General features: G+C 36.4%; 3 protein-coding genes and 1 pseudogene across 15 annotated transcripts; 2 read left to right on the top strand and 2 right to left on the bottom strand.

Annotated features, from left to right (window-relative positions):
* The first annotated feature begins 5,868 nt into the window (after positions 1–5,868).
* LOC109006883 (notchless protein homolog) lies at positions 5,869–16,341 on the top strand. Of its 2 annotated transcripts, XM_018986303.2 has the most exons (16): positions 5,869–6,225; positions 7,602–7,678; positions 8,856–8,936; positions 9,821–10,029; positions 10,797–10,878; positions 11,038–11,127; positions 11,289–11,414; positions 11,841–11,968; positions 12,254–12,453; positions 13,261–13,324; positions 14,062–14,172; positions 14,746–14,883; positions 15,185–15,327; positions 15,407–15,461; positions 15,931–15,987; positions 16,071–16,341. In XM_018986303.2, exons 4-16 carry the CDS (start codon positions 9,874–9,876, stop codon positions 16,152–16,154), a joined length of 1,434 nt encoding a protein of 477 aa, XP_018841848.1. In that variant the 5' UTR covers positions 5,869–6,225; positions 7,602–7,678; positions 8,856–8,936; positions 9,821–9,873; the 3' UTR covers positions 16,155–16,341. The 2 variants fall into 2 exon arrangements, with proteins under 2 accessions (XP_018841848.1, XP_018841857.1); XM_018986312.2 differs by lacking the exon at positions 7,602–7,678.
* A 7,401-nt stretch (positions 16,342–23,742) lies between these two features.
* On the bottom strand, positions 23,743–27,664 carry LOC109006918 (annotated as a pseudogene).
* A 6,236-nt stretch (positions 27,665–33,900) lies between these two features.
* Positions 33,901–46,738, top strand: LOC109006927 (notchless protein homolog). Of its 9 annotated transcripts, none has more exons than XR_001998712.2 (6): positions 33,916–34,211; positions 34,685–34,795; positions 35,369–35,506; positions 35,800–35,921; positions 37,112–37,333; positions 46,522–46,738. XR_001998712.2 is itself a non-coding variant. In XM_035684651.1 (5 exons), exons 1-4 carry the CDS (start codon positions 34,104–34,106, stop codon positions 35,893–35,895), a joined length of 453 nt encoding a protein of 150 aa, XP_035540544.1. In that variant the 5' UTR covers positions 33,916–34,103; the 3' UTR covers positions 35,896–35,921; positions 46,522–46,738. The 9 variants fall into 9 exon arrangements, 6 of the variants coding, with proteins under 6 accessions (XP_035540544.1, XP_018841921.1, XP_018841930.1 ...); XR_001998716.2 differs by lacking the exon at positions 46,522–46,738 and adding an exon at positions 34,296–34,473 and having other exon boundaries at positions 33,926–34,211; positions 35,867–35,921; positions 37,112–37,480; XR_001998715.2 differs by lacking the exon at positions 46,522–46,738 and having other exon boundaries at positions 33,901–34,473; positions 35,867–35,921; positions 37,112–37,480.
* LOC109006893 (uncharacterized protein At2g02148) lies at positions 40,604–63,639 on the bottom strand. 4 transcript variants are annotated; one of them, XM_018986323.2, is made up of 8 exons: positions 63,156–63,636; positions 62,049–62,172; positions 61,598–61,939; positions 61,216–61,378; positions 60,992–61,115; positions 47,982–48,038; positions 41,878–42,132; positions 40,604–40,976 (listed from the first exon to the last, which is right to left on the bottom strand). In XM_018986323.2, the coding sequence occupies exons 1-8, from the start codon at positions 63,336–63,338 to the stop codon at positions 40,875–40,877; spliced, it is 1,350 nt and encodes a 449-aa protein (XP_018841868.1). In that variant the 5' UTR covers positions 63,339–63,636; the 3' UTR covers positions 40,604–40,874. The 4 variants fall into 4 exon arrangements, with proteins under 4 accessions (XP_018841868.1, XP_035540541.1, XP_035540543.1 ...); XM_035684648.1 differs by having other exon boundaries at positions 40,646–40,976; positions 61,207–61,378; positions 63,156–63,638; XM_035684650.1 differs by having other exon boundaries at positions 40,657–40,976; positions 61,207–61,378; positions 61,598–61,852; positions 63,156–63,638.
* Between the last annotated feature and the right edge of the window lie 1,573 nt (positions 63,640–65,212).

The raw sequence follows: 65,212 nt of genomic DNA, 5'->3' as shown, positions 1-65,212 counted from the left end.
ATGATCCCAATATTTATTTGGCGATATTTTTGGAGATTTGTGACACTGTAAAGACTAATGGTGTTACTGAAGACACCAATAGATTGAGATTATTTCCCTTTTCTTTGAGGGACAAGGCAAGAGGTTGGTTACAATCTCTACAACCGGGAAGTATCACTAGTTGGCAAGACATGGCTGAAAAGTTTCTTACTAAATTATTTCCACCTACAAAAACAGCCCAACTCAGGAGTGAGATTGGCAAAAGAAATGCTGAGTTTTCTTAATATTTTATGGGACATAATGTCAGTCTGGCAAAAGAAAAGTATCAAGTAATTTTTGGGAATTAGACATGTGCTGGATTTCAGACTCAATGGGAAAGATTGGATGTCAGTGAGTTTTAATGATAATACGAGATGTAGAAGGCTGAGATAATAGCGGATGATTAATAATTTGGGAAATAGTAGAGGAAGAAGGAGAAACAATTTTGGAGTATGTTAATAGTTTTGGAGAAGTTAATGGTGAGAATTGATTGTAAGATAGCCTAATATTTTGTGATAATGTTTCCAATATCGTGTATGGTTTTGGAGTTGTAGAAGGATAAGGTGATGTATAAGGAGGAGATGGTGGCTGAGCATAAGAAGATTTGGACTTTATTCTTGATCTTTAATCAAAATTCCTTGGCTGATTTACAATCTATTCTAAGTAAAAAAAATTGATCAATAAATCATCTTGAAATTTAGAAATACATAATACAATAGCTAAAATTTCTTTTTAAATAGTATTATAATTCTTTTGGCCAGGATTCCAATATCCTAAATAGAATCTAATAATCTGTTCCAAATCAGTTGATAATTTTTGTTTTATAATTCTTCTATAATCAAGATCAGAGTCATCTGTTTCAACAATTTTAAAAGTATGAGGTGATGAGAGTCCTAAATATGGTAATTTCTTAACTTGAGACTTAATTTGTTTTATAATATTTGTATGTGTTTCTATCCATGGGGTGGATTCTTTTTTAATCTTTTGAATAATAGTTTACATAATCGCCTGAGAGATTGATAAAAATCTACAACATAATTAAGATTTCTCAAAATTTTTTGTAATTATTGCTTAACTTTTATTTCATCAGGAAAATTATTAGCAAATTATATTGCTCTACTAATTAGTGTAATAGTTCCTTGATAGATATCATATCCAAGGAACCTAATTTTATTTTTGGTGATGAAACAACTAATTTATTTTTTTAATAACTTGAATAAAAGTATTTAAATGTTTCCAGTGTTGTTCAATAAATGAATAAAATATTAATACATTATCTATATAAATTATTGAAAAGTGTGTAAAATGAGTAAATATTTCATTCATAATATTTTGGAATTCATTAGGAGTATTTTTTAATCCGAATGGCATTACATTTCATTCATAATGTCCAAATGGAAATGTTAATACTATTTTATACCGGTCTTTTTCAGTAACTTGGATTTACCAAAATCCACTCTTCATATCAAATTTTAAAAATACTGTAACATTATAAAGACGAGATAATAAATCTTTTATAATGAGAATTGGATATCTAATCCATTGTAATATTTTATTTAATAGTTTATAGTTGATAACTAACTAAGGAACTTCTCTTTCTAATTCTGCCTATTTTTTAACTTAAAAGGCAACATAACTCAATGGTTACTTGCTTTTGCTAATTAATTATTTTGTTAATAAATTATTAATTTCTTTTTTACATAATTCTAATAATTCATTGTTCATTTGTATTGGTCTAGTTTTAATAGGAATATTCTTATTAGAAAATTATTTTTCATAAAGTAATTCAAATATATATTGTTTTCTATTCCAAAAAGTATTAGGCAAGTTAGAGCATACTTCTTTTTCAATTATAATTTTAAAATTATTGATTTTTCGTATTAATAATGAATCTTTTAATTGTTCTTCAATTCTTTTAATTTTAATTTTTTTTAAGAAATTAATCTATTTTTATTTTCTTTTAATCTTATGTTTAGCTAAAAAAATAATTTATTTGGTTAATGAAAGTTCTTTTAGAGAGTTAATTTCTTTTGATACAGGAGGAAATAAAAATTTAAATTGAATTTCTTATCTAAGTATTTTAGTAGAAATTTCTTCTTTTATTACAGAGAAATGGTAAAGTAAGGTAAGAAATGGATTTTCCAATATTACTTTAGTGTTAATATTTTTTACTAAACTAATGTTATTTTAAAGCAAATTCAATTATTATAAATATGTGCATTAGATAATTTATAATTTATATTTAGTTTTGTTCCATTAGTTTGTGATAATGTCTCTTTTATTTTTTCAAAATATTTGGAATGTACTAATTCCTCTTGTATATAATTTAAATCTGTTATTGTGTCTAAGACAATTGTAGTAAAAAGAAAATTCTTAGTTAATAGAGATTGTTACTTCAGTATACTATTTTTAAAAATTTATCCTATCAAGAATATTAATAAAATTATTTGTTTCGTTTGTAATAACTATTGTTGGACATTCTTCTTGTTTTTTTTTTTATCATGAGGAGTATTTATGTTTTTATTTATTCTTAATAATATAATCTTTTGTAGTAATTGTTCATTTGAAGCCTCTAATCTAACATTAGATGCTTTCAAATTTCTAACCTCTTATTTTATTTTATTAATTTCTTGTTGTAAATCTTGTAATGTAATTTTTTATTTTAAATCTGCTTACTATTTCTAAAAAATGATAAGAGTGTTAAAGTGGTGATTGAAGTGGTTTGAAACTTTGATCAGTAAAAGTATCTTTTAGTTTTACCAAATAATACTTTCATTTTTGTGGATCATTAATTTTAATATAATATCTTCATATTTTGAGAGTACATTAATAGTTTTATTACAAATACAATTATTCTTGTCTAAGCAATTACAAACATGTATCTCATATTCTTCTAATTTACTATCAGAAGATTGCTATGAAAAGCTTGATTATTTTAATTGATAGATTTCTTCTTCTTCTGAAGAGCTTTCTTCTTCTTCACTTGAATGTATTATAAAAATATTTAATAATTTTTCTTTTAATGTTTAAGGTATATCAAATTCATTCATCTGTTACTATTTATTTTTATAATAATGGACCACCTTCCATTCATAATAAAGGACATACAAATTTGACTTAAAAACAAGTCAATGACAAACGTTAATAGCTTCCCAGCATACTTACAAACAAGTCAGTTACAAACGTTATTAGCTTCCCAGCATGCTAATTCATTCATCTGTTGTTTGAACTTACAATTTGACTTGTAATGTTCAATTTTTTCACATTTATAACAAACAATCTATTTTTTCTTTTTAGTATTTTTTATTGGTTCATTATATATTTGTTTATCTTTTGTCTTGTTATAAGGTCTTTTATATTTTCATTTTTGTTAGAATAATTCTTATAAATTCATTTTCCCTTTTTGTGTCTTCTTGAAGGAGTCAATAATAGAGTATAATCAAATTGTTCACAAAATGTACCTAATTCTTTCTTAGCAAATTTATTTTCTTTATCCATTTGCTTTTTTAATCTTAGATCATTGCACATAACTAAACCAGTACTATTAATAGTAATTAGTATATCACCATATGTGAGATTAAGAAAATCAATAGTACCATCTGATTTTACTAATGATTCTCGTACCTTTTGAACAAAATAATATAAAAGTCCGGCTATGAACTTTTTCCAGTATGGTTGTTGACAATCATTTCTGATTATAACTATAATGAGAAATACATCTTTATACCAGCAAAAATTATATAATTGAGGAGGACATCTTAAATTAATTGATAAATTACTAGTTCTTTCTTTAAACTGAATAGGATCACCAACAAAATGCTTAGTTAATACAAATATTAAAGTATTAACAACATCTTCTAATGGTTGACCATTTTCTGTTTTAATGATTTGTATATTTTTATCATGTTTATATTGGGTTAATATTTTTATTCTTTATTCATGTGAAAGATAATAATCCCCCAGTCTTTTAATTTGCCAGTAAAACCTGTAACAATAATATGAGCTACTTGATGATCAATTTTCCTATTACTTTTATAAACATTAGCAAAACCATATAACCATAATCATACTTAGATAATCTATCTATATTTCATTTATATCATACATCTAGTGCAAAAGTAGATCTTACTATATATTTTATTTCTTCGAATTGCATATGCGGTGGAATAGGCCTCGAATACCAATTACGTGTAATAGAAACATAATGTTTAGAATCTCTAACCAAAAAACTATTAACATGATTTCTTCTAATCTTATTTATTTGTAAATCTAAATTTTTAAATTGTTTTTCAATATTACTAATTTTATAATTGGATAAGGCAGACTCGTTTGTCTTACTTAATACATTAATATGAGATTATTTTGAAGTAGATGCGATATTAGTAATGTTTAATTTTTCTAATCTATTATAGATTTATTCTAATAAATCATTTTTGTTTTTAGAAAAAATAGTTTTTAGATGAGATGAGATTTCATAGGAAAAAATAAAGGGGTTTCTTTTACTTTTTTAATAGTATGATTAATAGGAGATAGTTGGGTTTCAATTATTTCTAATTGTTTACTGATAGTTTTTAGATATAAATTTGTATAATTGTTTTGTTGGATTATATTATCAGTATTTTTACTTTTCGTTGTAGTATTATATATTTTTATTGGTGAATCTAATATTTGAGTACTTCTTTGGTTGTACTTAATGGCTTCAAAAGGAAGATATTCTTCATAAACGATTTGATTATTATCTTCCTTAATCCATTGATTCGTAGTTCTATGTATGGTTGATAATTGGTTTGAGTTATAGATTTCAAGTCATGTAAAAAAATGTATATTAACTTGTATTCCTTCTAAGTACTCATAATATTTTTCTAGAATATAATCTCTCTCTATTTTTGTAAAAGTTGAGAAAAATACTAATATTTTCTGATTATTTTTTTCTTTCACATAATTTTGTTTGAGATATTTCTTATTAATTTTAAATTCTTCTTTACTCAGAGTATATATTTGGGTATCATTTTCAACTACTTGTAAATATGTTAGAGAAGAAGATTCTTTTACTTGTTCTGGATTATGAAAGGTGGATGATATACCGGGATGATTAATAGTGTATATTGTGGTTTATCAATAATATTTTCAGGAATAACTCTAATTTACATTTTATGGCCTAATACTAATAGTCTAATACTATATTATTCTTAGTAATATACTTTAAGTTTATATATAAATTAGTATATAAATCACTATACTAAATAATTACATATGAAATAATGAAATACTAATATTAATACTATCACTATAGTCTATCAATAATATAGTTATAATAAATTAAAATTACTATAACAAATATTAATATATAGTTATTCTAATCACTATAACTAATACTAATATATATATTAATACTAATAGTCTAATATAAACTATAGTTAAACTTATACGAATATAGTTATTCTAAATCACTATAACTAATACTAATATATAGCTATATTAATAGCTTAATATTAATACTATTATATAGTCTAATATATTATATGACTATAACTAATACTAATATATAACTATACTAATAGTCTAATATTTTTTTTGATACATGGAAGGAGGAATTCGATCTTTAATTCTCTTAGTGAGAAATCAAAGATAGTCTAATATTAATATTATTATATAGTCTAATATATTATATAGCTATAACTAATACTAATATTTATTTTAATACTAATAGTCTAATATAGACTATACTTATATTAAATTACTAATATAGATATAGAAGTATAAGAGTTCAGTCTAATTAGACTATTAGTAATAATTTTGATATTATTACTAAACGGCGCCGTTGCATCTCCCATCTGCAAAACCCTGAGCAAAGATGGTAGAGCCGCCCCTCTCTTCGTCACTCTCTCACTCTGCCTCGCAGCCTCTCTGCATCTCTGCCCTCTCACGCGGCCACGGCCCACGCCGTTGCACTGTGCACATATCGCCGTCGTCCCCTCAGCCTGAGTCCCCTTCCTCTTGCCGTTCCCCCTCAGAAACACAGACCCACTCTCTCGCCGTTGCACCTCCCCTCACGGCCTCACCTCTCTCGCTGTTCCCGTCGCACACACAGCCCCTCGGCCCCTCTCTCAACGCTGCACTGCGCTCTCTGTCTCTCACCGTCTCACGCAGCCCTTCCATCTCTCACGCAGCCGGCAGCCCCTCTCTCACGTCTCTCTGTCTTCGACGGTAATTTTTCTTGGAACAATCTCGGATGTGTATATCATTTTTAATCTCCGTTGGTTTAATTGTTATGGGAACTTTTTTGTTTCAAAGGTTTATTGGTTAAATGGGAACTTTAGACATCTTTGAGAATTTCGTCTAGGTGTTGCTCGTTGGACTTAATTCCTATACAATTTTGTGCATCTTTCTTTGAGGTCAGGATTGTTTAGACATATGCTCCCAGTTGTTAAAAAAAAAGCAGAACAGAGAAACTATTTTACTTTGGGTTGTCGATTTCAAACACAACAAAGAAAGTCTAATACTTCCAACTTGAGTGAGACTCTTACGTCTGCAATGATATGGTTGGGTTGCGGACTTCCTAGGTTTTTTTTTCTAAGGACAACGTTAGCCTAAAGCTCTGTTTATTTTGTTTGATTAAGCATTTGAGTTGAATGAAAGCTTTCAAGTGTGGCTTTGCTCAATTGCCTTCAGTGCCATAAGATGAAATCTCCCATTTCTACCAAGTCAAAAATGAAAAATAAAACATCTACTGAATTGTAAAAAAAACCAACCTACCAGTTGGATGCCCGTTAGAAAGATTTATTTGCTCTCATACATAGATGGATTCAAGATATTAAAAGTAAAAAAAAAAAAAAACCAGTTAAAATCATCTTCTTGAGGATCTTTATTTGTCTAACGTCAATAGTGAAGATCATTATTTTTTATAAATTTACTAAATATTTTTCTTTGATAAGTTTATAAACTTACTAAACATATTATATTCTTTTCTAGGAATTTGTATTATAAATTTTTGTAAATTTTTGTGTTTCTTAAATTTACTATTATTATTCATTTCTTAAATCATTTTTTATAAATTTACTAAACATATAACTTTTTCAAAAGGTTTATGCAAATGTGAGGGCAAAGAGCAGCCTTTTACCTCTTTAGATAGGATACATTCCCAAGCATTGTATTGGGCTCTCATCCATAAACAGTACTGTTCCCTAAGAGCACCTGCTTTCATATATAGTGATGAATCTTATCTGTAATAATATTCTAGCTAGGTATCCTTTTGATGCAGTTTCAGATTCCATGCATTTGTCTTCAGCTATTGGCCTCTCTCTCACACATATATTTGTTCCAAGTTCTAGATTGCTAGCTGCTTTCAATGCTTCTCACAAATCTCATGCATTCACTAAATTAAAACCGGAAAACGGGACCGAACCGGACCGGAACTGGTAAAACCGGATGTACCGGTTTGGAGGGGGTAATCGGTGCATAATCGGTTTTTGGAAATGCAAAACCGGTACATATTGGTTCAGTCTTAAATTTTGTCCAAAACGGGACCGGGCCGGTTACACCCCTAGTAGCAACTAAAAAAAAAAAAAACTTTCTAATGCTAGGTAAGCTGTGCGGCTTCCCCTCCCCCCACACGGCTGCTCTCTCAGAGTCTCACTGCACGGCCTCTCTCTCTCTTTTGGTAAGCCCTATCTCTCTCTTCTCCCTTTGTTGTATTTGCCTCTCTTATTTCTTTCCACCAGAGATAAATAAGATGTGTGCTTCCGTTCTTTCTCTACAGCTGATTGAAATGTAAGGTTTAGGTTTTCTGATGGGGTTTAGGGATCTCTCAACCTTGTCTGATAATCGCTCATATTTGGATTTTCTTTCGTTTTTCTTTTCAAATCAAAGCCTCTGTTCGGTGTAACAGAAAAGGGGAGATGGCTCTATGTCTCCTGCGGCCTCCTTTTATTTGAAACATGACCAAAAATATAATTTCTATTTGCTTTTGGCCATAAAAGTGATCAGCTAAGAATTATTTCAACTGCTCAAACATCTCTCATGTAAATGATATCTCGGTGTGGTATCAGTGCATGTTTGCGAGGCTGACTTTCTGGTTTTTTGCGTCAACTAATAAGCCTAAAAATGGAACAGAACGTTAATTGAAGAAAGAGACTTTTCTGGATTCATGTCGGTTGCTTCCATGCCACTAACTGCTGCTTGATTGAAGATTATATTTTCTTTCTTTCTTTTATTTATTTATTTTTGACTTTTCACAGTGTAAAGAATCCATGGAATTCAAAACCTTTTTGAGTTTGATATTGATCTTACCTGACCACTTTTATTGTGCCTGCTGCCTGTATATCTATGTTGAGTTTGACATAGTCTGCCTGTATATCTACCGATTTCTTTTTCATTTTCCAGCAAATATATTTTGAGTTATAAAGTCTATGATAAATGGGATAACGAAATAGCTTGTCTATGAAACATCTGTTTTGAGTCCTAGGAAACTTGTTTGCTTTTGTTTCTGTTTCTGGGCTCCATGGGCAGATTCTGGCTGCACATATAAAGGCAAGGTGGTGCCAATTTGTGTCAGCTTGATATGTATTGTTGGAGTTGTGCTTTTAAGTTTAAGTTTTTAGAATAATTGATCCTTCAACACTTGTCTGATTCTATTTTAAGTAGTTCCAGTCACTTGTCGGCTTTTATATATCCAGAGGTCAGTCAGACTAGTATATCTTGAGTTATAAAGTCTATGATAAATGGGATAATGAAATAGCTTGTCATTTTATATACTGTCCAAGTCATGCATGTATCCTTTTATGTTTCAGACTTGCAGTGATATGATCCATTAACTTCTTTATGCAAAATGTGCACAGGATACTGATCATGGTGTTGACACATACTTTGGACTATGCACATATCCTGGATGTGGGCTACGCCACCAAATAGATTTTAAGGTACTTGATGGTATTCTGTAAAAAACTATTAGGACAGACATCAACACTTGTATTTGTACTGGTGATTTACTTATATGTTTACCCCCATATCCCAATGCACCGTTGGCTATTTCTGTTATATGTTATATGTTACTTGTTTTTAGTTAGTTGTATTTTTTGTTATAATCAAAAGTGAATTATTTAGTTTAGATTGTAATTTTTGAAAAAATTGAAATTTGAAAGCCCGCACATTTTTTTTTTTAAAAGTGGGCCAAATATGAAGTTAAAAAAGAAAAAAAAAAGCCCAAAATCCGACTCCGTTCCGACAAGTCCAAGTCAGAGTCGGAGGTTGGGCCCTCCGACTCTGACTTGGAGGTTGAGCCCTATCCACAATTAGTTGTCAGGTCTTGGTCTTCTACACTACCAAAAAATGCCAATGTATGAAGATATAGATTGAAGCTTTTTTCTTTGTTTTTCTTTATCATTTTCTGAATTTTCTCTGAATCACTCGGGAAAACTTTAAAAACATTATGGTGGCAATAGGCGTTCCGTCGTCATGTCAGGGACTCATGCGTTTTTCATTATTTTTGTCAACCATTGAAAACAAGTTGAAGGTTTGCATGGAGATCTTTACAGGGTAGATCAAAATTCACTATTAGACATATGAGAATTCCATGCGCAAGGGCTCTTGAAACCCTAGGAATATGAGAGATTAGCCATTCCTTTTGAGGGTTTCAAAGTCCTTACAAAAGTCCCAAAACAGTCTGCCTTCGAGTTCTTCCAAAAACTTTTCTGTTTTACAGTTTTCTAAGAATCTTCCAATGTCAGTTTCTTGAACTTACTTAGCTTAGAGAATCTGTAATGCTCACCACCAACCTGTTCTGCATGCATTAAATTCCTTGTAGCACGGCTCAACTCCAAACCATCAATTCCGCATACATTGGATTGAGGCGCAGCGATGGAGGTGGAAGAAGAACAGAGAGAAACGACTACCAACAAAGTGATGTGCCTTTTGACAGATCCAGATGGAACGCCTCTGGGAGCTGCCATGTACCTTCCCCAAAATGCTGGGCACCAACAGCTCCAGCAAATGGTCAACAAGCTTCTCAGCAATGTAAGCTTTTGGATTTTGGCTTTTTTCTTCTGAAGTTGATCCTAGTGTTTTTTTTTTTTGGCTGTGGAGAAAGTGCTGGGAAATAAATCAGTACATTGGACGAGCTCAAACTTTTTCTATCAAATTATCAAGCTCATGGTCTCTTCGGGTGCTTCCCTCAGTTGTTGAGAGATTGTAGAGAGAAAAAATAACATATCTGAAGTTCACTTGCTTTTGAAATTTATTTGTGAAGAGTTTTGTGCTGAATTAGTTAAACTTCAAGGGGAGAATCACAGAGAAAAAAAATCCTGCTACATGCCTTTCTTTGAATATTTTCTCAGTTTGTTCATTTCTATTTATTCTTATCTCGAAACTTCAAGCTGATTAGAAAATGTTGTGCTTGTTGAATTATATGGCACATATTTGTTACAAGAATGAATTCCGAGTTTCATTCTTGTTCCAAATTTTTGCCAACCAACCAAATCTCTTAGTGTCTAGTAGCAGACGAGCAGTTTACCATTCTTGCACTATGGGCCCAGATTGGACTCCTATGTAACCAATGCGGGCTTGTGCAAAATGGAAGCTCTGGTTATTTGCATTTTAGGAAGTACTGGGTTCAGGGACTTGCACTGCAGGGGATACTGTCCTGGACTTCTATTATAAAGTGGCAAGACATTTTATAATTGTGTCAGGAATAATTGCCTGAGTCTGTATATGATATCTGACATGGTTGTGTTTCTGCTTCTATGAATATAACAGCCATGAAAGTCTATATTTTTTTTCCTCAGGAGGAGAAGTTGCCTTATGCTTTCTATATATCAAATCAGGAGCTTCTTGTGCCGCTTGGCACTTATTTGGAGAAGAATAAAGGTTAGTCAGATGAAACATATAGTTGAAGTTTACATTTTAGAGTTTTTAATTGGATTTTTATTTTTATATTTTACATTCCATTGTACTAGGCAGTTATGGGCTTTTGGGGGATTTACTAGGTTTTTTTATTTGAGAATACTTTTGGGTGGCAATTTGCAGTTTCTGTGGAGAAGGTGCTCTCAATAGTTTATCAACCACAAGCTATATTCAGAATTCGCCCAGTTAATCGTTGCTCGTCCACAATTTCTGGTATGAGCTACTAATGATGTTTCTTTATTATATTGGTTGCTTTTAGATGTTATATTGTATGATTGGAATGCAGATGGATTTCAACGGTCTTGAGACTCGTTGTGGTCATTATGCTAAATTAGTTTAACATGTCTGGGGGTTCTGTAATATTGCTGGTGCAGGTCACACAGAAGCCGTACTTTCAGTTGCCTTTAGTCCTGATGGGAAACATTTGGCAAGTGGTTCAGGCGATACCACTGTCAGACTTTGGGACCTCAACACCCAGACACCGCTGTTTACATGTACAGGTTTGAAGTCAAGGCTCTAATCAGACTCTGGGACTGTTAAACATAAAACCGATGTCCAAACACCTGAACGGAAAATAATTGGAAAATGAAAAGGGAATATGGATAACTTAACCTATATGACTTGCATAAGCTTTAAATGTGATTGTTTAATTTATAGTGAGAGTATTTTGAAGGGATTAATGTACTGTCTGGAAGTGTATACAATTGATATTTTAAAGGTATCACTGTATATCTCCAAACTAAAACATTTTTTTTTTATCAGATTTTTGTTCTCACTGTTGAATGCTGCCTATTATTTAAGAATAAGACTTCTCTTAGCTCTCTTTATTGTCCATATATCATAGAGTTGGGATATCAGTTTATGCATAATGGATGGCCAATCATCCTTTTTATTGTGTTAATAGTAAGCCTTCCTCTCATATCCAGGGCACAAGAATTGGGTTCTTTGTATTGCATGGTCACCAGACGGCAAGCATCTTGTGAGTGGGAGCAAAGCCGGAGAACTTCAATGCTGGGACCCTAAAACTGGGAAGCCATCTGGCAATCCACTTACTGTTAAGTCTTTCACTTGATCTATTGATCGTTGGATGTATTTGCTTCATTGTTTAACAAATTTTCTTTGACTCATGTTGGTTCACTATTTAAATTTTTGTTTGTATCTTTAGACACTCATGCATAGGTGTTACTCTTGTATATGTCCCTTGTACTTGACTTCACCTATTTTAATAAAATTCTTATTTACTGATAATTTTTTTTTTCTTTTGCTTGGTTTGGTAAATAAGTGGACTTACCAATACGTTCTCTATTGACTCTAATGTTTGGAATCTGCAATGCCACAGGGCCATAAAAAATGGATTACTGGTATCTCTTGGGAACCGGCCCATCTGAATGCTCCATGTCGACGGTTTGTAAGCGCCAGTAAAGATGGTGATGCACGCATTTGGGACGTTTCATTAAGGAAATGCATTATTTGTCTTAGTGGTCACACACTAGCAGTAACTTGTGTGAAATGGGGTGGAGATGGAGTAATTTATACAGGGTATACTTTTTTTATAAGTTACAACTTTTCTTAAGTTCCTACAGTTTGATGCAATGCTTATTAGTGTAGCTCTCTATCTTAAGAATTGCAATAATTGAAGACATCCTTTTTGGATGACCCTTAAGGACAAGAAAACCATAATTTATTTTAAAATATAGCTAGACAACTTATTTTCCCTCTTTTGACAGGCCCACTCGGTTGATCATTGACCTTAGTCTTACAAGGACACATAAGTGCTTAATTGACTTTTCAATGTTGATCATTCCCCTTTTGTTTTTTGGTTGCTGGGGAATGACTCTGCTTTGAATGTTGAGTGAGCAAATAAATATTTACTTTGGTTGGCCTCTTGTCATTTCTTTATTTGTTTTGTTAATCCTTAGTTGGTTTGTCAGTACATGATCAAGATTATAATATATATGAACAGCTATATGATGGTTCTTATTGGTTTTTCTTTCCTTCTTTCTTTCTTCTTCTTCTTCTTTTTTTCTTTTATTTATTTTTTATTTTTTTCATGGTAAGGAAACTTACAACTGTGGCCTTCCATGTTGAAGCAAGTGTTATTTGCTGAATTGTGAATCACCAATCTGATAGTAATGCGATCTCCATGTTTACCTTTTTTTGGAAATATACATTCTGAATAAATGCTTAAATATGTGAATGTATACACATGCATTTGTTTGTGTGCTTATATGTTTTGCTTTTCTTCTTATGAAAGAAGAATTAAGTCAAAGAGATTAGATTTCTCAGGATAGCCCTTATTTGTTCTACCTACAAATTGCAATAATACCTTCATCTCAACCATTGCAGCTCCCAGGATTGTACTATCAAAGTTTGGGAAACTACCCAAGGGAAGCTAATTAAAGAATTGAAGGTAACTAGATAAATCTTTGCTTGGCTATATAGGATTTGTAATTGCTTATGTGTATGCTTATTATTATATCATTGAGCACCTTCCAATCCTCTATAGGCCAGTTTACTGTGTTGTAAACTTATCAATTTTTTATTATCATCTTGTATTGACCATAGTTTAACTTATCAAAAAGTTTTACCATAGTTAATGAAAGATTTCTACTTATAAAAAAAAAAGTTAATGAAAGATTTCTGTTACTCTCTCTAGATCCTTTTCAAATTTTTTTGTTTTTTGGGGTGATTTGAATAGGCATGATCTAAAACCTTTGTTCGTTTATGATTTTATTAATCTCCTCAATCTGAGATTGTAATACTTGGAAACACCTATTTGTTTTTTGTTTCTTAATACTGCTACTCAAGAACATGCACTTCTTGTTTTAGTATGTGTTATAGTTGTTTATCTTATACATGAGAAATAACATGGTTCAAGGATGTTCACCCTTTTGGCTGAGTCAAACGATGTACTCATTCTTCTATCGGAAGAAGGGAGAAATAAATTGGTGAAATTTGACCAAATGCATGATGTTGGCTTTTTGGGTTTCTGAACGTAAATAGGCCACTGCAATGTCACCTTATATCTTTAGTTATTGTCCCCCACTGTTATGGTTTCTCATCTACTGTTGTCGTCCTTTGTGTTGCTAATAATTCTTTCCCTTTTATTTTTTATTTTTACCAACTTCCTCTTTATATTTGTTTTAGGGTCATGGGCATTGGGTCAACTCTCTTGCATTGAGCACTGAATATGTTCTTCGCACTGGGGCTTTTGATCATACAGGCAAGCACTATTCATCACCAGAGGAAATGAAAAAGGTACCTGTCATTGAGTAGTATATATGATAGATTTTTGCTTCTTTTTCTTTGAGTTAGAGGTGGAGTTCGGTTGCTGGATGTATCAAATGAGATAATGGTTATGGAGCCAAATTTTAAACAGTTATAGGGTCTTTTTGTTCCATTGGTAGAGAGAATAGTAAAGCCGAAAAAAGAAATTTTGTTTGTTTTGAAGTAATTTACTGGATTGGGGTCATCACAAGCACCTCTTACCCTTAATAATTTGTGACGTAGCTTTTCTTTTTAATCATTTTTTCATTATTTATATAAATGAATTTGGGGAGGTCTAGACGCTAAAGTTTAAGGCTTCAGTTTTAGCTCATTTTAATGGGAAGACACTTAGTTTTTCGGCCTTTCAGTATTCAAATCGTTAGGTGAAAACTTTTACCCACTATTCTTCTCCTGTCCTCACTGCCTCAATTATTGCCATGTGCTGTTGCAGCCGTAATGATTTTGTCATGTTAGACTTCCGCTTCATGCATGAATGTTTTTCTACTTTTCTCCATCTTTCCTTCAGGTGGAACGAATTATTTCCCATTGTGCTACTAATTACAGGTTGCTTTGGAAAGGTATAACAAAATGAAAGGCAATGGCCCTGAAAGATTGGTTTCTGGATCGGATGATTTTACCATGTTTCTTTGGGAACCTTCTGTCAGCAAGCACCCCAAAACTCGCATGACAGGTCATCAACAGGTACAATATTTTGTAATTTGATTATCTGTCCTCAGTTGCAATCCCAAATTATTCACATTTTGTGTTTCCCCTTCTGCCTCCAGATTGTTTCAATTTATTTTGATATCCACGACTATCCCCCCCCCCACCTTTTTTGCATAGGGCAAATGATATATGCTACCCTAGTTGTTGCTGGAATTGCTAATACAGATACCTTTGTATTTAAATGTTCTGATGTATATATATTTTAACATATAAATTGCATGAATCTCGTCCTACTTTTAGTGAAAAACTAAAGTTTGTTCTTGTTGCTTTCAAACAGCTTGTCAATCATGTATATTTTTCACCTGATGGACAATGGGTTGCAAGTGCCTCATTTGACAAGTCTGTCAAGTTATGGAATGGTACTACAGGGAAATTCGTCGCTGCTTTTCGAGGCCATGTTGGGCCTGTTTATCAGATCAGGTTTGAATGACTTCCATCATTTATGCATCTACATTCACTGACCTCGCATCTAATCTCGATGTTGCATTTTGTCCTACAGCTGGTCTGCAGACAGTAGGCTTCTTTTGAGTGGCAGCAAGGATTCCACACTCAAGGTAACTTCTAAAACTATTACTCTTTCTTCTGGTTGTTGCAAGTCCCGAGTTGACTAAGAGCCTTTGGCTCCACAAGGTGTTGGAAAAACAGTTCTAATGTTGGGCAAAAATGGTGTCATATGAATGTATATAATGTCATTCCTTTAAAATTTGAAGATATCGCAGAATACTATGCACTGCTATAAGGTTCGTTTTATAGCCTCTGACTGAGTTTGTACTCAGAGATTGTGATTGAGTTTGTAATCACGAATAACTTCTTCTATACAAATAAATGAAGTACCCCAGCACCCACGACTTAAACAATGAACAAATTGTAGTCGATTATGTATGAATAAATTTTCGAATTTGACTAGGTTTGGATTTGTGTAAACACTACTAAAAAGCATGTATATGTAGATGTGGTGCTAATTTTTTTGCCAAGGATGAGCATATTCATGACCTTTGATTGAAATTTATTAAAATTGTCTAGGTTTGGGATATCCGGACACACAAGTTGAAACAAGACCTTCCAGGTCATGCGGATGAGGTATGTTTTATGTCCAAAAACAAGAGTCTTTCATATCTTATTTTGAATTTTAAATTGACATGTTGGTAACTGCTTTTGGAAAGGTTTATGCTGTTGATTGGAGTCCAGATGGTGAAAAGGTAGCTTCAGGTGGTAAAGATAGAGTATTGAAGTTATGGATGGGTTAAGTTGACCGAGCCCCAATACACGATTGAAATTTTGTACATTGAAATTTTGATCGGTGTGTAACTATTGCGTTAACTATCAGATACCATATATTGTGTGTTCTGCACTACTTGAAGTGATGTTGAGTAAGATAAGATTTTATTAATAACTTGGGAGGGTAATGGTATAACCTCTCTCTCTCTCTCTCTCTCTCCCTAAATGCACGATAAACAAGTCGATGTGATCTTCCGCAATGATGCACATTAATCATGGCTCTTAAAACTATGTTTTTCCAACATGCTAAGAGATGCACTACCATTCTGGAAGACATCACTCACTCTAATCCCACATAGGCCAAAAATGGTGTTTCATGCACTAACCATCTCGCAAGGAAAGAGAAGTGAACGATTAAAAGCTTTATGATTGGTCATCTATTCGAAAACGACACATTTAGACCCAAGTTTTAACATGGTTAGATAATCCTAAAATAAATTGTGAATTTAAAGCCTAAACTTTCTGCTGGATAAGAAATGATAGTTGCAATTGAGAGTGCGCAAACGTCGTGGAATCATTTTGAAAAAAGTGAATAAATATAAAATTTATATAAATATATATATTTTTTAATAGTGGATTCTACTATTTTTCAAAGTGACTGTACGACGTTTGCACATTTTATGACTGTATATAACATTACTCTTTCTTGAAAACCATGGATGATGCAAAAGGATGGTCATCTCCGCATCCTCAACATAAAAAGTGTAGGTCAATTTGTATCTGAACTTTATTACAGTGGTAGCTTTTATATGTTACAGAACACACTATCTAATTAACAGGTTGCATAAACCAAGTACAAAAACTTCAAAACGGTCGGTATGAGGTAAACGACAGTTCGGAAAAGATTTATCTTTTTGTACTGTAAGCATGTATGACACAGTAAATCTTCAATGTGTAACCAGTGTGAATCGAAAATTGACAAGTTGATGCTAGTATTGGGTATATGGATACGTCGTTTACTTTTCAGGAAGGTTTATATCAGGGAAGAGTTCACGCATAAGTTTCACAAATTCAGAAAATTGGAAAACTCTTCCAACTAAACAATATCTTCCACTGGCTGATGGATTCTCGAAGGCTTAGTATATTTGCATCTGCAACATCTCTAACATCAACCCATCTGGGAGACATAAATGGAATACTTTCATCCCTTGCATAAGAGAATGTCAACTGCTTGCACCACAAAAGATTACGTCTTTTAGAAGAGGGAATTAGGCAGAAACCACTTTCTGGGAGAAACTAAGCCGTTTTTAAAGATTATGAGCCATATAGTTTCCAAAATTACCTTCAAAGGAAATGCATTTAGATCTTGAAAACTTTAATTTTTTGAAACATCCCTAAACAATGAAATTACCATTGAATTATGACAAGTAATTCCAAGTAATGAAGATGACAAGTAATTCCAATAGATGTGTATAAGTACTAAAAATCGTTCAACATGAAATATGAAAGATTTATTTAACCCCTACGTATTGGCTCAAGTGGTAAAGGCCTTGGGCTTGGGGATATGCTCCCCCTAGGTCTAAGGTTCAAATCCCCTTGGTCTAAACTGATTTCCTTGTAACGGTTTCTAGTTCTTAATCAGGTGTTTTTCATGTATACTTCTAGTGTCCCTGGCTTATGCCTATCTTTACATCAATAAAATTTCTTATTACTTATAAAAGAAAAAAAATGTTAAATGCATGCTTACTTCTCTTTTTTTCCCCATGCAATGACTTGGAAAAATACAATCACTCACCTTGAGTGAGAATTTAACGTAATTGAACTAGAATAACATCAACAGATTTCTCTGCTGAAGATCGCTTGAGAAATTTAAACTAAAACCCATCTGGTGCAAAATTTGCATGATGAGGCAACAAAGGACTTTGAAAAGAATACCAATAAGTTCTTAAAAAAAAAAAAAAAACAGAATACCAATAAGTATCAGCACCAGCCTCTTTCTCTAATCACGAACCATCAAATATCACTTCGCAACATCATTCCATCCAGTAAGAAACAAGTGAGGAATTATGTATACCTTGGGCTCTCATACTCTGTTATGGACGGAGGACGTGCTGGAGTGGAAGAATGATAGTTTGGTTATGGGCATTGTGGCAAGGTGCAGACGAAGGAAGGCTGACCTGAGCTGCATAAGAACTGAAATAGAAGGTCGTTAAGAGCAGTTAGTTGATCCTGAACAATTGCACACGGCGTCGTATGATGTATAATTCGTTTTAGTCTTAAATAGAACGTTGTCGTTTAATGTCTTTCTTCTTATTAGTTGTAAACACAGTCGTTTCATTTACAAGAATTGTAATAAGTATTGTCTAAACACTGTCGTTTTGTTCAAACAAATACTATAAATAGAAGAAACGGGGGAAAACAGAGAAGAACAATTTCATACAATTGCCGACTTCTTCCTTCTTCTTCATCTTCATTCTTCTTCTCTTCTCTTCGTACATTCTGGAGAGTGACTTCTCGAACAAGTCAAGCGTGGGTCCATTACAGTTGGTATCAGCCATGGCAGAAGGGACGCGTTCATATGCTCAAATAGTAGATTCAATGAATCATTTACGTCAACAACAAGAACGTCAGCAAAAGCAGATCGAAGATGCGATTTGTTTATTGTTGCAGCAGCAAGAAGCGGCAAGATTGGAAAGAGAAACACAGGACAAGAAAATTCAAGAGGTTTTACAACAGGTCTCTAAGATTTCTTGTCACAATTCTGAAGATCCTGGTAATATACGTCAAGATAATCACGATCAACAATTCAGGCACAGACATGAAGATATGGAGAATGACACAGGGGACGTGAACCAAAGAGAGATTGTAAACAGAGGCTTTGCCAGGGGTATTAAATTGGATTTTCCTAGATTTCGTGGTGGTAATCCATCACCATGGATCTATCGTGCGAACCAGTACTTCCTGTACCACCAGGTTCCTCCTGGTCAACGTATTTTCATTGCTTCTTTCCACATGGATGATGAAGCCTTGATCTGGTTCCAGGATGCTAGTGAGGCTGGAACGTTTCTGTCTTGGGAGGACTTCATCAAGGCTGTTCAGATCCGTTTTGGATCTACTCCATATGATGATCCTATGGAGTCACTTACTCGACTCAAACAGGTTAGTACAGTTAATGATTACAAATCTGAGTTTGAGATTCTTTCCAATCGTATTAGAGGCTTGTCTGAGAAAAACAAGTTGAGCTGTTTTTTGAGTGGCCTGCGAGATGAGATCAGATTACCTGTTAGGATGTTGAATCCTTTATCCTTGAATGATGCCTTTGGTTTAGCTAAAATTCAAGAACAGTATGTGGTGAGTATAAGGAAACCTTGGAGAAATTCACTTACTGATTCGAGTAAGTTTAGTCCAGAGTCGAATTTGTTAAAATCTGGACAGACTCCCTCACTGTTAGGAGCTCCACGAGTTTCTCCTTTACCTAGGCTTCCTTACCATAAGGTATCTGAGTCTCAAATGTTGGAAAGGCGTAAAAAAGGCCTTTGCTATTTCTGTGATGATAAGTGGCAACCAGGTCATAAATGTGCAAGACCAAAGTTATTTCTACTAGAAGGTATGGAATTTGGTGACTCAAGTGGTGAAGAAAGAGTTGAGGCTAATGATGAGTTGGTTGTTGAACCTGTGGAAGTGGAGGCTGAGATGGCTTCCATCTCATTACAGTCTATGGTAGGTGGAGGAGGACCTAAAACCATGAGACTTGTGGCTTGTATTGGCAAGAAGAAGTTGATAGTTCTAATTGACACTGGTAGCACACATAATTTTGTGGACACTGTGGCTGCTGCTCGATGTAAATTACATGTACAACTTGGCCAGGCTATTAGTGTTAAAGTGGCTAATGGTCAGCTCATTGAGAGCACGGGTAAATGTGTGGCTGTGCCTTTGACAGTTCAGAGCATACCTTTCACAGTTGATTTCTTCACACTGCCCTTGGGAGGATGTGATGCAGTTCTTGGAATTCAGTGGTTATCTACCTTGAGTCCTATTCTCTGGGACTTTGTCAATATGAGCATGCAGTTTCGATTTAATGGCCAGGAAATTTCCTTAAAAGGTTTGACAGTGCCTCAGTCAAATCTTATCGATGATGAGGAATCCTTTGAGACTTTTGGTTGTGGAAGCAAAGGCATCTTCCTGCAGATAGTGCCTTGCAGTTCCATTGAACTTCCATCATTGCAGAATCTACACGTGCAGCAACTTCTGCAGAAATATAAGGAAGTCTTTAATGAACCTACTGGATTGCCACCCAATAGGTCTCATGACCACAAGATCAATTTGAAACAAGACATTTCTGCTATCAGTGTTAGGCCATATCGATATCCTTTTTACCAAAAGGCAGAAATTGAAAAAATTGTTAAGGAACTCTTGAACTCTGGGGTTATTAGACCAAGTCAGTCACCCTTCTCATCTCCTGTGTTGCTAGTCAGGAAGTCTGATGGCACATGGAGAATGTGTATTGACTATAGGGCCTTAAATGAAGCCACCATTAAGGACAAGTATCCCATTCCTGTTGTGGATGAGCTCTTGGATGAACTTTCTGGTTCAACAATTTTTTCTAAATTAGATCTTAGAGCTGGTTATCATCAGATACGTATGAGGGATGAGGATATTTCTAAAACTGCCTTCAGAACTCATGAAGGGCATTATGAATTTCTTGTCATGCCCTTTGGTCTCACCAATGCCCCCTCAACATTTCAGGGCCTTATGAATGAAGTTTTCAAGCCATTCCTTCGACAGTTTGTCATTGTTTTCTTTGATGACATACTGGTTTACAGTAGTGACATGTCTTCTCACCTGGATCATCTCTCTACTGTTTTGCAAACCTTACAGCACCATCAACTTTATGCTAAGCAGTCGAAATGTAAGTTTGCATGTCAGGAGATTGAATATTTGGGCCATCTGATTTCCAAGGAAGGAGTGAGGGCAGATCCAAAAAAATTGGAGTCTATGGTCACTTGGCCAATACCAAAAAATCTAAAGGCATTGAGGGGTTTCTTAGGCTTGACAGGCTACTACAGAAAATTCATTAAGGGTTATGGTCAGATTGCTGCCCCTTTGACTTCTTTGCTGAAGAAAGATGCATTTGTGTGGACAGACTCTGCTACAAACTCTTTTAATGCATTGAAGGTTGCTGTCACTAGCCCTCCTGTTTTGGCCTTGCCTGACTTCACCAAGGCATTTGTTATTGAGTGTGATGCTTGTGCAACTGGCATAGGAGCAGTTCTGATGCAAGACCAAAGGCCCTTAGCTTTTTTCAGTCAAGCCTTGAAAGGGAAAAACTTAACCCTTTCCACTTATGAGAAAGAACTTCTAGCCTTAGTGCTAGCTGTTAAGAAGTGGAGGCCATATCTCTTAGGAAGTGCTTTTGTGATTAAAACTGATCACCATAGCCTTAAATATTTGCTTGAGCAGAAGATTGGCACTGTTGCTCAGCAAAAATGGCTTTCTAAGCTTCTTGGTTATGAATTTTCCATTGAGTATAAGCAAGGGGTGGAGAACAAGGTAGCTGATGCCTTGTCTCGAAAGGATCAGGTGGCTGAGTTTGGAGAATTGGCAGCATTGTCATTTCCCACACCAACATGGATCTCAGAGTTGAAAGCAGCTTATACCACAGATCAGAACACACAGCAGTTAGTCACTGCTCTGCAACTTGACCCTACTTCCCATCCTACATTCAAACTGAGGCATGGTCTTTTGTTTAAAAAAGACAGAATATATGTGCCAGATTCCTTTCCTTTGAAACAACAGATTTTGAACTACTTACACTCTAGTCCTGCTGCTGGCCATTCTGGCTTCCACAAATGTTTGCATCGAGCAAGATTAGAATTTTATTGGCCTGGTCTCAAACATGATGTTAAGCAGTTCATTCGGGACTGTGACACATGTCAAAGGAACAAGATCCAGAATGTTCTTCCAGCAGGGTTTTTACAACCCTTACCTATTCCTGACCAAATATGGACTGACCTATCAATGGATTTTGTTGAAGGTTTGCCCATCTCGAAAGGCTATTCTGTCATTATGGTGGTAGTGGACAGATTATCAAAATATGCTCATTTCATGCCTTTAAAGCATCCCTTTACAGCTACTCAAGTTGCCTCACTGTTCTTCAATAATGTTTTTAAGTTACATGGTTTGCCTAAAACCATTGTTTCTGATCGTGGCTCAACATTTACTAGTTCTTTTTGGAGTGAACTTTTCAAGTTGCAAGGAGTTAATCTGTCTTATTCATCAGCTTATCACCCTCAAACTGATGGCCAGACCGAGGCTGTCAACAAGTGTCTTGAACATTTTTTGAGGTCTTTCTCTGGTGACAAACCCAAGCTATGGGTGGATTGGCTCTCCTTAGCTGAATGGTGGTACAACTCCAGCTTTCATACTTCCACAAAGCTGACTCCATTTGAAGCTGTGTATGGGGTCCCTCCAACAAAACTGCAGGCTTATATTCCTGGTTTGACTTCTAATCAGGCAGTGGACCAGCTCTTACAAACTCGAGAACAGCTTCTCTTTACCCTCAAATCCAATTTGTCCTTGGCTCAAGATAGAATGAAGTTTTATTATGACAAACACAGAACTGACAGGGAATTTTCTGTGGGGGATTGGGTTTATCTTAAACTCCAACCCCATAGACAGCAATCGGTGGCTCTTAGAAGAAACCTTAAACTTTCACCTCGATATTTTGGCCCATTTCAGATCACTCATCGAATTGGCAAAGTGGCATATCGTTTATGTTTACCTTCAGACTCACTCATACATCCCGTTTTTCATGTTTCTGTTTTGAAGAAAAAGATTGGGGACCATTTTACACCTATCTCTACCTTACCTCCTGTGGACTTACAAGGAAAGTTACGGCCTCAGCCTGAGAAGATTTTAGAGAGGAGAAGTGTCAAGAAAGATAATAGAGCAGTGGTGGAGGTCTTAATTCAATGGGAAGGTGCTGGAGTGGAAGATTATACATGGGAACCTTACTGGCAGCTTCGTCAGCAGTTTCCCCACCTTGTGGGCAAGGTGCTTTAAAGGGGGAGGGTGTGTTATGGACGGAGGACGTGCTGGAGTGGAAGAATGATAGTTTGGTTATGGGCATTGTGGCAAGGTGCAGACGAAGGAAGGCTGACCTGAGCTGCATAAGAACTGAAATAGAAGGTCGTTAAGAGCAGTTAGTTGATCCTGAACAATTGCACACGGCGTCGTATGATGTATAATTCGTTTTAGTCTTAAATAGAACGTTGTCGTTTAATGTCTTTCTTCTTATTAGTTGTAAACACAGTCGTTTCATTTACAAGAATTGTAATAAGTATTGTCTAAACACTGTCGTTTTGTTCAAACAAATACTATAAATAGAAGAAACGGGGGAAAACAGAGAAGAACAATTTCATACAATTGCCGACTTCTTCCTTCTTCTTCATCTTCATTCTTCTTCTCTTCTCTTCGTACATTCTGGAGAGTGACTTCTCGAACAAGTCAAGCGTGGGTCCATTACATACTCCCATTTAGGAAAGGTAAACTGTGTTGTGTTTCTGATCCAAACACTGAACACAGCTCCGTCGAACTAAGGCTGGAAATATATTTCTCTCAAGTTTGTAAAGTAGGAACTGCGAGATCATCACTGCAAGTAATTAGACGCTTTTTGACCATCTCATTTTGCAATTCAATGGCTTCATCCACTTTTCCCAGCTCATAATACTTCGTCAATAGACATATACACTGAATCTCATCAGGATGGAGACCCCTCTGAAACATCTCATCAAACAGCTTCTTGGCTGCTTCAATACTATTATTTTTACAAAGACCATCAATTAACGCAGTATAAACTGCAACATTAGGTTGCATACCAATGTCGTTCATGCTATTAAAATGCCTGATTGCCTCTTCAACCAATCCCGTTTTGCACAAACCATGAATTAGTGCACAATAAGTAACAATGCTGACCTCAATATTCAAGTCCTGTAACTCCTGCAGCAGATTGAGAGCCTCTGCAGTTTTTCCTGCCTTGAAATAAGCATCCATAAGGGTTGTGTATATAAAATGGTTAGGAACTACACCAGCTTTCAGCATTGCCTGAAAGATTTCTTCTGCTGCCTTTATCCTCCCACCTTTACATAGACCATCCACTAGAGCTGTGTAGGTGACAATGTTTAAGTCAACTCCTGCCTGCATCATCTCATTAGCCAGCTCCAAAGCATCATTTAGATTGCCTAATTTACAACTTGCATCAATCAGAGAAGTGTACGTAAATTTATTGGGCAGAAGACCAACACGTCTCATGTAAACAAAAAATTTAATTGCCTCTCGCATCATCCCTTCCTTACAAAATGCATCAATTAATGTGTTATAAGTTACAACATTTAGCACCACCCCATTGATCTTCATCTCATGGAGAAACTCAAAAGCTTGAGGCATTCTTTCAAATTTACAGAAAGAATTAATTAAAGCATGATATGTTCTTACATTAAGTTCGAAACCTGCATCCTTCATTTCTTCAAATATACTAACCGATTCATCCAAGAATCCAAACTTTCCATATCCATCAATAAGAGAAGTATGTGACAACATTGGGCATAAGGCCAGTTTGTTTCATTTTTTCAAACAATCTTCTAGCGGTTCCCAAATCTCCTCCTTTGCACATATTGTATATCATTATATTATATGTGAAAACCGAAGGACTAATTCCAGCCCCAACCATATCTTTAAAAAACTTCCTCGACAATTCCCACTTGCCTGCCTTTTCATATGCATCAATAAGAGAAGTATATGTGACAACATTGGGCATAAGGCCAGTTTGTTTCATTTTTTCAAACAAGCTTCTAGCGGCTTCCAAATCTCCTCCTTTGCACATATTGTCTATCATTATATTATATGTGAAAATCGAAGGACTAATTCCAGCCCCAACCATATCTTTAAAAAACTTCCTCGACAATTCCCTCTTCCCTGACTTTGAAAGCCTATGCAAAAGTTCATTATAAGACCGAGGTTTAGGCAAAACCCTGTACTTCTCCATCCTCAAAAAGCACTCGATCGCTTCCTCCAGCATTCCTAGCCCAGTCAAAACACTAAACAAAGCATCAAACACAACAAACCCTCAAAAACAAACACCCCTTGTCGACCACAATACGTCAAACACATGCCAACCTAGCAAAACCCACCTCAACAAAACTAACTCTCTAATAATCCTATTGGCGTCGAAGTACAATCTCGCGTAAAACAATATATGGATCAAGATACAATATGACTCTGTGGTGTGGCAAAACCCGATTCGGGTTCCCGCCCATTTGAAGAACCGCAAAGCTAACCTTGGATCCCCTTTCAATTCCACCAAAGCCCTAGACATCCATATGGGCGCCAGCGCCGAGTCAAACAAACAGATAATCCTATTGTCATCCCACTGCTCTTGTTGAATAATTTGAATAATATTACAAATTGATTCTTTACTAATATCATCAAAAATACGGTTGGGGCTTGACTTGCTGACAAAAGGGTATCTGATTATGAAAAGAAAGCTGCTCAACCAAATCAAAGGGCAATCAAGGAAAGAACCATGCGATGACGAAACATTGATAGTATTGAAAAATGGGATAATGGGGTTCAGGGTGTTCGAAGAGAGAGGGCTTACACGGTGAGAGGCTCTACGATCAACGTGGAAGAGACAGCGCAGGTAAAGTCGCATTGTTGTTGCGAAAATGAAGCGAAGGCTAATAACACCCTTATATGGGAGTCGTGCTATAGCCCGACGAATATTTCCAAATCGTCATTCGGCCTTTTTTTTTTTTTACTTTTTTTTTTTCATTTTTTTTTAATATTTGAAACAAATAAAAATATACAGTATCATTAAAAACTATTTTCTTAATTACTAAAATAAATGTATGGAAATCCATTTTGGATAAGAATCCACAGGTCAAGAAGTCGATGTGCTGATTGAAGTTATGGATGGGTTAAATTGACCGAGCCTGAATACATGATTGAAATTTTGTACATACTTATTTCAGAGCTTTGATCGGTGCGTAACTATGGCGTTAGCTATCAGATACCATATATTGTGTGTTATGCACTACTTGAAGCGATGATGAGTAAGATAAGATTTTATTAATAATTTGAGAGGGTATAAATAGTGGATTTTACACTTTTTTAAAGCGACTGCACAATATTTGTACACTCCATGACTGTATGTAGCATTACTCTTCCCTGGATACCATGTAGGATGATGCAAATGTTGACCATTTCTCGTGGAGGCTGTTCATAAGAACGAGTCTCCAGCTCCCCTTCATTTTAGGAGTTCTTGAAGTGGTCTACTCCGAATATTTATCACGTTCGTAGAACATTGGAATTGCCCCATGATAAACTGAACATGTGGGACATGTAGCCACCAAAACTTGATGGAAGCTTCGGCTATAAATACTACGTTTTGGTCCTCAGACTCATTCACTCAATCTCCTTCAGTCTTATATCATCTAAATAGAGTGATCAGAGTTTGGAAGTGCCAAACATTAATGAGAGAATGCAGCAAAACCGTGAGGAACATCAATGGCTGGAGGTACTGTTTCCTTGGCATTAAAGCTTTTCGATTCTGTTTTAAGTGTTTATTCTGCATTTTAGAATCGTCATTTTGCTTACATTTGGTATCAGAGCCCCGTTTTATCTCTGCCTTGGATCTTATAGATTTGCTATGTTTATCTCTGTTTTTGGCCGAAAGTTTTGAAAAAAAATTAAGTTTTGATTTTTTGGATGTTTTATTCGAAGGAAGATTAGAAATCATGTGGAAATAGTTTTTGAAACGACCCAATCCTATATTTTTAGGGATAAATTTCGAATAATTTTGTTAAACTCAATAAATGAGATAAAGCCCAATAGAGAATTTAGTGGATAGATTTATTTATTTATTTATTTTTACAAATTAAGACTCCATTATTATTATCATCATTATTATTATTATCATCATTATTATTATTATCATCATCATCATCATTATTATTATTATTATTTTTCTCTACAAGCCCATGAGTCATTTTCGTAATAAAATCCTCCCTACCGAATTTTTCTTCTGTAAATTTCAATAATTAACACACGTCCAGGAAAACAACCCCCACCACCTCCCCTTAGTTCGTCTAGCAGACCACCCAAGACCTTCTCCGTGACAACGACCGAAAACCATAGCCACAACCCACGTTCAGTCCCGCAGCACGGCTATCTCGGTTCACCACCTAACGTTCACCCTCCAACACCCCTAGCTCACGTCTCCGCCCTCAGCCAACGCATAATCGAGAACCACCAACTTCCCCACACACAGCAACCAAAGTTCTACCCTCCACCACCGTCGTCCAGCCGTTGAGAAACCACACGGACAATACTCTGTTTTATTGTACCGAAACAGAGGAATTATCCTTGCCCAAACCGAGAGCCACGTTCTGCCACTAGTGGGCAGCGACGCCATCGTCGGCAGCAACAGACAACGCTGGAGATCTGGCCTCCACTGCCCAGTGATGCCACAGCAAGCCGCCATCCTTGCTCTGTAAGTTCACGCCATTTCCTCTCCCTCTCATTCATCTTGTAAACTCTCTCTCCCTCTCAGTTGCATAGCCACCACTCGTCGGAGTTGACGCGGTGCCCAGCCACCAGACCCACCATCGCGACTGCCTTCTTCCTCTCTCGGTGAGCATCGCACCACCCAACCCGATTAATGCATGCAACACATTCACGTGTAAAACCCAACCCGAATACATGCAACCCGTAAAATCCAACCCGTAAAATCAATTTTTGGTGGGTTAGTTAAATTACAAAAATGCCCTTTGTATTGTTGTAACACCCCGTTCCCGAAAAGACATTTTAGAATTTTCGAGGAGCCAGTGTGCTACTACTAAACTTAAATATAAAAAGCTTTTCCTTTTTAACAATGCGTTAGATACGAAAGAATTCCATAAAATAACAAACTTCAATAAATACTGAAAATTTAAAATAAAGTCTGCGGAAGCATTTATTAAGAAATACAGAAGTCTTATGTGCTTATCAAAATAATTTATTTAAACCATAGAAATAATCATAGCAAAATCTGTCTAGGCCTCAGCCTTGCCTCCCGGAGTCAAGTCCTGTCCTGCAGTCTCATCTTCATAAATGTCATCACCTGGGGGTTTTAAAAAAAACATGAAAACAAACAAAAATGAGTCGAATACTCAATAAGCAACACATCATACAGTAAACATAATAAACATAAGGTGTCTTGAAAAGCGTGCATATTCATAAATACATGCATAAATAACATGAACATGAACATTAACTTATCTTTCACTTATCATAGGCCGTTACCCACTATTGACCCCCGTGAGTTAGGGTTAGGGAATCTAAATAGATTCCGATTCCGCCCGTGGCCGCGGGTTGTGGAATCCATACATAAGGAAGACAATACTGGGTGCACTACCAGCATGCACGACCTGGCAATGCAATATGCCCATAACATAGGTACCGTTTTCATATCATAACATAGGCCGTTACATATTTTATCAAATCATACTTGCATACTTGTCATTTCATAGATTTCAAAAGAAATCACATACATACTTGTCATATCGTATCATAGATTTCAAACGAAATCGCATTCTTTCATAAACGTCGTGATACATGTTTCATCGCATAAAATCATGATTTTTCATAAATATTTTACGAAATAACTCTCTCCTAAAATCATGCATTTCCTAAAATAATTTTATGAATAATCTTTCACTTAAAATCATGCATTTTATAAATAATTTTATGAATAATCTTTCACATAAAATCATGCATTTCATAAATAATTTCATGAATAATCTTCCACAAATAATCATGACTTTTTCATAATTTTATCATGTTTTGGGTACGTAAAAAGGGGCTTCCAATAAAGGGCATACATGCATAATATCATTTATAAAAAGACAAACAGCTCACTGTACATACGCGTAAGGATATGATCATGCTACTTACCTTGCAATGCTAATCCACTATTTTCAGCACGAAATCGGTCGCCTATAAAAAAATAAACACGTATTTTGCATAAATTTCTAATTAAACAAGTGATTCTATTTAAAAACCTAACTATTAAAATAGTCTATATTTTCTAAACCTAAACACTTCTCGACACTAAAATAGTCTTACCCGTTAGTCTTAAATAAGCAAGGATATTTTTGGAAAATAACATACTGAACATGGGTATTTTGGGAAAACAAAATAGAGGGGCATTTTTGTAATATAACTAACCTAAAGAAAAAGAATGATTTACGGTTTGCATGATCCGGTTTACGCGTGAAAGGAAATGCATGCAATCGGGTTGGGTGGTGCGATGCTCACCGAGAGAGAGGCTGAGTGCGACGGTGGGTCTGGTGGCTGGCCGGGTTTCACGGTGGCTAGGAGGGGTCGGCGTCGGCTGGGATTCTCTGGGCAGGGTGATGCAACGCCGAGAGAAGGAGGGAGGGAGAACGGAGAGAAAGTTTACGCACCACACAGCGTGTATAGGGGCTACGGGCGGTGGCGCTGGGCGTCACTGGGCGGTGGAGACTTGATCTCCGGCGTCGTCTGTTGCTGCTGACGGTGGCGTCGCGGCCCAAAAGTGGCAAAACGTGGTTCCCGGTTTGAGTGAGGATGCTCTGCTTCGAGGGGCTAAAACAGGGGAGGGCAGGCCGTGCAGTGGTTCTGCTAGCTGGGCTACGAGGTGGCCAGAGGGAGGAGCTGAGACGTGGTTTGCTTGGCTTGGGCAAGGTGGTGCTGCGGGGTAGCCATGCTGCGGAACTAAATGTGGGGCTGGGCAGTGCTAATGCACGGGTTTCCGTCGTGCGGGTGGCTTACGGGGTGTGGTGCACGTGAAGGCTTGGCTGAGCGACGGTGGTGGAGGGCAGCGACGAGGGGGGCTTGCTGTTTGCCTTGGCGTGGAGGGGATCAGAGTACGACGGGGTAGTTTGGGAGTGTGAGGGGCTAGTTTCGGCTTGAGGATGGGGCTGGTGGTTGGACGTAATGAGCCTAGCTCTATATATATGGACCCAAGAAAACCCTAGTGAAGAAGGAGAAGAAACGTACGTGCATGGAAGTGGATTAGGTTTCGTGCGTGTTTGAAATTTATAGAATAAAACCGGTAGCTAAGAGTTTCATTTTGAAGAGGAAATAAGAATAGGAATAGTGTTTGGACTCTAATACACACGTGCTTGGAGTAAAAATAAAAGCTAAAAAAAAATAAAAAAATAAAATAATAATAATGGAGACTTAACTCTAGGTTTATAAAAAAAATCATCTGATAATTCACTTTAACTCATTAAAAAAATTTATTTGTAATTTATTTCTAAAAAAAAATATAGGGTCGGGTCGTTACAATTGTTTTCCCAAAATCCCCATTCCCATTATATTGTTTTCTTCAAAAATACCCATGTCTATTTAGGATTAAAAGATGAGAATATTTTAGTGTTAGGAAGAATCTAGGTTTAGGAAATATAGACTATTTTAATAGTTTAAGTTTTTAATAAAGTCACAGGTTTAATTATAAATTTATGAAAATTGCGTGTTTATTTTATAGGTGACCGATTACGTGCCGAAAATGGTGGATTAGTGTTTCAAGGTAAGTAACATGATCATATCCTTACACGTATGTACGGTAAACTACTTGTCTTTTTATAAAAGATAGTATGCATATATGCCTTTCATTGGAAGCCCATTTTTACGTACCTAAATGCATGATTTTATGTGACAATTATTTTATAAAATTATTTGTGAAATGCATGATTTTATGTGGAAGAGTTATGCATAAACTTATTTATGAAAAGTCATAATTTTATGTGAGAGTTATGCATAAAATTATCTATAAAAAGTCATGAATTTATGTGAGGGAAACATGTATCACAATATTTATGAATGAATGCGATTTTATTTGGAATCTATGATACGATATGACAAGTATGTATGCGATTTCTTTTGAAATCTATGAAATGACAAGTATACAAGTATGATTATGATAAAATATGTAACAGCCTATGTTATGATATGAAGACGGTACCTATGTTATGGGCATATTGCATTGTCAGGTCATGCATGCTGGTAGTACACTCAATATGTCTTCCTTATGTATAGATTTCACAACCCACGACCACGGACGGAATCAGAATCTATTTAGATTCTCTAACCCTAACTCACAGGGGTCAACAATGGGTAACGGCCTATAATAAGCGAAAAGATATGTTCATGTTCATGTTCATGTTCATGTTAATTACATATGTATTTGTGAGTATGCACGTTTTTCAAGAAACCTTATGTTCATTATGTTTACTGTATGATGTGTTGCTTATTGAGTATTCAACTCATTTTAGCTTGTTTTTATGTTTTTAAACTATTCCAGGTAATGATATTTATGAGGATGAGACAGCAGGACAAGACTTGACCCCGGGAAGCGAGGCAGAGGCCTAGACAGATTATGCTATGATTATTTCTATAGTTTATAGTTTAAATAAATTATTTTGATAAGCACATGGGACTTCTGTATTTTTTTTATAAGGCTGAGATAATAGCGGAAGATTAATAATTTGAGAAATAGTAGAGGAAGAAGGAGAAATAATTTTGGAGTATGTTAGTAGTTTTGGAGAAGTTAATGGTGAGAATTGATTGTAAGATAGCCTAATATTTTGTGATAATGTTCTCAATATTGTGTATGATTTTGGAGTTGTAGAAGGATTAGGTGATGGATAAGGAGGAGATGGTGGTTGAGCATAAGAAGATTTGGACTTTATTCTTGATCTTTAATCAAACTTCCTTGACTGATTTACAATCTATTCTAAATAAAAAATTTTGATTAACAAATTATCTTGAAATTTAGAAATACATAATACAATAGCTAATTTTTTTTAATAGTATTGTAATTCTTTTGGCCAGGATTCCAATATCCTAAATGGAATCTAATAATCTGTTCCAAATCAGTTGATAATTTTTGTTTCATAATTCTTCTATAACCAAGATTAGAGTCATCTGTTTCAACAATTTTAAAAGTATGAGGTGATGAGACTCCTAAACATAGTAATTTTTTAACTTGAGACTTAATTTGTTTTATAATATTTGTATCTGTTTCTATCCATTGGGTGAATTATTTTTTAATCTTTTGAATAATGGTTTACATAATGGCCTGAGAGATTGATAAAAATCTACAACATAATTAAGACTTCCCAAAAATTTTTGAATTATTGCTTAACTTTTATTTCATCAGGAAATTTATTAGCAAATTCTATTGCTACACATAGAGTGAAACGCGATTGAGTCCGTGTGACACTTAACTGAGTAACATAGAGTGAAACACGCTTGAGTCTGTGTTTCACGTAACTGAATACATGGAGTGAGACACGCTTGAATCCATGTTTCACTTAATTGAGTAACATGGAGTGAGACACGCTTGAGTCCGTATTTCACTTAACTTGTGGTTAACCACGCTTGAGTCCGTGGCTCCGTAACATTTCTTATCTTTCTTAATGCATGAGAATTTATTAGGCTTCATGAATATTTCTATCATGGCATATTCTTGTACAGGACATAGCATGACATATTCTTGTACATGACATAGCATAACATGGCATATTCTTGTACATGGCATGGCATAACATAGCATATTCTTGTACATGGCATATTCTTGTTCATGGTATAGCATGACATAGCATAACATGACATAACATGCTCTGAACGTTATATGACATCCCATGGCATACATGATCTAAGCACTACATGAACACGACATACATGATCTAAGTACTATATGAACATAGCATGCATAATCTATGTATTACATGGACATGGCTTGCATAATCTGACTATTCCATTACATGACATACTTAACTTGAATTACTACATGAACATCTCATGGCTCTCATATGATTTTTAATAACATTCAATCAATCAAACAACAAATTCATTCATTCAAGCATAATCTCGTATTTCATCAAAGATCGTAAATGAATCTAACCTTGACTTGCCTCTTAGCGTAGCGTACTTAACCATCATAAGCACATCATATTTTCATACATAACAATAATATTCACAGTGTGCATGCAATTATATATAATCATACTATTTACCTCTTAGCGTTGCTTCCTGATTTCCAACTTGTAGCGCGTTACCTATACGAGGTTCTAAACGTTATTAATTTCCTAGCAAAACGTGTCGTAATACTCTACGTAATTAAATACGTATAAGGAATTTAACTAAAATAATAGGCTCCAAATATGCTTAAAAATCCTTTAAATACCTTTTATAAAAATTGTGTCTATAGGCTCATAATTATTCAAGTAGTAAAGTCCATGTAAAAGTAATGTTTCCTGAAAATATAATCACCCTAATAAAATACTAAAACATGTTTTTGTAAAGCACCACCATCCCACTTTAAAACCGTAAGACAGTTTCTGTCAACCTAAGCTCACCCACTTAAATTATCATATCTAGTCCTTTAAATATAAAATAGTAGAAAATATCTACATATTATGTATTTTATAAAATAACAATGTAATGATTTTGCAACCCAGGTTTAATAATACTGTAGGCCCACATTAGTAAACAGTCTTCTTAAATAATATACCAGTTTCTGTAAGATTGGATCCAGCTTATAACATGGCCCGGGAGATAATAGGCCCTCTTCGAGTTTATAAGGTTCCTGGCCCAAAGGCTTAAGGCCCACGACCCATTCTAACACCTGTAAAGTAAAAGCCCTAAAGCTGAGAAAGAAAAGCTCCTGAGAGGAGCATCGTGCGACATAAAGGCAACTCACTGAGAGAGGGACTGAGTGCGACGGCGACACACGGGTGGCTGGAAGCTACTGGCGACGCGACTGGGTCCTCTGGGCAGTTGCGCGACACAAGAAAGAGAGTTAGTTTAGAGAGTTTAAAGAGAGAACTTATCAAACCGAAAAAACACTAGGGAGAGAAAATGGTGGTTGACGGCGATGGGCTTACCGGAAGGGAATGGATGCGAAGGGGCTAGGTTGGCCGGCGTTTTCTGTGGTGGTGTGGGAGGTGGTCCGTCGAGGTGACTGTTGGTTGCCGAGAGGGGCTACGGTGGTGCTTGCGGGAGTGAGTTTTTCTTTCTTTGCGTGAACGAGTTTTCTCCAAGAATTTTCGTGTGTATAATTCAGAGGCTTTGTGGGTTTCTTATAGGCGATGGGAGGGAACAACGTGAACCTTCAGGAGATTGGCTGAAATTTGAAGTTGCCCTTTAGGACCTATTCCTACGAGAAGTCAGATTCTGGGAGGATTTTGAAGAGTTTGAGTTGGAGTTAGTCTTGAACTAGGAACCAAATCTAATATGGGAATCTAATGGATAAACCATACGGAGGTAGGAATCACTAAATTCGGTTAGCATTTTTCCTAAAATGATAATAAAAATATAAAGACAATAAAAATAAATAAATAAATAAAATACTACTTTCAAACCCTAAATTCGAACCCATACGTGACATCTACTGTTGTCGTCCTTTGTGTTGCTAATAATTCTTTCCCTTTTATTTTTTATTTTTACCAACTTCCTCTTTTTATATTTGTTTTAGGGTCATGGGCATTGGGTCAACTCTCTTGCATTGAGCACTGAATATGTTCTTCGCACTGGGGCTTTTGACCATACTGGCAAGCACTATTCATCACCAGAGGAAATGAAAAAGGTAACTGTCATTGAGTAGTATATGTGATAGATTTTTGCTTCTTTTTTTTGAGTTAGAGGTGGAGTTCGGTTGCTGGATGTATCAAATGAGATAATGGTTATGGAGCCAAATTTTAAACAGTTATAGGGTCTTTTTGTTCCATTGGTAGAGAGAATAGTAAAGCCGAAAAAAGAAATTTTGTTTGTTTTGAAGTAATTTACTGGATTGGGGTCATCCCAATCACCTCTTACCCTTAATAATTTGTGACGTAGCTTTTCTTTTTAATCATTTTTTAATTATTTATATAAATGAATTTTGGGGAGGACTAGACGCTCAAGTTTAAGGCTTCAGTTTTAGCTCATTTTAATGGGAAGACACTTAGTTTTTTGGCCTTTTAGCATTCAAATCGCTAGGTGAAAACTTTTACCCGCTATTCTTCTCCTGTCCTCACTGCCTCAATTATTGCCATGTGCTGTTGCAGCCGTAATGTTTTTTTCATGTTAGACTTCCGCTTCATGCACGAATGTTTTCCTAATTTTCTCCATCTTTCCTTCAGATAGAACGAATTATTTCCCATTGTGCTACTAATTACAGGTTGCTTTGGAAAGGTATAACAAAATCAAAGGCAATGGCCCTGAAAGATTGGTTTCTGGATCGGATGATTTTACCATGTTTCTTTGGGAACCTTCTGTCAGCAAGCATCCCAAAACTCGCATGACAGGTCATCAACAGGTACAAATATTTTGTAATTTGATTATCTGTCCTCAATTGCAATCCCAAATTATTCATCATTATTTTTTTGTGTTTCCCCTTCTTCTGCCTCTAGATTGTTTCAATTTATTTTGATATCCACGACTATCTCCCCCACCTTTTTTGATTTATGCTACCCTAGTTGTTGCTGGAATTGCTAATACAGATACCTTTGTATTTGAATGTTCTGATTTATATATATTTTAACATATAAATTGCACGAATCTTGTCCTTTTAGTGAAAAACTATAGTTTGTTCTTGTTGCTTTCAAACAGCTTGTCAACCATGCATCTCCGTTCACTTACCTCGCAGCTAATCTTGATGTTGCATTTTGTCCTACAGCTGGTCTGCAGACAGTAGGCTTCTTTTGATTGGTAGCTAGGATTATACACTCAAGGTAACTTCTAAAACTATTACTCTTTCTTCTCGTAGTTGCAAGTCCCAAATTGACTAAGAGCCTTTGGCTCCACAAGGTGTTGGAAAAACAGCTCTAATGTTGGGCATTACGGAAACAAGAATATATGTATGTATATAATGCCATTTCTTTAAAATTTGAAGATATCGCAGAATGCTATGCATTGCTATAAGGTTCGTTTTATAGCCTCTGACTGAGTTTGTACTCTGAGATTGTGATTGAGTTTGTGTAACAGCCTGCTAGAAATTCAATAGTGAAATTTCTATAGGCTTTAGGAATCTCGTGAAAATCCCATAAGTTTTTACGAATCTACTAATCGTATAGATTTTAGTCTGTTCACATAGTCAGTGTTATCACTCACTATGGTGCCAAAAATGCGATTTTAATTATTTGAAGTAGTTAGAAGAGTCAGAATGCATTATTAACTATGCCATTAGACTCAGTTGATTATTTAGAATTTTATGGCGCAATAACTCATTTTCATAATTTTGGATGAAACGCCTATTCAAAACTGTGAAATTATTTTTAGAGGCACTTTGAGATTGAATTTCAGTAAACGATTTTCACCATAGGTTAATATGAATATTTAGGATTTTTCAGTATTAAGCTTATTATGCACTTTCTTGGAGTGAATAGTAATCTCGATAAGCGTCTCGAGTGCAGTGTTTTTAAAATCACAGTGTGGAATGTCCAAATTAGGTTAGAGAAGTTTTATTTGGACACTTTGCAAGATCTTAGCCACATATGATGAATAGTATTAGATACTTGGCACCATGAGGAACGTTTGATGGAATTGAAGGAATCAAGGTGTGAGATCATGCCATTTAAGCAAAAACCGGCCTATACCATCTGGCCAATCCAATTGTGCCAAACCAAAGAGGATTTATACCCTAGTAAAACCCTATATGGTTGGAATCCAATTGAAAATCCAAAAGCATGGTTGGAACCGAAATCCATGCTATTAATCTTTCAAATTTATGTTAGAATATCATTATCGAACCTTTTTAATCTTGGATATTTGATTGGGCCAAGAGAAATTGAATTTGGGCCTGATTGCAACCCAAACCCTCTTAAAACCCTAAATTGAGGCATATTTGATTTAGGCCCACGAAATTGGCCATCTTAGCATTACTTTTTGGCTAAGGAATTTCATCCCCCACATGGCTGATCAGATGTCTTCAAGAGGGTGAGCATAAGTTAGGTCTTGCAACAAAGTGATGTACCTTTTGAGGCGTAGCGATGGAGGTGGAAGAAGAGAAAGAGAATCGACTACCAACAAAGTGATGTGCCTTTTGACAGATCCATATGGAACGCGTCTGGGAGCTACCATGTACCTTCCCCAAAATGCTGGGCACCAACAGCTCCAGCAAATGGTCAACAAGCTTCTCAACAATGTAAGCTTTAGGATTTTGACTTTTTTCTTTTGTTGTTGATCGTAGTGTTTTTTTTTTTTTTGCTGTTAGACTAACAGACATTATCAAATATTAGTCCACTTTCTATGTCTATTTTATGAAATTGACCCTATTATTTTCTTGTGAGCACTTTGCTTTCGACTTTGCTTGCTCGGTAGCGAGAACTTTGTTTTCTATTGGGCTTGACAAGAGAGCAACCCTTTGCATCTCATCATGCTTATTCTGGGTATGGGTACTTTGTCTTTCATAGTGCGCCTCTGGGCTAGCACTTTACTTTCCCTCATTACTTGACTAAGGGCGAGCAAAGGTCGCCCAATTGTCGAGTCGCACAAAACTTGGCCCAATCCCAAGGCGAGCAAAACAAGAAACGAGCTCCCTTGAGGACCTGAGGTCAACTTAAGGTGCCTTTTGGATAGTGAATTAAGATGAGATGAGTTGAGATGAAAGTTGAAAGTTGAATAAAATATTGTTAAAATATTATTTTTTAATATTATTTTTGTTTTAGGATTTGAAAAAATTGAATTGTTTATTATATTTTGTGTGAGAATTTGAAAAAATTGTAATGATGATATGAGATGAAATGAAACACGTCTTATATCCAAACCAGGCCTAAAAATTCAATAGGGAGACAATCATTCAATTAAGACGATTATTTTCGATGTTAATAAATCTTTTGGTAAGTTCATGAAAGGAAATTGACACAAATATTTTATATTGCGGAAACCCTGGCTATTTTGGCGACAAAAATCGTCGCTGCCCAAAGTCTCTGTTTTTTAAATAGTTTAGTAGATGCCATGTACCTAGTGACATGTAGACCACCACCCTCACAAAAATTGAACCCCCAACCCTAAAACCCTAAATCCCTATCTTCTAAACGCCAAAGAAAAACACTAGAATACATGCTGGGAAGAGGGCACGGAATTCACACCCTCCATGTCATCAATATTGAAATGTCCATATTGCCCTTATTTAATTGAATCCTTGGCTTTCTTGCTCCATCCTTCTCTTTCCTTCTGTGCATTTCGTTCTTTATCCATTTTTCCATGGTAGAACAGATCACGATACCCAACCATGCTTGAGGGAGCTGAAACATGTTCGACGAAAATCGTTCTAGAAAAAAAGCAGCTTGATAGAAAACTCCAAGAGGTGCTCCATAACCTCTCAATGCATTTCTCCACGATTAAAAAAGAAGTGATAATAGAATTAATTTATAGAGTGGATATATTTAATGCTTTTATGGACTCTCATTTGCAAGAGTTAAACAACAAATTTAGTAAGGGGTGAGCACCGACATAGTCGGAGTCGGATTCTATCGGAGTTCAGATTTAAACTTCGACTTGTGTAGGCTGTGATTCAACTTCGACTCCTGACTTTGTTGGCTTTCAAATTTTAGTTTTTTCCAAAAATTAAAAACTAAAACTAAATAATTCACTGCTAATTTACTTCTATACTAATTATCTAACTTATTTTATATTAGACTTATACTATAGTGTCTAATTTACATTTGATCATACTATAGTATTACATATTATTTCTAGTGTCTAATTACATATTATTATACAATAGTATTATGTGTTATTAACTTATTATATTTAGACTTATTTCTATATTAGTGTCTAACTTATTTATAACTTATTTCTACACTAGACTTATTTCTAGTGTCTACTTACATGTTATTATACTTTAGTAAATTAGTATTATGTGTTATTAACTTATTATACTAGACTTATCAGTTATTTCTATACTAGTATCTAATTTATTTCTATACAAGACTTACACTATATGGTCTAATTACATGTTATTATACTAATGTCTAACGTATTTCTAACTGAATCATATACTAGACTTTCTAGTGTCTAATTTATTTCTAGTGTCTAACTTATTTCTATATTTGGTTATGTATGGTAGTAATACTATGATTTTTATATATACTAAAGTAACTAAACTATTATTAGTTTATTTACATTATAGTATAAGTATATTATTTTATAATAATTATCTAATAATAGTATATTATTGAATTTAACTATATAAGTTCTAGTTATATAACTAAAGAAATATACTAGTATATATGATAAATGTATAAATAAATGCATATTTTATAACATATGTATAATATCGGAGTCGGATTCAGAAGGCAAATTCAGAATCAATCCAGTGACACCTCGAACTCCAACTCCGGCTGAAAAATTAAAAAAAACTCTGACTCCGACAAATGGAGTCAGAGTCAGAATCGAGTTAGATTCAGAGTTAGAATTGAGTTAGATTAGAGTTATATTCAGAGTCGAATTTTTGTCCAGCCCAAAATTTAGTGAAAGGGCAATGGAGCTTATTTGTTTAGTTCTTTGGAATCCAAAAATATATAAGTAATTTAAAACTAAAAATATATGTAATCTTGTGGAGAAGTTTTATTCAAAAGATTTTACAAAACAAGAAAAAAAAATCAATTAAGATTTCAGTTGCAACATTACAAGTACAATGTGCCTTATCTTATCATCCAAATCTACAACACGTATCCATAATTTATGACTAATGCTAGGTATTGACAACGACAAGATAGTCCAACAGCAACTACCTTGCAGGTTTTTTCAACTACGAATATCGTTAAAACAAGACTCCAAAATGAAATGTAGGGATAGCTTTCTTAGAGACCATTGGATAGTCTACATTGAGAATGAAATTGATGAATATTTAGAGCATATGTTACAGTTGATGAATTTTATTCAATGAAAATGCCAATTGACATAATTGTTTCTATTATACTATTTTTTTTTTTCTAAATTCAAATTTCTAGTACATGAACAACATACATTTTTTTTCTGAATTCAAATTCAAATATATTCCTCCACTGAAGGATATTAGTGGGACATATTTCTAACAACTATAAAGTAAGAAGTACACATAATTGGCCTTCAAATTATGGCCAATGAATCATGCCTAAATATTCGTTAATATAGAATTTGTGTGGTCAATTCGTCTTCGTTAAAAGTGGGAAAAAAACACTAAACAGGAATCACAAGCTTTTTACGTTGCAATAGTCAACATTATTTCGAAGACAATGGCAAAAATCAAAATGCTCTTGTGCATCCAACTAACATTTTGTACATGAAATCAGATCATAAGTTATCATCTTTCTAGGTAAAAAAAGGTTTTGGGGTTACATTAATCTCGTTTGGATAGCGAAAGTATTTCATCTCATCTCATCATTACAACTTTCTCAAATTTCTACACAAAATATAATAAACAATTCAATTTTTTCAAATTTCAAAACAATAATAATATTAAAAAATAATATTTTACTCAACTTTCAACTTTCATCCAAAATGATCTCATCTCATCTCATCTCATCTCATCTCATCTCACTATCCAAACTGCACCTAAATGGTCTCTATACTTAAAAATATCGTACATCAGATCTAAAAGTTGACCTTCTACATTAGTACATATATTTGAAACTCCTAAATCAAATATAAAAGAATATGCATGTAAATATATTTATGTACATATAAGTGACAGCACCATGTCACGTTCCTAACCTTTTAACACCGCATTCAGAGCAGAATTTAGAAGTTTCTCTCAAGTACGGGGCCCCACATTCGTCACAAAACTTTGCCGGGCTGGATGGCTGACATATGATCAATCTTAAAAATTCAGTAAAGACACAGGTTGAAAGAAAAAGATAACAAATAAATCCTGAGCCTTTTCCAAACATTCACAAAGCTAATGAAGCCCTACTCTGTTTTCCATAAGAAAAAGCATCAATAAAGATTCGAGAAAAATCAGCCATTTACAGAAAATTAAGCAAGATTCATAGATAGTTTAAGCTCGTGAGGATACATAAAGATTCTAATCAAATATACAATGAAGGAAATGGACCATTATTCTGATGTAACATAAATAATGCTGGGACAAAAAGATCACATGAATTGAGACATTGTTCCTGTCATAATCACAAAGCAAAAACATTCCCTCTTAATAGATTGGCAATACGAGTTCACACTCACACATCATCACAAATCAACACAAGAAAACATGTGAATGCAAAACTTTGATAAAGTCATGTATATATATTACATGATTTTTTTTTTATCAAGTATAAATTACATGAAAAATAAAATGGCACAATAACAAATCTCTCAAAATGTTTCTCAATATAACTCACTTGCAGTTGAAAACATAAGCACACACATATACACACAAAGAAATCAAACGTCAACAACAGAATATTGCTTTTAGGGGATAGATAGCAGGTGATATCTATCCCCTGCTATGGTCAAATATGCTGAGCTACTTTTGACCAACTTTGTTTTGGCTGGCTATAATAATGGAAAAACAGAAGTCCACAAATAGGTTGTATAGATGTGCTTGTTCTACACCAGCAACATTAGCTAAAATTTAACATAATATCTTTATCGTTAAGGGTAACCATGCGACTAGCCATGAAAATAAAACTAAAACTTATGATATTCAAATAGGTGCTATCATAATTCATAGTTGATGGAGGAATAATCGAATTATTAACCCACCAGTACATGCAAACGCCCTCCAGCATGACCACCACCTGTGAGCGGTTGTAAGGATGCCATCTGTTGTGATATGGTTGGTTGATGAGGATGAGTAATTTCAGGCAAGTGAGAAGCAGGAGCACATTGATGACTGTGAGGATAGTGGGATGCAGGGTGTATGTGTTGTTGATGATTCTGATGAACTGGGTGAAATTGGGGCTGATGCGAAAGCTGTTGCATAGGATGTTTGCAAATGATCTGCTGCTGATTTTGTGGCTGCAAAGAGGGATAAGAAATGATAAAAAAAAAAAAGAAATTTTACAAAAGAACAAAAAAGGCTATATATTGAATGCCATAAAACTATCAAGAACACATTTGCAAACGTCTCAATCACAACCATGGCAATCTAATAGCATTATTAATATGAATATAGACAAAGATTGATTTTAGTTGATTTCTGAGTGGTGCATGTGAATATAAATCTAAACAGGATTTTCTCTGAATCACGAAGTGAGCTAAAATGAGGTGAACTCCACATCTAGGCCCTGCCCATTATTTTAAAAAAATGGACACAGAACGAGTGAAAGGATTTTAACCAGCCTTAACCACTTCAGAATCACATTTTTATTTGACTATGGAATGCATGATAAGGTCTCAAATTAATCTCTGGTTCAACATGTAGATATGGCACGAGTCTTCAAAGAAGTGCTGCTAAACATTTTTGTCTTTATACTTCAGATTTTTCCAGTTCACTGACTACTCTCAGCACAGCATCATGACAGTATTTCACTCCAGCCACAGTTAGGGCTGTCAATTTTTTACATGACCCTCGAACCCGACACGTAATATTTTTTTTGGTAAGTGAGAAGATATTTTATTGATATTGAAACAGGCATAATCCAAGCACACAAGAAGTATATATGTGATTACACCTAGTTAGGAACTGGAAACCAACGTGTAATATCAGGGTTAAGGTTGGGCATAATAGGGTTAGGGTCAATTCGGGTTGACCCGGTTAATAGTTGAGTAGTGTTGAGTGACTCAACCTGCAGGTTCATGTGTTGACCCGATCATCCAAAAGGAAACCGGTCAGTTGGGTCAATCCATGACCCGATTGACCCGCTACATATTTCTAACTAGAAATTGAATTTTAAATGGAAAAACAGAACTCTTGTTTTAATTATATTCTTAAATGTTTACTTATAAAAAGAAATAATAATTATATTCTTAAATGTTTCTTGTATAACCTGTCTTGTTATAATAGTAAGAATGTTCAAATATTTATGAATCTTTTTTATTCTTGTTTTTTTTTTAAAACGGGTCTTGTTGGGTTGACCTAACCCGAATTGATAAAAGGATCAACATTAGTTATTTGGGTCAGATTCGGGTCAAGGTGTTTGAACCAATTAGTTATTCGTGTTGGGTTCAAGTTGATTTGAAATTGACCCGGCCCGACACAATTGACAGCCCTACACCACAACATAACTTCAATCACATAAGTTTGGCCGTATTAATGTTTTTTTTTTTTTTTTAAAGGTTCATATTATGGAGATAAGGGGTGAAAAGGAAGGAATAAGTATTAATGTTAGGCAGCGCATAATCATTAACCCTGGTGGAGCATAATTCTGGAGGATCAGAACTCCAGTTTCAGGTCCTGATCCACTGTACCCATGAGACAAGTTCTATGGAAGTTGACGCTGAGCAACTACAAGTATTTGCGTTAACCTAATTTGAGGCTTGTTTTCTAACCATCTCTTTAATGAACCTTGTAGGATCTACAATATTTCATTCTAAACACCGAAATTAGATTTTTAGTTGGGTCGACAATCATGCAATGTCCTATAAGCAGGGCAATAGTTGTTCATGGCGACATCGATTATGGCGACATTTCTGGACCAGTGAGCAGATAGGCTTTAGCAATTAAGCGAAACAAAGAACGAAGAAAAAAATGAAGGGGAAAGAAGCAGAAAACAATTTGTCAGGATGCAAATGTCCCTCCCAAAGGCAGCTTGTGAAATTCATGTTTCGGAACAATAAATAGTCAAAACCTTTATAGGATAACTAAAGCCAAAAAAAAAAAAAAACATACAGTCCCTATTGTATCATCCAGACCCCAAAAGTGTGATTTTATTATTATTACTATTTTATTAGAAATGTTTTGAGGTAGTAATTTTGAATAGGATTTCTCTACAGTTAAACTATATGCCTCTTTTATTTTTCTGTTTGGTCTCCCAGATTGGGTAGTTTCCTGATTTGAAACTAACTTTCAACTCTAACACTTCAAAACTCTTATATCCTCTCAGTGCTTCTTTCCTTGTGGGAGTAGTTTTCCAAAGTTTAGTCGAATTCAAACCTCTCCAGATCACTCATGATATCTCCCTATCCCTCATCTATAAAACCCACAAGACCATTAGCAAAAACCATGAAACTTGCACACGCTAGCCACCATAGCAGCCTCGGCAGACAGAGCAAAACCCACAAATTGAGACACCTACCTCGCCAGAAACCATCACTGAGCACGCCGACAGTGAGCCTTCCTTCCTCCACTGCGTGCGTGACCCATAAGTCCTCTGGGTCTTTGTTTTCTCCAAACCGAGAATAAAAACAGCCCCTGCATTTGTTCCCAGCCACTGTCAACTACATCAGGGAATGTCGGACCACCTCCCGGCGGCCACAAAGATCTCCGAACAGCCAAGTTCCATTGAACCCACACCTTCCGCGTAAGCCCACGCCGGAATCCTCCTTCCTTCTTCTCCATTGTTTCCATTTGACAGTTTCTCTCCCTCTAAACTCTCTCTCTCTCTCTCTCTCTCTCTCTCTCTCTCGGTGTCGCACCACCATAGGGACCCTCCAGCTGCGTCACCGGTCCTTCTCAGCCACCCAGAGCAGCTGCACATCAGCAGCCGCTGCACATCAGCTTCTCCTCTCGATGCTCAGCCATTTCTTTCATCTGTTTTAGTCCTGTGTGTTTTAATTTCCAGAAGAGTAGACACCCTTGAGTTCATAAGGGGCCCTTGGGCCCTAAGTCCATTCGGCTAGTGTTTCCTTGAGTCGGTACTGGGCCTAGTTTTTTTTTAAATGAACTTGTTGGGCTTATTTCAGAAACTATAATAATTTAAGTGAGTGAATTTTGGGTTGACAGAAACTATTTTATTGTTTTAAAGTGAGCTGGTAGTGCTTTACAAAAACCCGTTTTAGTGATTTTAATTAGGCTATTTTTCTTTAATAGGAGCTGGGCTGGAATTTAAGCTAGCCCGAAGTTTTACATGAATAATTATGAGACCATAGACACAATTTTTATAAAAAGTATTTAAGGGATTTTAAAGTATATTTTTAAAGTATGCTATGAAGCCTATTATTTTAGTTAATTCCAATTATACGTATTTAATTACGTAGAGTATTATGACACGCTTTTCTAGGAAATTAGTAACGTCCAATACCTCGTATAGGTAACAAGCCACAAAGTGGGAATCAGGAAGCAGTGTTAAGAGGTAATTAGTATGATCATATAATTGCATGTGTACCATAAATGTTCTAATTGTATATGAAAATGTGATGTTTGTCTACGCTATGCTACAAGCTAAGTCAAATTTAGATCCCTTTCATGATCTTCGATGAATTATAATGATATGCCTGTGAGTGAGCTTATGTATGTTATGCTATTATGGGATTGCGATTTGTGAATTATAATGATATGCATGTGAGTGAGCCTATGTATGTTATGCTATTATGGATTGGAATTTGATGGATGATATATCATGAAAATCACATGTATGCCATACAATGTAATGCCATGAAGTATTTAGATCATATAAGTCATGTAATGTTCATGTAGTTCTCAGATCATGTATGTCATGTAATGTTTATGTTCAGATCACATTATGCCATGTCATGTTATGTTATGCTATGTACAAGTGTATGCCATGCTAGAAAAGTTCAAGTCCAACAAACTTCTCATGCATTAAGAAAGATAAGATGTTAAGGGTGACACGGACCTAAGCATGTTCACCACAAGATATGTTAAGACGGTGTCACGGACCTAAACGTGGTTCACCATATGTTAAGTGAAATACGGACCTAAGCATGTTTTACTCCAAGTTATGTTAAGGATGAAATGGACCCAAGTGTGTTCATCACAAGTTATGTTAAGGATGACACCGATCTAAGCATGTTCATCACAAGTTATGTTAAGGGAGACACGGACCTAAGCGTGTTCATCACAAGTTATGATAAGCAGTGCCACAGACCTAAGCGTGGTTCACCATATGTTAGGTAAAACACGGACTCAAGCGTGGGTCACCATATGATAAGTGAAGGACAAGATAAACAAGTCATGTTTACGTCAGTCATTTATACATTCACGTTACATGTTTGCCATGATTATGTATGATTCCGCTCATGTTAATGATGAATAGATATGCTATGTGAATCTGTGACGATATATGTATGTATGTAGAGTTGTTCAGAAATTAAGCCTATGTTAACTTAAGTTATGATTACGGTATGATTGTGAATCTGTGATGATGTATATATGTTATGATGAGTCTTTCAAAAATTAAGTCTATGCTAAGCTGAGTTATATTTTACGGTATGATGTACTATTTATTGATTATTCGACTCATTTTTGTTGATTTCTATGTTTTCTTCTATGTTTAAATGTCACAGATGATGAGTGTGAGGACGCAGAGCTGGAGGGCCAGGAATAGATCTAGTGTAAAGACTTGGAAAGGAATAAGTGTTAGTTACACAATAATTAGTTTAGTTTATGTTTTTACGTTATGTTTTCAGTTTCATAATTTGAAGACAATTATGTTCAATTTAGTTTGACGTTTTTTTTCTTTTGTAAATGAGGTATTTTTCATGACTTCGAATCTCTTCACCGGGCATTATGTTATGAATGATTTGTAATATTCCTAACCAACGGGAAGGGGTGTTACACCTATGCATGGTGAATATAAACTTTTTTTTTTTTGATAAGTGCATGGTGAATATAAACTAGGTATCATTTTACATTAAAGAGGCCCACCAATTAAAAAGAAAGAAATTGATAAAATCAAAAGTACCGTTTGGGGGAGAGAGAGAGAGAGAGAGAGACCTAATTGTTATTTTGTGAGGCTCTGGATTATCGTCACAGAATAACAATGTGTCATTTGCAAAATGGAGATGAGACACTAGAAATTCATTGACATCCAATTCCTTAAATTTGAATTATCTAGAGGATGATATATTTCGATTAAAAAAAATCCTAAAGAGACAAATAGGGTCCCAAATAAAGATAGAGATAAAGCAGCTGTAATTACCTAATGTTATCCCTACTTCATATCCTAATTTGTGAACAAGCACTAGCTCCCGTTCCATGACAAGGCCAATAGAGTTTCTTTCCTTCTAAATCTTTCGATTTTTCCTCTTCTATGTCCACCTTCTTCTCGAATTCTTTCTCCTACTCAGTTGTAGCCTGATCATGAGGCTGAGCTGTAGGTCAGCACCAAGTTCGTGGCTGACTAGTTTGTTCATGGATCAAACTAGATCAGCCTGCCTTCTTGTTATCCAAAAAGAAAAAAAAAAAACATGGCTAGGTACATGTTTCAATTTTCCTTTTGAGCTTTTTAATGAAATATTTTATTAATTAACAAAAAAAAAAAAAATGAATAGGGTTTTGAGGATAAAGTAAAACCATGACGGTTGTTCTACAGCTTCCATGGTTCCCCCAGTTTTGTATTGGCGAGCAAGTTGAAAGACCTAAAGAAACAGGAGTTGGTCGTATTCAGAATCAAAAAAGGTTTCTATTGAATAAATTAAGTGGTTGTGATGGGATTCCGGTGAGCTTATGCATAGAGGAGGAAATAGGATATTGCTAGAGAACTGGGCCACACAATTCTTGTGGAAAAAGTGAGTTGGAGATAGATATCTAGCACTATGGCGGAAGGAATGAGACGAACACTAAAAATTTTCCATCGTTTGGCTAACTCGAATCAAACGAAAAGTACTATCAAATCCCTAGTGATAAGCGGCTCAATCTCAACGGACCCAAAAAAGTAAGTGAGCATATCATACAATTTTACATATGCCTTTACTCTAACCCATATAAAATAGACAATAATTGCTTCTTAAACAAATTCACTTACAGAGCGAAAACCTTGAGCAGTAGCCAGTGTAGAGGAGTTATCTGTGATAGGAAATGCCTGAAAATACAACAAAAGTACAAGAAGTTACATCTACCTTCAATTTAGTCAGTAAGGCACAGCAATCAAAATGTGTTACAATCTACTTAGTTGAATTCCCAATATTTTCTATAAAAGCTTTATGAAAAAATCACATCATTACGCAGAAAACAAAAAGTTGAATGGCAAATCTTTTTTTTCATAGCACAAATTTTGTTAAAAGCGCAGTGGGGTGCAACCCAAATACACAGGAAGTATACAAAAGGATATATCCATCTAGCACGAAAAAGAGCAAAACTCCTTGAGCTCTAAAAGATTGGAGACTTTGTAGATGGGTATGTCCTTCTGTATATTGAAGCTTGTATATGGCTTACACCAGCTACAAAGTCTATAAGTCTAAAGGAAAAAGGTCCATTAGTGATCCAGGGAGCCTTCTCTAAGAAAACATTGGGAATTTAGCTTCCCATTAAGGAAAGAGAATACACCTGCAATTCGAGACCATATTGCCTAGTCACGCTTGTTGGACCAGTATACTTCCCTCCCATGAGGAGGATATCTATAAGGCTGTGTTCAAAAATGAATTCAGACACCTCCACTGTAGCTTGACCGCTCAATAATAGCGGATATCACCCTAACTCTCACTCAGATAGCACATAACATTATAGTCACCCCAATACACCATGGAATGCTCCACCAACTAATTTAACAACCCAATGCATCCCAAAGAAGTCTTCTGATACAAATTATCATTAGATCCATAAACTCCAACGAAGCCCCACTTAAATTTGTCATTGACATATTTGAACGTACAGGTAAAATGAAATCTCTCACACATCCCATCATTTTTTTTTTCCTGATAAGTAACATCCATCTATTTTTTCTACCACCTTCCTATCACACATGAGCAAAATCCCTCCCAAAGCCTCATTTGAGCCCATACAGCACCAATCCATGTGTTGCATCCCACAAGCTTCACATAACAACACTAGAAACAACAGCCAGCTTAGTCTCCCACAAACAAACAAAATTTGTTTCAATTCCCTGATTAAATTCTTGACACACTGATATCATTTGGCTTCAAGAGACTGAAGTTCATAGATAGAAGTATTGTTAGAAGTTTGTAGGGCTGTCTTCATATGGGTTGGGTCTATCTTGCCTCTAAAGGGGCATCGGGAGGTATTCTTTTGTTGTGGGATACAAGAGTCATCAATTTGGCTGAGGAATATGTCCGGGAATATTTGGTGGCTTGTTCCTTTAAAAATGTGGATGATGGCTACAAGTGGTCTTTTACTGGTATATATGGTCCTAATGTGGACAACAATAGAAGGTTCCTTAGGGAGGAGATTGCTGGTATGTGTAGTTGGTGGGATGGGCCGTCGTGTGTTGGGAGGATTTTAATATAACTCATTTTCCGAGTGAGAGGTTGGGGGATTCTTGTATTAGCCTGGCTATGGCAGAATTTTCTGATCTTATTTTTGAATTGGACTTAGTTGATTTATCTTTTTTTGGATAGGTACTTAGTTGATTTACCTTTGGCTGGGGGAATTTTACATGGTCCAATGGGAGGGTCTGGTCAAGACTGGACAGATTCATTGTATCTTCATCTTGGGAGGCCCATTTTTCTGATTTATGTCAAAACAGACTTCCAAGGCTATGTTCAGACCATTTCCCCATTTTGCTAGATTGTAGGGGTCTCCATGAGAGACGTAGATATTTTAAATTTGAAAACATGTGGTTGAAAGCTGATGTTTTTGTGGAGAAGGTGAGAGTGGAGGGGTCCTTTTTTCTAGTATGCCCAACTTTGTGTTGGCTGGAAAGCTTAAAGCTTTGAAGGAAGATCTGAAATTGTGGAATGATGAAGAATTTAGGAAGATTGATGATCATAGGAAGAATTTTTTTTAGGAACTTTCATGCTTTGATAAAAAGGAGACTGCTGGGGTTCTCATGGATGAGGAGAAGGCAAGGAAGATTGTTTTTGTGGCTAATCTGGAAAAACTTACTCTCATTGAAAGAAATCTCATGGCGACAAAAATCCTGGGCCCTTTGGCTGAAGGAAGGACACAAGTATACCAGTTTTTTTCATAGAGTGGCCAACTCTCGTAGAAGACTTAATGCTATTGAGGTGCTGCATTCGAAAGGATATGTTCTTTCAGACAGATCTGAAATTAAGAATCACCTAGTGCAGTTTTTTGATAATCTACTCACGGAGCAAATCCCTTGGAGACCTAATGATGAGGACATCTCCTGTTATTGTTATTTTGGTTATTTTACTTATGTTTTATTTATTTTATTTGGATTTGTATTAATGGGCTTGGGCTTTAGCCCATAGACTTTCTAAGGTTTATTTAGGGTTTGTGTTATTTTACTATTTAAATGCTTGTAATGAAACATTGAAGGTAGTTTTGAGATTAAACAATTGAGTGTTGCCGTCATTCTTCCAACCCCTTTCTCTTTGTCTTCTTCTTCTTTATCTTTTCTGGCTTCTTTCTTCTTTGCCACCATTATTTTCTATATTCTATTGCTTTCTCATCTTTTATCCTACATCACCTAAGGTTGATGGGCTTTTGACACGATTGATCAATCGTGCGCTGACTGGTTAGAGAGGATGTTTGAAGAGGAAGAGGTGTTTAATTTGCTGAAAGGAATTGACAAGGATAAAGCGCCGAGACCAGTTGGATTTTCAATGGCTTTTTTCCAGGTCTATTGGGATATTATCAAGGAGAATGTTATGAAGGTTTTTGTTGAGTTTCACTCACATATGAAATTCGAGAAAAGCCTTAATGCAACCTTCATAGCACTTATTTCGTAGAAGGATGAGTCTGTGGAGGTGAAAGATTCTTTTCCTACAAGTCTTGTGAGTGAAATGTATACGATTATATCCAAGGTTCTAGCCAATTGTATAAGCACGGTCATGGAAAAGATTGTCTCGAAGCCCCAAAATGCATTTGTTAAGGGGAGACAGATTTTGAATTCGATCCTTATTGCTATTGAATGTTTGGATAGTAGTATTAGTTTCGGTGTTCCAAGTTGTCCTTCGCAAACTAGATATGGAGAAAGCTTTTGATCATGTTAACAGGGACTTCTTGGTTTATATTCTCGGCAAATTTAATTTTGGGGAGAGGTGGTGCAATTGGATGAAGACCGCTAGATTCTCGATGTTGGTTAATGGCACTCCCGAGGGTTTCTTCAATAGCTCCCACAGATTGAGACAAGGAGATCCTCTAACTCCTTTTCTCTGTCTTAGTTATGGATGTATTGAGCAGAATCTTGGAGGTAGAAGTGGATGGGTCTTTTTTGTCTGGGTTTTCAGCGGGTGGTACTTCATTTGGGAGCGTCAATGTATCTCATCTTCTCTTCACTGACGACACCTTAATTCTTTGTGAGCTAGATTCTAATCAAATTCGTTCATTGAGAACCCTCTTACTTTGTTTTGAAGTTGTTTTCGATCTCAAGGTGAACTTGTCTAAATCTGAATTGGTACCGGTTGTCTTGGTAGATCATATTGGAGACTTGGCAAAAATCTTGGGTTGTAAGGTTTTTTCTTTGCCTATGAAGTACCGTGGTCTTCCATTAGGGGCCCCTCATAAATCCAAGGTAATATGATATGGTGTTATCGAAAAAAATGAGAATAGATTGGCTGGTTGGAAAATGATGTATCTACCTTAAGGGGGAAGAATCACTCTTATTAAGAATATGTTATCTAACCTCCCTACATGCTATCTTTCATTATTCTCGATTTTGGCTGGTGTGGCTAGTAGGCTGGAAAGAATCTTCCGTGCTTTCTTGTGAGGTGGATTGGGGGACGAGAAAAAGTTCCATTTGATTAAATGGGACAAGATTTGTACCATCCCCTATCTTGTGGCGGTTTGGGGATTAGAAAGTTGAGTACTTTCAATAAGGCCTTACTCGGAAAATGGTTGTGGTAGTACCATCAAGAAAGTGATGCTTTATGGAGGACTGTGGTTGACGCTAAATTTGGAAGCATTTGGGGTGGTTGGATTTCTAATGAAGTGAGTGGATCATATGGTGTGGGAGTATGAAAATTTATTAGGAAGGGCTGGGAGGATTTCATTCGTAATTTCAGATTTGTGGCGGGGCATGGAACAAGGGTCAGATTCTGGGTTGATGTTTGGTGAGGTGAGATTCTGGGTTGATGTTTGGTGAGGTGATGTTGCTCTCAAGGAGGTTTTTCCTTCTCTTTTCAGAATTGCATTGCATAAGGAAGCCTTTGTTGCTGATTATATGGACTCTTTGAATGGTCTGCTGCAGAGGAATGTGTAATTATTAGAGCAGTTCCAGATTGAGAAGTGGGAGATATTTCTGATTTCTATAGCACCTTGTATGCATTGAATTTGGAGTGTGGTGTGGAGGACAAACTGCAGTGGATACACCCCGGAACAGGAATTTTTCAGTTAGATCTTTATACAATGCTTTGTCTACCCATTCTTCTACTGTTTTCCCTTGGAAGCGCAAAGTGCCCCAAAAAGTTGCTTTCTTTGGTTGGTTGGCCTCTCACGGGAATCTTCTGACCATAGACAAGCTGAGGAAGCATGGCTTTTTTATAATGGATTGGTGCTTCATGTGCAAAAGGAATGGCGAATCTATGGACCATCTACTTCTCCAATGTGATTGTGGCGAAGTGATGAGGACATCTCCTATTAATGTTTTATTTATTTTATTAATGTCTTGTCTATTTTATTTAAGGTTTGTATTGCCCTACTACTTAAAGACATCTTAAGGAATATTGGGAGGTAGTTATTTTGAATGCAGAGTTGAGCGCTAGCCGCCTCCTTCCAGTCCCTCTTCGCTTTCTTCTTCTTCCTCTCTTCTCTTCTAGTTCATTTCTCTTCTCTATTTCCTATTACTTTGTTTCTACTCCTCCTTCTCACTTCTATCCTACATCATATTGGTATCAAGAGCTGGTTCTATTGTTTTCTCAAACAATACCGAACCACATTGACAAAACACCGAGCGCTATTCGTTTCATCTCCTTCCTCCGAAAACCAGCCCCGAAAACCCACCCACCTGAGTTCCCTTCAATCCAAGCCAAAACACAACTAAGTGAAACCGCCGCACCTCCTGAGCAGACCATCCCGATAAAACAAACCACACCCTGTCTCGATACCTCTGTCCATCTCATCATCTCGGTCTCGCTGCATCTCTTCACCGTAAATCTTTCGGTCTCGGTTCCGTGAGTGCTGCCGTCGCTACCTCTCCCGACCTTGAGCACATTGCCGGTAAGTCCTTCGGCTTCTCCAACTCTGTGTTACGCTGCCATTGACGCCAGCCCGATACAGCCCTTGCTCGTTGCTTCCTCTGAAACCCAGTGCCGAAATGCTCTACCGAAATATTCAGTGACTTGTTGTGAGTTGAGACTTTGAGAAGCGCCGAAATACCCAACGCCCGGAAAAAAAAAAAAAAAAAAAGAAAAAGAAAAACAATACAGACCTCGCCGAAACCACTAGACTCGAGGCAGACGATGCCAAAAACACGACATCTCAGCTCCGATTCTTCTCCCTCTACCAGACGTCTATCTCTCCCCCGGTTTCTCCTCTTGTGCAACTTCAAGCGCAGAAATAGCCGAAATAAAAAGAAAGAAAGAAAGGGAGTCGGGGTGGCTTGTCCTTTCGCGTGACTTTTCACTGATTGTGCACAGTTCTCAACGAGCAAAGGGAGTTTTACTATCTCTTTCTTTGGTTTTACACTATCGGTTTGTTTTGAAAATGTATTAATTGTTTCTCTGTGTTGCTATTACCATAGTGAATTTAGCCAAACCCGCATTTGCTATGGCCATATTTATTCAACACTTGGATTTTGTTTTACTTCCTATTTCTTGTGTTCCCTTTCTCACTTCCATAGCCTGAAGCTTTACTCTCATTTTTTGCATTGATTGTCTTTCCAAAAAAAATTCTTAAAACAAAAATATCAGCATTGCTATGTGATTGGATTTGTTTGATTGGCATTTGACCATTGCTTTGTTATTTTAAACATTAACATTATTTGTTTGCCGTATTTTGGATTTACTTAATCCCAAAAAAAAAAAAGACTTATTATTATTTGGCTCAGTTGATATTTTCATTGCTTGCATTTATTGTTCATTAATCTCTCCATTGCACTTCATTTAGCGGGTGTTGCATTGCATGCAGTTGCGTAGTGGTCATCTTGTCACCTCTAGTTCCAGTACCTTTACCATGGATCCTTCCCAATTTGATGCCCTCACTCAACAATTAGCTCAACTAGCCAATAACCAACAACATGTACAAACTCAATTAGCGGCTATCCAAACTGAGATGGCTGCTACTCGTGAGGAGAACAAGGACCAAGCTGCTAGGTTGAACAATTTTGAGGAACTCTTTCATTCGTCTGACAACTCTTAAGTGTCCCAAAATAGATGCTATCGTCGTCGACGAGGTGATCGACAACATGTCAGACATGATCGTGGGGGTAGGGATTATGATCGTGAGCGAGAACGAGACCATTACCGCCAAGGTACTCAGTCCCCTACTCGCCATGAAGAGCGTTTATTCAGAAACATTATGCTAGAGGCCCCTACTTTTGATGGTTGCCTAGATCCTCGAGTTTTTACTCAATGGATTAGGGATATGGATCGTTTCTTTACTTGGTATAGAGTCCCTGAAGATCGAAGAGTTCAATTTGCTAGCCTGAAACTAACTGGCACTGCCCAACTCTTTTGGGAAAGTGTAGAGGATCTCCTTGAGAGGCGTCGTGCGCCTCCTGTTGGGAGTTGGGAAGAAATAAAACGTCATCTTCAAGAGATATACCTGCCCCAATCTTACAGGGGTAATTTGCTGGACCAATGGAATGACCTTACACAGGGCAATCGGCCAGTGACTGAGTATGTCACTCAATTTGATGAATTCCGAATGAGATGTCATACTGTTGAGGATGAGGCCATGACTTTGAGTAGGTTTAGACAAGGCTTAAAAGATGATCTTAGGCGCAAGCTTGTCCTTCGGGGTGTCGCTACACTTGACCATGCTTACTCTTTAGTTCGAGACTATGAGTCGGTTATGAGGACTCCGTATGGAAGGCGTGGTGACAACCACCCTTCCATCACCCCAGCGCCCACCCTTTCCCCTAAGTCTCTCTTAGGACCTCCACTATCTAATGTTTCCCCCGCATGGGAAAATAAGGATAAAGGTCCCGAAATTCCAAGGACTTCCTCCCGCTTGCAGTACTTCAAATGTAAGGGTTTTGGCCACATTTCTTCCATTTGTCCTAGTCGAACCCTAATCATTGAGGAACATGAGGGTATAGTTGATGAACTGTTAGAAGATCAAGTCTATGAGCCTAAACTTGAGGAGTTTGGTGATTTAGGTGATGAAGAGGATACCTCTTAGGTTGTATCCGAACCTTTCCTATGGATTTAAGTTCTGTACCTCATGCTCCCGACACACCCAAATTAAGTGTTGTACGTTGCACCCTTACCCAACCAAAAGGTGCTGGTGATTGGTGTTGTCATGCCATCTTTCATACTTATATCAAAATCAATGATAAGGGTTGTAATATCATTGTGGATAGTGGGAGTTGCATTAATGCGGTTTCTGTGGCTACTGTGTCCCGTCTTGGATTACAACCAGTGCCTCACCCTTAGCCGTATAGTGTTTCTTGGGTTGATACCTCTTCCATAGCTGTGAAAGAGCATTGTCTGGTGCCTATCCAGTTCTTAGAATATAAGGATCGTATATGGTGTGACGTCATTCCTATGGATGTCGGTCATGTCATTCTTGGCAGGCCTTGGTTATTCGACTTAGATGTGACCATCCATGGTCGATCCAATTCATGTTCCTTTGTGTTTAATGGAAAGAAGATTCATCTTAACCCTTTACCTCCAAAACCTGTTGGTTCACAACAAACAAAGAAAACTGTGGAACGAAAAGGGTTAAATATCATTAACTCTACGGAGTTTGAGCGTGCACTCGTGAGTGCTTCTGTTGTGTTTGCTGTAGTTGTTATGGAGGTTCCATTGGCATCTCCAATAGTGGCTCCTAATGAGGCCCAATCATTTTTTCAGGAGTTTCGGGATGTCTTCCCTGAAGACCTCCCTGACCACTTACCTCCTTTACGAGATATTCAACATGCCATAGATCTTGTCCTAGGAGCGTCTCTTCCAAACTTGCCTCATTATAGGATGAATGCTACTGAGCATGCTGAGCTCCAAAGACAAGTGGGTGAACTTCTTCACAAAGGCTTTATCCGTGAGAGTTTAAGTCCTTGTGCAGTTCCTGCCCTTTTGACTCCTAAGAAAGATGGTTCTTTGAGGATGTGCATTGATAGTCGTGCCATTAATAGGATCACAGTGAAATATCGATTTCCCATCCCTAGGCTTGATGATATGTTGGATATGACGGTTGGTGCCACAATATTTTCGAAGATTGATTTAAAGAGTGGGTATCACCAAATTAGGATTCGCCAGGGTGATGAGTGGAAGACTGCCTTCAAGACGAAGGACGGCCTTTATGAGTGGTTGGTCATGCCTTTTGGACTAACCAATGCCCCAAGTACTTTTATGAGAGTGATGACACAAGCTCTTCGGCCTTTCATGGGTAAGTTCCTCGTCATCTACTTTGATGACATTCTCGTTTACAGTAGGACTAAGGAACAACATCTAGATCATCTCACACAAGTTTGTTCCATTCTTCGTGAAACAAATCTGTATGCTAATGTGAAGAAATGCTCTTTCTTCACCAATCGGGTTGTCTTCCTAGGATTCATTGTGTCTTCTACTGGAGTATCTGCTGACCCCACAAAGATTCAGGCCATTGTTGGTTGGCCTGAGCCCAAGACTATACATGATGTCAGGAGTTTTCATGGTTTGGCTACATTTTATTGTCGTTTTATTAAGGGGTTTAGCACAATCATGGCTCCTATCACGGAGTGCATGAAGAGGGGAGAATTTCAGTGGACATCGGAAGCGGCTAAAGCTTTTAAGTTAGTCAAGAAGCGAATGACGGAAGCTCCTGTCATGCGACTTCCTGATTTCTCCAAAGTTTTTGAGGTCGAGTGTGATGCTTCAGGGGTAGGAATAGGTGGAGTTCTTAGCCAGGAACGCCACCCTGTTGCTTATTTCAGTGAGAAGTTAAATGATGCCAAACAACGGTACTCTACCTATGATAAGGAACTGTACGTAGTTGTGCAAGCTTTGCACTATTAGCGCCATTATTTGCTACCTCAGGAGTTTGTTCTTTATTCAGACCATGAGGCCCTCTGCTACCTCAATTCTCAGAAAAGATTGAATTCTAGACATGGCCGTTGGGTTGAATATTTGCAAGCTTATTCTTTTGCTTTAAAACATAGGAAGGGTGTTGAGAACCAATTAGCTGATGCCTTCAGCCACCGTATCTCCCTTTTGTCTATCATGAATGTCAAGGTCATAGGTTTTGAAAGACTTAAGGAAGAGTATGAGTCTTGTCTTGATTTTAGGGATACTTTTCTCGCTTTGCAAAGCTGGAAGTCGGATACCACTGATGGTTTCTATTTAGAGGATGGTTATCTTTTTAAAACCAATAAGTTGTGCATCCCTCAGACTTCAGTTAGAGACTTTATAGTTTAGGAAGTTCATGCCGAAGGCTTGGCTGGACATTTTGGACGTGATAAGACCATAGAAGAGATTGAACGTCAATTCTATTGGCCTAGCTTGAAGAGAGATGTGGCTAAGATAGTTAGCACCTGTAACACTTGTCAATTAGCCAAACAAAAGCGACAAAATACTGGTCACTACACACCCCTTCCTGTCCCTAGTTGTCCTTGGCAAGACGTTAGTATGGATTTTGTGTTGGGATTTCCACGCACTCTGAAGAAGTATGATTCTATTTTTGTTGTAGTGGACCGTTTCTCGAAAATGGCTCACTTTATCCCTTGTAGCAAAACTTCAGATGCGTCTAAGGTCGCTAGGTTGTACTTTAACGAGATTGTCAAGTTGTATGGTCTTCCTAAGACTATTGTTTCAGATAGGGATGTTTGTTTCACAAGTCATTTTTGGCGAACCCTATGGCATATGGTTGGCACTAAATTGAAATTCTCCACTGCTTACCACCCCCAGACAGATGGTCAAACTGAAGTTGTTAACCGCAGTCTTGGCTTATTAAGATGTCTGGTCTAGGAGAATCTTAGGAATTGAGATTTGATCCTCCCTACAACTCAGATTGCATATAATAGTTCGGTGAATCGGTCTATAGGTATGAGTCCCTTTGAAGTTGTTCATGGCTACAAACCTAGGAAGCCTTTAGACCTTATTCCCATGTCTTCTCATGCTCATGTATCTGTGTTAGCTGAGGCTTTTGTTCAACATCTTCATGACTTGCATATTGAGATCAATAAACAACTTGAGGCCAGTAATGCATCATATAATCTGCGAGCTGATTTGCATAAACGACATGTTGAATTTAAAGTTGGGGATTATGTTATGATCCGAATTAGACCGGAACGGCATCCACCTGGATTCGCTTCCAAATTGCAAGCACGTAGTGCTGGTCCTTTTAAAATTTTAAAGCGTGTTGGTCCAAATGCATATATTATTGATCTTCCATCACATTTTGGTTACCACTCTACTTTCAATGTTGAGGACTTAGTTGCTTACAAAGGCCATTTCAATCCCTCCAGTGATCCTTTTCTGCCTCCATCTGTGAACCCTGACCCTGAACCTTTTGTCACTCCTAATCCACTACCATCTATCACAGCACACAAAGATAAAATTGATACTATTCTAGATGAACAGATTGTGTTGACCAATGATGGAGAGTTTCAGCGTTTCCTTATTCGTTGGGTCGATCGACCAGATTTTGACTGTACATGGATTCCCAGAGAGACACTGCAGCAGCTTGATCCAGACTTATTGGAGCTTTATCGGAGCCAGCAGGATCTTCCTTTGCCCGGGTCACCAGCCACCTATTCTAGAGAAGTGGGTAGGGACACCAGATTCAGACCTCCACTCACACGTGTTTATGGCCGTCAGAAGAACCGTGCTCAACCACTTAGCTTATGGTTGGGTGATTGATTGCAGCCTTAGTGTGACTCGTCAACTCGATAGAGTCAAGCTTTTCTACCCTGGGAGAGTTAATGAGGACATCTCCTATTAATGTTTTATTTATTTTATTAATGTCTTGTCTATTTTATTTAGGGTTTGTATTGCCCTACTACTTAAAGACATCTTAAGGAATATTGGGAGGTAGTTATTTTGAATGCAGAGTTGAGTGCTAGCCGCCTCCTTCCAGTCCCTCTTCGCTTTCTTCTTCTTCCTCTCTTCTCTTCTAGTTCATTTCTCTTCTCTATTTCCTATTACTTTGTTTCTACTCCTCCTTCTCACTTCTATCCTACATCACGAAGGCTCAATGGGATGAAATCATTGTAAGGCTGGACATTGCTTGGGTGATGCCAAAGAGGGTGGTGGATCTTTTGGCTTGTTGGTGCGGAATACGGGGAAATCGTCAAGTAGTGGGTGTTTGGAAGATAGTGCCCCTATGTCTTATGTGGTGTTACTGGTGTATATGGAATGAAAGGAATGGAAGATGTTTTGAAAATAGAGAATGCTCATTGGGGGGTATTAGAGACTTATTTTTCCAATCTTTGTTACTTTGGGCTAAGGCTATTGTATTAGAGGGGGTTAAATTTAATGACTTGTATGCTTCTTTTTTTGTTTTTAGGCTGTAATTAAGTATTTCACTCTTGTATACCACTTGTGTACTTGGGTTGTGCCTAATTATGGAGGATCAATAAATTTTCTTTATCAAAAAAAAAAAAAAAAATTGACATGCAAGCATTTACCTATCCCCCACACATCCATCAATTTTTTCTACCACCCTCCTATACCACGTGAGCAAAATCCCTCTGAAAAAAGCCTCATTTGAGCCCATACAGCACCAATCCAAGTGTTGGCATCCCCACAAGATTCACACAATAGCCCTAGAAACGACAGCCAGCTTAGTCTCCTGCACACAAACAATATTTGTTTCAATTCCATGATTACATTCTTGACACACAAGCATTTGTCCATCTCATTCAAACCTCTCAAATTCCAAGACAACTTTTGGCTTCATCCACTAAATATTGACCCCTTTCCCTGTACCTCTGCCTCTGCTAGAATTACCACTCTTGTGATCATAACTAACAGGCAATTTGACCCTTTTATTTATATGTGCGGCATGTTAACCTTTGTAATCCATGATTTCCTCCCACCTTAGATCTTATCAGAGTTTTTTGGTGACTTCAACCACCAATTGCAGTAAAAAAGACATTAAATCTGCTTCGAAACAGTCACATGATAGACCCACAAAACTGTAAAAGCCTTTTACCTTCTCTAAACTCCATTCAATGGAATCAAGTGAAGGAGGTACATACTCTTCTAGAATAGCAAATGGACTACATTTAATAGGGTTCATAAAGACTCAATCCTTCCCCAGAATACAGCACCATATCAGATAATGGAAGTCCCTTGTCAGCTACACTCCTCTGCTTACAAAGTTCTGCCACACAGATAGAATCTAGAACCTCACAACAATCCTTCCCCTTGCTCCTCTCTGCTTGAGAGTCATTTTCCAAAGTATCATAAAGCTCCCCAGATAAACTACCTTTCTCCTAATGTCCCATGTTATCCAAATAATCCTCATCGAATACTTAAGGCACAATATCTATTGGAAAACCACCTGTAGATACATCCAAACAAGGAAGTCCTTAATGTATGTGCACATACATTCATCGTCAATGTATGCATAATTCTATGACTTGGGCAAGCTCCAGAGACAGAAAAAGATCTGGAAAATCTTCAGACTTTGAAAAGAGGAAGCTCCAATATCAGTTGTACCGGTGGGAATGCTGAATTGCTACTTCTTATTCTTTCTGTTTTGTTTTTCTTTAATCACATTTAAATGCTATCCAGACAAAAGAAAAACCAACCATATAATTTCCTAGTGACATCTTTGATGACCCCTTAATTTGAAATGTAAAATGAAACTTACAGGCAAACCAGTGATGTTAGACACAGAGTTTGTTGTAACACGCCTATACTTGTGTCTTGGAGAGTAGAACTTATAATCTCGAGCAGAGACAGCTACCTCATTACGACCAGTCAATCGTTTAAACCTGCACTAATGAGCAAAAACATCATAAATATATAGGCACACACAAAAATAGCGAAGCGGAGGTAACCCCTTCTAAACATAGAAAAAAATACCTAACATACCACTCAGCATCTTCAATAGGCATACTATTTGGCTTCTCAATAATAACCAAACCATTGACTACCACAAAACGAACTCGCTTCTCTTCTTGTATTACTAATTCTGGAAATCTTGTCCTAGTTTCAACAGAAGTTGCCAACTCTCTTCTTTTGAATGTACAGGGTCCTGTTGAGCAAAGTTTAAAGATGCAAATGCTAAATCTGGAGGTGTAAGAAAGAAAGATAACAAAAGAAACCCATTAAAGCTAACTAGAAGTCACTTATTATCAAACACTATAAGCAATAAATGAGAAGCACAAATACTATGCTAAAAATAAAACAAAACAAAGTTCCGAGCAAAGGTTTTTAATCCCAAAGGCACATTGAACAAGGAAAAATGAAATACCTTTCTTGGGGAATTTTTTAGCCAGCCTTCTATACAAACCACCAGCTGCCTCGAGGGCTACCCCAATGGTCTTCTCACGAATACCATTCAAGGAAGCAAGCCTAATATTTACATCAGCAACTAAAGTTTCATACATATTTGCCACATACATCAAGGGTAATGCAAACCTCGGGTCTCCTTCATACTGAACCTCTCTCATCTTCCTCTTATTCAGTTTATCTTGTCCAGACTGAACATTATAGTCAGCTTCAGAATCTGCCACTTCAATCACATTATCATGTACAAAATAATCCACAATAATTTGTAGAAATCTTGCCCTCGCTGATTCAATAGGTGCAACGTCTAGTTCAAAATTCAACAATTCAAATCAACCAGCCATTTTAGGCAAAAAAAAGTCTATAGAATTCAATTAGAAATCCAATTAAGAGCTTCATTTTTAAATCATTTGTACCTTCAACTGTCAAGTTATCATAGGAACCCCTTGAAGGCCCATCGTTTTCAAGTCTAGAGTGATCTTCTTCAGCTCCTATGCTGTGAAGGGGTAAAGAGTTCCTATAGGATTCATGCATGCAGTCCTAAAAGATATATTGCATAGATTTAGTAATTTGCAAAACATTACACAATCGTATGACAACTATTGAATCTTAAAGCTTAAAAAACTCATTTATATATACATATCATTGTCACAAACTGAGAATGTACTAGTCACGCCTGTCTAATACTTCAAATCAATTATTATTATTATTATTATTTGATAAGTGATATAATCCTTCAAAAGAATCAGTGCCTTATCGGGACTCCTCATATAGTCCAGTTGTGTTTGGATGTTGAAGTGAGTTGAGTTGAGTTGAGATAATAAAATATTATTAGAATATTATTTTTTAATATTATTATTATTTTGGGATTTGAAAAAGTTAAATTGTTTATTATATTTTGTATTGAGATTTGAAAAAGTTGTAATGATGAGTTGAGATGAGTTTGGTAACCAAACTCTAATACACATCAATGTAGGACTTAGCACAGGTCCGTACGAAACCTTGACATTCTATACAATTATGGTATCGCAATCTTCCCCACAAAAATATCTTATGTCAGGAGCACTACGGAATGCCCCTACACCATATGGCGTTATTAAATGGACGCTTTTACCATTTATCACGAGTTAAAATGCACTAGCTACGCCTGTGTGAGATCCCAAAAAACTACACGACTGAGGCTCCTCTCGTAATCACTCATATAAACGAATTTCAGCGAGTGCACACCCATTAGGAGACTTGACAAATTCCCAGTATCTGATCCATTACCCCATCCACTCGTGTCTGACTTTGACGCCCAAGCATGACACTACAAATTCTCATCAACCAACTCAGTCATCTAATTTCCTTATTTATAAACAAATTATTTAAAGTTCTGAATAAAGTAAACTCTGTTCACTCATTTCCGTTCTTTTCTATCACTGTTTCTTCTATTTCCGTCAGCTTCTCAGAAATCATACAGACTGCCGTTAAAAATAAAAAGAAACAAAAAAGAAACTTAAAAATAGATATAAGATACTCACAACGGAATTAGAATCAACATCGTTGTCCAAGCTATCTTCGGTGACGGCTTCCCGGTCAACGTCGCTGATGGCTTCGATGTCCGCAGGCCGAGCATCAACGGTGTTGAGGTCATGCAAAGGGCTTCCGATGAACGAATTCGCCGATCTCAGATTGTAGTGCTGCACTGGAACCCTAGTCCCCATACTCTTTCTCTGACACTTTTGCTGGTTACTTCTATACCCAAGAATGGAAATTTATTGCAGATCTAACCCAGGCATGCACCCTTCAATCTTCTTCTTCTCCTTCGTTTGGATAAGAGTTTGTTGCCTGAGAGCCAAAGAGAGAGAACAGTGGGAAAGGTTGAAGGGTTTTGGGGCAGTGGGTTTGATTTGGAACGGCTATACAGACTGAGAGGAAGAGAGGCCGTAGCTGAGCTTTCGGAATTCCAAACCTCACTCCGATCTCCACACCAAGCTCCAATGCCACTTGGGTCTTCACAACATAATCCCCGATACCGCGGGTGTTAAAGATATTATGATGGCAACCTCACCTTTGCTACCGTGAGCTCTCCATACTATTCAGTAGTTATAAAATGAATAGACTACTCGACAGGCTGTTCGAATTCGACTCGATTAATCTCGAATTGAAATTTAAATAGGCAGTTTGTAAACATAGAATTAAACTCGATTATTAAACGATACAAACTCGTATAAAACTCGACGGACTAGAATAATGTTAGTGAACAAACTCGTGTGAAGCTCGACTCGACTCATCAGCTTAGCTTGTATATACTTTATATTATATATACAATATATATATAATATATAATATATAATAACCAAACGTTATATATGTATTATTAATTATGTATATAGAATTATAGTGACTTATAGTTATCGACTTTCTTCTACATATACTATAAATTTAATTTATAATATTAATATATCATAATGATATATTTATCTTATTCTTATCAAATATTGAATTGTCGTATAAAAAGTTATGCTTACAAGGGATAGGCTATAGGCTATAGTCATAACTTAAAACTTATCACTTACGATTCTTAGATTCTATCAGTATATATTCTATAAAGTTACACCATACTTGTGATTCTATCATTCTATAAAGTACTATTAATAACTTACCACTAGTTTTTTTTTCAAAGAAAGAAGGGCGGCACCTTCTAATTTTATTCACAAAAACCTCCAGAAAAGTCACAATACAAACCAGACTCCAAAAACTTGTAAAACAAAGAGCAACAACAATCCTAAAACTAAAGACCTCTAAGAGGCATAAAAACAAACAGTCAGCCTCTAATGTAAGGGAGACCAAGCTTCTCCAATCTGAGTAATCCTTTTAGCTGCCATGGGATCTGATCAACATCAACAAAGCTCAACAAAACACTGGATTCTCCCTTTCGAGCAAGAAAAGTAGCCACTTGGTTTGCTTCCCGGAACTGTTGCTAAATTGAGAAAGTAATGAGAGTCAACACCGACTACAAGTCCTCCCAAAAGTCTCACAAATAGCATATGTGACGCCCTCAGATTCCGCTTGGGATCGGACAGACATCCGAAACGTCGAGACATGCAACACAAGGTTTTTTTTAGCAATACTATGCACCAAACTTATAATATCCCAAATAGTTAAAACATAAACCATATATACTTAAAATATCCACAATTACAGCACGAGTCTCAGAAGACTGTAATCTTAAAACAATGGAGACTTGGCTCCATAATTACATTGCCAAAATATACTATTGGGCTAGTTCGTTGAGTAACTAGAGTAACTAGACTCACGATGCTGAAATACTATCCAAAGACCTAATTATGGAGGCTGCAAGCTCCGTGTTGCATCTAAGGCATCTAGTCAACCTCTTACAGTCTGCCAGTGTCTACTCCCTACTCTAATCCTGACACATCGCCTACCATTCAGGGGGAATGGTAGTTGGGACTACCACGATGAGATTTGATTACAAATCTCAGTAAGTTAACAGGAAATTTTCACACAGGTTAATGATGCATGCATGGCAGTAAAAACATGAATGCATAATCAAAGTTATAAGTAAGCATAGCAT

The sequence above is a fragment of the Juglans regia genome, chromosome 13 (assembly GCF_001411555.2).
Source record: "Juglans regia cultivar Chandler chromosome 13, Walnut 2.0, whole genome shotgun sequence".
NCBI lineage: Eukaryota > Viridiplantae > Streptophyta > Magnoliopsida > Fagales > Juglandaceae > Juglans > Juglans regia.
Note: the sequence above shows the minus strand (reverse complement) of the source record. Positions and strands in the feature narration are given on the sequence as shown.

What these genes read in the sequence shown, in the direction of transcription:
- LOC109006893 (XM_035684648.1), bottom strand. Translation starts at nt 63,338, where the DNA reads ATGGGGACTAGGGTTCCAGTGCAGCACTACAATCTGAGATCGGCGAAT. An exon ending in GATGCTGAGTGGTATGTTAG is followed by an intron (nt 61,116 to 61,206) that starts GTATTTTTTTCT and finishes TCATTAGTGCAG; the next exon opens with GTTTAAACGATTGACTGGTC. An exon ending in CTGCTCAAGGTTTTCGCTCT is followed by an intron (nt 42,133 to 47,981) that starts GTAAGTGAATTT and finishes CCCTCTTTGCAG; the next exon opens with CCACAAAATCAGCAGCAGAT.
- LOC109006927 (XM_035684651.1), top strand. Translation starts at nt 34,104, where the DNA reads ATGGATGCGAAGGGGCTAGGTTGGCCGGCGTTTTCTGTGGTGGTGTGG. An exon ending in CACCAGAGGAAATGAAAAAG is followed by an intron (nt 34,796 to 35,368) that starts GTAACTGTCATT and finishes TACTAATTACAG; the next exon opens with GTTGCTTTGGAAAGGTATAA. An exon ending in GCATGACAGGTCATCAACAG is followed by an intron (nt 35,507 to 35,799) that starts GTACAAATATTT and finishes GCTTTCAAACAG; the next exon opens with CTTGTCAACCATGCATCTCC.
- LOC109006883 (XM_018986312.2), top strand. Translation starts at nt 9,874, where the DNA reads ATGGAGGTGGAAGAAGAACAGAGAGAAACGACTACCAACAAAGTGATG. An exon ending in TCAACAAGCTTCTCAGCAAT is followed by an intron (nt 10,030 to 10,796) that starts GTAAGCTTTTGG and finishes TTTTTTCCTCAG; the next exon opens with GAGGAGAAGTTGCCTTATGC. An exon ending in TTCCAGGTCATGCGGATGAG is followed by an intron (nt 15,988 to 16,070) that starts GTATGTTTTATG and finishes GCTTTTGGAAAG; the next exon opens with GTTTATGCTGTTGATTGGAG.